The following is a 72,089-nucleotide window of genomic DNA, read 5'->3' as shown; positions in this document are numbered from 1 at the left end:
GATAATACGCTAAATAGAAATTTAAATAAATTCAACAATGAAATGGGGTGTACTAGCTTAGAAAATTAAACTGCTTAGTAATCTTTATGAATATGTCTCCCTCTGCTGGTTTGTCATGGATTGTACAGCGCAGTGCAGTTTTCAAATGTACCTCTGGATGACAGTATTGTATGGCAACCAACTAAACCTGATTCAGCTTTATAGGCTTGATATATAATTATCAAAATAATGCTGTATACATGTATCTGATACTCTTCAAATAATCTACTTTTTCCACTTAATGTCTGAGCTCAGTGAAAATGGACCCTCAGTAGTCTCATTATTTATGTAGGAGCTGTAACTAGTGGAAGGACATTCAAGTCTTGCACTTTCCAAATGCAATTTTAAAACATTCAGATACCATCATTTGTCTGGACTTCCTTTTATGTTAAATCAAAAGCAACTGGGTAATTCATCTATTAGACTGAGTTTCTCAGTCCCTCTCTCTCTTTGATACAAAGAACTGTCTGTTCTCAAATCTGCTCTTAAAATGGTTCATTATAAAGTAATTTTAAATACTGCACTGTAATTGACTGCAGACAAGGCCTCTGGTGCCTTTTGGTCTAGAATTATTTCAAATAATTTTTAAAATGTTTAAAAGTTCCCATTTCTAACAATTAGTATTTTATTTATTTTTTTTTACTATTATTATTATTTTTTTAATCAAGGCTTTATTACAAAGGACATGCATAACAGCACAGGTCATTACATCCTAATAATGCTGTTCATTTGTCAGACATTAACCATAAAAACATCCACATTGTTAATGGACATATGCGCAACTTCCTTACTCAGACACAATTACTTACATGATATAAACAAAAATGAGATTAAAAAAATAATAAATAATAATGTTATAATGTTTTTTTTGTGTGTGTGTGTTTTTTTAAGTATTATTTACATTGTTTTCTAATGGAATAATGGAAATATTTGTAGAATTTATTTAGGGAGTAAATTAAGGCACAATGAAAGGTAACAGGATAGACAATACATTACATTACATGGAATCGGGTTTGTGTGTATTGTAGTTTCACATTTCAATATTTTATTCAGAATACAACATAGATGACATATCAAATGTTTAAACTGAGAAAATGTAGAATTTTAAGGGGAAAATAAGTTGATTTTAAATTTCATGGCATCAACACAACTCAAAAAAGTTGGGACAAGGCCATGTTTAACACTGTGTGGCATCCCCTCTTCTTTTTTTAACAGTCTGCAAACGTCTGGGGACTGAGGAGACAAGTTGCTCAAGTTTAGGAATAGGAATGTTGTCCCATTCTTGTCTAATACAGGCTTCTAGTTGCTCAACTGTCTTAGGTCTTCTTTGTCGCATCTTCCTCTTTATGATGTGCCAAATGTTTTCTATGGGTGAAAGATCTGGACTGCAGGCTGGCCATTTCAGTACCCGGATCCTTCTATGCAGCTATGATGTTGTAATTGTGACAGTATGTGGTCTGGCATTGTCATGTTGGAAAATGCAAGGTCTTCCCTGAAAGAGACGACGTCTGGATGGGAGCATATGTTGTTCTAGAACTTGGATATACCTTTCAGCATTGATGGTGCCTTTCCAGATGTGTAAGCTGCCCATGTCACACGCACTCATGCAATCCCATCAGAGATGCAGGCTTCTGAACTGAGCGCTGATAACAACTTGGGTTGTTCGTGTCCTCTTTAGTCCGGATGACATGGCATCCCAGTTTTCCAAAAAAATCTTTTTTGACCAATAGAGTTTTAGCCGGCAACAGTGAATGGCACGGTGGATTGTGTTCACTGACAATGTTTTCTGGAAGTATTCCTGAGTCCATGTTGTGATTTCCATTACAGTAGCATTCCTGTATGTGATGCAGTGCCGTCTAAGCGCCCGAAGATCACGGGCTTCCAGTATGGTTTTCCGGCCTTGACCCTTACGCACAGAGATTGTTCCAGATTCTCTGAATCTTTGGATGATATTATGCACTGTAGATGATGATAACTTCAAACTCTTTGCAATTTTTCTCTGAGAAACTCCTTTCTGATATTGCTCCATTATTTTTCACCACAGCATTGGGGGAATTGATGATCCTCTGCCCATCTTGACTTCTGAGAGACACTGCTACTCTGAGAGGCTCTTTTTATACCCAATCATGTTGCCAATTGACCTAATAAGTTGCAAATTGGTCCTCCAGCTGTTCCTTATGTAAATTTAACTTTTCTGGCCTCTTATTGCTACCTGTCCCAACTTTTTTGGAATGTGTAGCTCTCATAAAATCCTAAATGAGCCAATATTTGGCATGACATTTCAAAATGTCTCACTTTCAACATTTGATATGTTATCTATATTCTATTGTGAATAAAATATAAGTTTATGAGATTTGTAAATTATTGCATTCATTTTTTATTCACAATTTGTACAGTGTCCCAACTTTTTTGGAATTGGGTTTGTATATATACTGTATATATAATTTCATGATACTGGTTTCATAGTGGTTTAATTATGATTTTGTGGTTTCATAATGAAGTAAGCAATAAAAAATGGGAAATAAAGAACAGGATGCACTTACTGTACTTTTGATTATGGGATGCTTTACATGATAAAATAGGGGGTGGCCCTGTATCATACAGAACATATATGGAAGAAAATGTAAAATGACATAGTCATGGAAGTCTAGAATAGAGATTACTATACCTTCAAGCCACTTCACCGATAATACAGTTGTCAAGCAACATCAAAAGTGAAGTCAGAGTGTGTATTTTGATAGCAATCTTTGACTCTGAAATCACTCAAACTTTTCCCCCCTTGCATCCAAAATCACGAGTTTGGTGTTTATCCAACAACAGTGGCAAGGTGAGCAAGCACTGATGATCCTGAGATTGTGGGTCTGTTTTTTCCGAATTTATGTTTACCCTGAAAATGAACAAACTGTTAAGAGGACCAGTTGAGTTGTCCAGGAGTGTGTGAGATTGTGATATGTGAAATGACAACAGTAATAGTAGGTTTATTGTGCCATTTTTCTGGTTGTGTCAGTGTGTCCTCCTTTCCCTTTCTTGGTAGAGAACCCACAAGTATGTTTGCTTGTGGGTAAACAGTGAAAGTTTTTATGAAAAGAGAAAGAGAGAGAGAGGGCTGAAAAAAAGGGCTGACCATAAAAAGGTAGAAAATTGTCCATTAATATAACAGTTAGTGTGACAATGGCATTTTAAAAGTGGTGATTTAGCAAATAGCACTGGGACACTTCAACATTTATATCACTCTGCTTGGCTGTGTTTGTTCCAGAAAGGCTGCAGTATTTGTGTTGCTTGGCGACATGCATAGGCTCATTCTTAGTCTAAAATTTTACATCATTCACGGTCAGCTAGTCATTATTAATTATAATAACTGGCTGACTGCACCACTTAATAAATGGCTACTCAACAAATAAATATGTGGACTTGAAATCTGGTTTGAGTTCATAATTTTATCTGTTTATTGTCTTAAAGCTTCCTCTAAGAAAAAAACTCTATATACATATACCTATGTACCTATAATCAAGGCCAAAAGGTACAACAGGACCTTGTCCTGGATCCAGGCTTAAGGAGGGCCTGGACTGAATTACTGCATTTCATTTGCTCATTTGTGTTTAATTTATTTTATCATATTCAGTAATGCTGCTGACAGTGGAGTGATTATTATGATTAGTGATTTTTATGATTAATAATTTCTATTATTTGTTGCAAAATGTAAACTATCGGACAGCGATATATTAAAAGTTAAGATAAAGGCCTATATAGTAAATACAAGTTTATCTGCATATATACACACTCATGTAAAATATATATAATATATACTCTATAGCAAATCTTAGCTGCATGATTGTTTATATCATTTAAAAAAAATGTTTTTTTAAGAACTGTTCACTGAAAAATGTCATTGCTGCAGTTTATATACAACTTTATCAGCATCCATACGTACAGTGCACTCAGAGAGAGCAAATCTCAACTGCTTGATTTATCAAAAAACTATATTATCGCCCAGCTCTAATCTGATAAATGTGACTATTGTATGACGATATTAGGATAGTGTAAACATTAACATCATGTTTTTCTGTAAAGATGCTTTGAAACCATGTGTATTGTGAAATGCTATACAAATAAATCTGACCTGACTTGACTGGTGTACCGAATATCAGGTGACCGATTAAAGGTGCCATGTCATAATTACTGTAAATATTAGATGACAACTAAGCCTTCTACTTAGTGCTGTTCATGTTCTCAGACTCTGAGTTATGACACAGAAGTTATGGCAACACTATTAATGCCAAAATGAATCTAAGTAATTCGTAATTTTGTTAGTCAAACCCACAATACAACAAGTAACAGTCACTATGTAAATGCATCATCAATAATCTTTAGTTCATAATTAATAAAGTTTATTTATCTTATTTAGCAGGACTTTTTTGATTTTGTGCTGATGATTTAATTCTGTTGTGTTCATGTCACTTACAGTGTAAGCCTAATATGTTGTCTTTTTTAAAATTGTATTTAATATAATAATAAAATAATACAAATACATAACCATATGATTTACATTAATGCTTTGAAAATGAATAATATAATTATAACCATAATATAATATAATATAATATAATATAATATAATATAATATAATATAATATAATATAATATAATATAATATAATATAATATAATATGATTCAACTTCAACTTCAACTTCACTTTATTTATATAGCACATTTATACACAACTTTGTTGCCCAAAGTGTTTCACAGTGTAAAATAAAAACATAGTAAACATACAAATTTACAGGTACTGAAATTAAACAAGAACTACTTAAAAAGCCAAACTAAACAGATAAGTCTTCAGCTGGGACCTAAAGACCTCCACTGATGGAGCTTGTCGGATATAAAGAGGGAGATTGTTCCACAGTTTTGGGCCTGCTACTGAGAAAGCATGATCACCTTTTGACTTCTTTTTGGACTGAGGAGTAACTAACAACAGTTGATTTGACGATCTTAAAGACCTTGCTGAAGTATAGGGCTCTATAAGATTGGAAATATAATTTGGAGATGAATTATGTAACGCTTTAAAAACAACCAATAAAATCTTGAACTCAATCCTAAACTTGACTGGTAGCCAATGAAGAGAACGCAGCACCGGGGTGATGTGCTCTCTTTTTTTGGTGCCCGTCAAAAGTCTAGCTGCAGCATTCTGTACAAGCTGCAGACGTGACAGTTGTCGGTGGCTGATCCCTACATAGAGGGAATTACAGTAATCTAGTCGCGAAGAAATAAAAGCATGAACAACAGTCTCCAAATCATTAAAACTAAGAAAAGGTTTAAGCTTAGCGATAATTTTAAGATGATAAAAACTACTTCTTACAACTGAGTTAATCTGTTTATCAAAGCTAAGCGATGAATCAATAATGACTCCAAGATTTCTCACATTGTCCTTCACAGTCATCTCCAAAGGAGCAAGAATACTGACTACGCGCTCTTTAAAATTTGATGGCCCAAATATTATGATTTCAGATTTTCTTTCATTAAGCTGAAGAAAATTATTAGAAAGCCAAGTTTTAATTTCATTCAAACAGAGTAACAAAGATTGCAAGGACTGTTCATCTCCAACTTTAAGGGGAAAATAAATCTGTGTGTCATCTGCGTACATATGGTACGAGATGTCATAACGACGACAGATGGATCCCAAGGGGCGCATATACAAAGAAAACAATATAGGACTTAAGATAGAGCCCTGAGGGAGACCGTATTTTAAAGGAACCACAGAAGAGGAAACATTTGCAAAATTAACAGAGAATGTTCTATCCTTAAGGTATGAATGGAACCATTTCAGAGCAGTACCCCTAAACCCAACCTCGCACTCCAACCTTTTTAAAAGAATTCAATGATCGACAGTGTCAAATGCGGGACTGAGATCTAACATGATTAAAACCACAGCCCTCCCAGAGTCAGATGCTAAAAACAAATCATTCAAAACTTTTACCAGAGCAGTCTCTGTACTGTGACCAGCTCTGAAACCAGATTGAAATTCATCAAAAAGAGCATTCATAGATAAAAAAGGAGCAATTTTCTATAATTTTAGATAGGAACGGTAGTTTAGAAATGGGACGGAAGTTAGTCAACTCTGTAGCTGCTAAGCTTGGTTTTTTAAGTACAGGAGAAACCACTGCGTGTTTAAGACAAGATGGGACAGAACCATTAGATGGAGAGCTGTTCACAATTGACAGTATACTAGGGCCCATCGTTTTGAACCCAGCTTTTAAAAACTGTGGAGGAACGGCATCCAGTGAAGTGAACGATGGTTTTATATTCTTGACTAAATTTGTAAGACATGGAAGAGAGACATGATCAAAAGAGTCAAATATGCAAGAACTTAACATGGGGACTTCCAGAACAATACTAGAGGGAACAATCTTTTCTAATATGTTCTATCTTACTTACAAAAAAGTTCAAGAAATCCTCACAATTATATAAAGTGGAATCTAAAAAAGGTGCTATCGATGGGTTTAGTACAGTGTTTATTGTGCTAAGCAAAACTTTTGGGCAATGGGCCGTTCTATTAATTAGGTCTGAAAAATATTTTGTTCTTGCAGCTTTGACTGCATGCTGGTAAGTTCTAAGCGTATCTTTTAACAGTTCATAAGAGATCTGCAATCGGTCTCTCCTCCATCTGCGTTCAGCCTTCCTACAAGCCCTTCTAAACCCACAAATTTCATTGTTCAACCATGGCTGAGACTGAGGTTTATACCTTTTATATCATAGTGGAGCAACATCATTCAATATGTCCAAGCAAACAGAATTAAAAACAGTAGTCAACTCCTCTGTGTTTAAAGAGGATCCAGAAATTTCGATGATAGAAGACATTGAATTAGTCGCATAGGCCTCAGCAAAACAATTTACTGTAGTCACATTTACTGGTCGGACACAACGGACTGCAGATTTGTTTTTTGAGATAACAGATGGAAGATCAAAGTGAAATATAACAGAACTATGATCAGATATACAATTGTCAACTACACACACATTACTAACAGATAACCCCCAGGACAGAACTAAATCAAGGGTATGACCATGCCTGTGAGTAGCATCACATACTGATTGTGTTAAGTTAAAAGAGTCAACAAGGTCAGAAAACTGCTTTACTAAAGGTTTAGACGGGCAGCATATATGAATGTTGAAGTCCCCGAGAATTAAAAGATTATCAGCAGTTGGCGCAATAAAAGAAAGAAAATCTGAGAAATCCTGGATGAAATCCTTGTCATACTTTGGAGGGCGATAAATAAGAGCACAATAGACTGTGAATGATAAATCCACTTTGAAAAGCTGAAGTTCAAAGCTTGTATATTTCTCCAGTGGAATTAACGTGCATTTGAAGCTGTCCTTAAAAATTGTCACGATTCCCTGTGCCTCTGCGTTCCTGGACTTTTATTTTGATATTCTTTTGTCTTGATATGCTTGTTTTCAAATTGGTAAAGACTAGAAGGGATACAGTTAAGGACACTGGGCATGAGCACACCAATATTGTGGTATTTAAATACTGTATTTGCATTATTGTAAGGGTATGTTTAGGGTTGGGGTATAAACGTTAATAAAACACAATCTGATAAGAAAAATAAATGTACTGTTATTTTATCGTGAAATTTTGCCGCACTTCTGGCCATTGCTGTATCCCTTCAACCATGTTCATTTCCTGTGGTTTAGTTCCTGTTTCCTTGTTTTCATTGTAATCTTGCTAGTTTCCATAGTTATTCATGGTTTCATTGATCATTGTCTTACCTGGTACTGATCATCCTGTGTATTAATACCCTCATTTATCTTCAGTTCTTTGTCTTAACGTTTTGTGCTGGTGTTTATCTCTTATGTTTCCTGTGCTTATTAAATGTTATTTCATTGATCAACTGCATCAAGCCTCATTGTTTGGGATTATCAAAGTCAAGCCAGTGAGTGACTATAATATAATATAATATAATATAATATAATATAATATAATATAATATAATATAATATAATATAATATAATATAATATAATATAATATAATAATTTGACTTTGACTATCTTTGTGCAATGCATAACTTTATATTTAGTTTTTTAAATAATCTTTATTCTTTACTCCCTACCAGATTATGATTCCCTTGCTTCTCCCTACCACATTTGATTTAATTTCTTTAAGCATTTAAATTTCCCTTATTTGGATGACAAAACGTAATTGGAATTTAAACTGCACAGTTATTAGGGTTATCTCAAATAACTGTATTTAAATTGATTAGCCATGATCATACAATTAATCAATAATCATGACAGGCCTAATTACGAGTTCTGCATGGACCTGAATGCTTTTACAAGTGGAAACTTTTAATTATGGTAGGTCCGACAAGGCGTGAACACACCAAAACTAGCAATGCAGATAAATTCATCTCCCTTTCTTTTACATTCTCTGGACCTCAAACTGGACTTTGTACAAAGCTGCCTCTAAATGTGATAACAGTGAAATGTTATCCTCTGTGGTGGCTGTGAATGATTAAGCAGCTTGTGTAAACCACTCTCTCTCTGTCTATTTCTCTCTCTTGAATATTCTCTCCTACCCATTTTCTTCTTACATTATCCATTTTTGTTTTATAGTTCTTTATTAGACTTTTATTTACATACTAAACTAATCATACTGGATCTCTCTCTGTTTTTCTCTCCCCTGTACTACACTGTACTCTGCCAGCCAGCCCTCCTCTCTCTATCTCTCAGTATCAGTTGGTGATTAAGTATTGATATCAGTCTCAAGTGTCTCATATGATACCAGCCAAGCGACAACACACACACACACACACACACACACACACACACACACACACACACACACACACACACACACACACACACACACACACACACACACACACACACACACACACACACACACACACACACACACACACACACACACAATACTACCCTAAAATTAGAAGTACATTTTGAATTTTAAACAAGTGACAGACAGTAAATAAGTCCCGGTAAAGGTTCTACTACATGCATGAGAGTAGAGGTATATGATGTACATTACACTTATTTCTATTTGTAAATGTGGTCAATTAATTATTCTGTGTATGAAGTCAGTTGCCTTCAAGTTCACACAGGTGCCCTAGCAGAGTCACTACAGGTGTAGTTCATTACGTTAACTATAAGTCATGTTCCACAACATGGATGTGTATCATTCACTTCCTTATGTCTGATGTTAAACAAATGAAATAAAAATTAAAGTGGATAGCAAACACCATCATTTTTTAAAAGAAATGAATACTCTTATTCAGCAATACATTAAATTGATCAAAAGTGACAGAACACAAAAACGGCATTTCAAAAAAATTATGTACTTTTAAACTTTCTATTTATCAAAGAATCCTTATAAAATATGTATCATGGTTTCCACAAATAATTATGTATAGCACAACTGTTTTCAACATTGATAATAATAAGAAATGCTTCTTGAACACCAGATCAGCATATTAGTATGATGATGGACCATTTGATGCTGAAAATTCATAACAGGAATAAATTTCATGTTAAATTAAAATACACTGCCCCACATACGCTAGACCGGCAACTGTGGCATAATAAAAGTTCCACTGCTCCGGAGACATGTGTCGCGTTCGTCTCTCATTAGCAATTGCTCCAGCGGTCTCGATCAGCTCCAACATCACTTGGCCCTGCTCTGCTTCATACTACAGTAACGTTAATAATCTCATCCATAAACATGATTTCTGACAGAGTCCAATCCCGATTCTTTTCCACTGGCTGTAGACGTGAAGACAATACATCCCATGATTCCACAGAAACAAGGATAAGCCACCGAATAAGCGACCTCTAGTGGTGAAAATTTACATTGTGGCTTTAACAGATCAAATATTCACATATCCCTGTGATCTTAGATGAAGGTTAGTTTTAAAGTAACCCACAGTTTGAGGTTTAACAGTTTGCGAATGACTCATAATTGTATCCTAATTTAGTTATTTGGTGTTTGGTAACAAAGGGCCTACTTTGCATCAGCAACACTGACTCAATGACAAACAAGTCATTCATAAGAAGACAACTGATGGCGCCTGTATTCATAGCACTAATTAATAATTTGATTGTTAATAATAAATATAGGGGGCTGCTGCTTTGTATAATAGTTTTCAAGAACATTATGTAAATTGGTAAACTATTTAGCCTAGACTACTAAAATGAACACCAAAACTTAACATCTGTTCTGAACTCAACAAGTCTGGGCAAACTATCCGCTCGTTAAGTCGTGACGTAAAGAATGCCGTTTCCGGTTCCAAGCCTCGACTCGTTTCACTTGAGAATGCTATCGACGGCCGTTTATGAGCGCTATTTATTCATATTAAACATCAATCATTTAAAAAAGTTAAACATTTTAAATACTTACAGTCTACACAACAGTCTCCATGCTCACAGCATCACAGATATTAATATTTTAATGATTTATAAAAGATGAATCATTGTCTGGCCATCTGGAATTTTGATATGGAGATAAAGGTTGTCAAGATAAAGATTATATATTTTTTTGTAGTATTACACCACATCGTGTATGTATATTAGCACCATTTGTTGTTTTCTTGTGGTATGAGATGGAGCGTTAGGACCCGGAAGCGCTGCCGCGTGACGTCAGACTTAACAACCGGATTGAGTAAGCACCAATAAGAGGCCACATTTTTATGATGTCATCATGTAGACTTCTTACAAAGTATTTTACAGCATTTTACAACTACAAAAATACAAAACACTAAAGTATTTTGATACAAAATACAAAGCCATCAACCCTATCAAATACAAATTACAAAATACTATTTTGTATTTGAAATACATGTATCATAAATACTGTTAAATACCACTTGGTACCCAGCAGTCGTGGCACTGGAAGTCTGTCTTTCCCTCTCATTCTCTCTCTCTCGTCAGGCTTGTTTCAGTTAATTTCCCTCTTTCTTGTCTTCTTCTCTTTCTTTCTTAGGCAGTGGTAAAGTAAATGTTTGTTTGAAGAAATTTGTGTTTGTACAGATTTAGAAGAAGATAAAAGTGGATCAGCATTTACTAAGCCAACCTGGAATTATCGTTGTATGGACAAGTAGAGATTACAGTACTTTGCTTTCTAGGTGTTGGCGAGACAATCCCAGGAAACCTTGAGCAACTCTGGATGCAACCGTCTATGAATTACTGTTCCTAGTAGGAAACACCTACTATATCTGACTCATCTTGCTAATCTAACTTTGAATCTAACTTTTGAATACTGTAAGTAGGGCACAAAGAGTTTGAACATCAATGATGACACTGAGCCATGGCATGCAAGGCAATTAGGTAAAAGACACTTAACTCAAAGAATCTGGCTGGTTAGCATGAGCCAGTTAGCAGATGCTGTAACTACACCATTCTAGGGGAAAACTTGAATATTCAAAATTAGCCATATAAATTTTGTAATTTCATGATATCATGACCCTAAGATGAATGGAAATGCTGACAGTCTTTTGGTATTAGAGATTTCCTTGAATGCCACACCCTCTACTGAGTACAAAGAAAGAACACTGGAAATTCCAGTCTGGATTTATTTTACAAGCCAGGGAGTTCATCGAGTAAAAGACTTAATTATCAGGGTGTATTATTAAGTTGTAACAAACTTTTTTGCTTCATTTAATTTAAAATAAATACTGAGGTGTTTTCTAGTATTTTGTGGTGCATGTGTCAGAAACAAACTCCTAATAACTTACTTTCAAAAGTATTTTTTTGAAGGCATATTTTTCTGTTCATATAAAATTATATTAAAAAATATTATTTTAATAATATTACTATAATATACATTACTATATTAGTTTTTTTATCATCAAAAACATATTTATATTAGCTACACTTTAAACAACCACTGCTTTATGATAGTGAATGGAGGTATATGACAACAACTACAGCTCAGTGCAGTGTCTACAGGCATACATTCATAATTAGGAGCAGCACTGCTGGGCTCAACTGTCACCACAGCTGAGTCGTTTAGCTTGGAATCATAATTTCTCAGAAGCTCAGATGGGAAGGTAAATGTCTTCATTACTAAAATAGCATAATTGTCAGGTATGGGTCAGTAACAGCATCTGTCTCCAGCACACTGTACTCTTCCCTAAGAAAATCATTGGCTACTGTCTGACCATTTCAATCAAGATTTAGGAAGCAGGCAGACAAGATAACCAGCAACTCCTTGCATAAGAAGGATTCTTCCAAGAATCTATTGCACATTTCAAATACCTGTAGCATTTTTTTTTTTTTCACTTTCAGTCACTTTTTAAACTTTTTGTATGTCTGATGGGTTGGGGTCTGTATAACACCCAGAGAAACACACCACAGAAACATGAGCGGCACCAACTGAAGAGAATCATCAATGATTCAAACACAATCATCATGGCTGTTCTATTTCTCTCTGTCTCTTTCTCTCTCTCACTAACTAACACATGCACATGAACACAAAGGCGACATTGTCCTGTGCCCATCTTCATAAGAACTATGAATATTAAGTAGAAAATTATTCTGTTTATTTGAAGAAAAGTTTTATTTTTGTGCTCTAGAAACGTTGTTTTTATGTAACACTTTGTGTTTATGAGATTCCATTTAGATGTTGTTGTTATGATCTAGTGACATTTAACTGTTAACACTTTACAATAAGGTTTAATTTGTTAACATTAGGCTAGTTAATTTTACAGCATTTATTCTTACAGTAGTTAATCTCAACATTTACTAATAGGCTACATTTTTAAGATCAAAAGTTCTATCTGGTAACATTAGTTAATACACTGTGAACTAAACTAACATTTTTATTAACTAACATTTAAAAAAAACTAATGTGTTCTTATTGTAAAATGTTACCAGTTAACTTTTAACAAGTAGCCTACTTCATCCTTATAACAGAACACTTAATTAATCCTCGCAATTATTATTATTATTATTAACTTTAAACAACTATTACGCACTCAACAGGATTATTATTATTAGTTGACGTTAAAGATAGAGTGATGTAATTATCTTCATAAGTGGTCAATGATCTCTGTAAGTCTTTATCATCATATTTACAGCTCTGCCTAAACGGAAGCGCTTTGATAACGCTCCTCAAATGCAAATATACCTGTGTTGAAAGAGCAAACGACGCACCTGACGCTTCCCAGGGGATCTAGAAGGCCGAAGTCTCATATTGTTCTTGCGTTTACAGTGCCATGACTCGACCACTCCCTGCAGTCACTGTGAATTGAGGTTTCGTATATCCCGCCCTCCCTGGAGCCTTGATACACAACGCCTCATCTCATAGCCATTGGGAAAACCACCTCGCCTGTTGTGGCAAACGGGCAGTTTTAACCGGCCAACACCATTTGTGGATTTATGTAAAAGCGTCAGAGGCTAAGGAGATCGAGGGGACGTGAATTTCACATACATTAGGACACCGAATTTACCGGTTCACCTGTACAGGTAAGCGGCGAAGGGCGGCGTTTCCGTTTAGAAACAGGTGTTATCGCGCTGCATTCAGTGAGTGCGGGTAAATTAGCCTTCACTATTTACAGGAAGCTTACATTTAGGTGTGTCATTTGTGTTTTGTGTTGTTTTGTGGAGTTGGACTACATTTAAATGTGCTCGCGCTGCTCCTGCGAGTTACGTGTTTTGAAGTCTCGGTGTTGAATCGAAATTAGTTTTTTTTTTTTTCTCCATGATACTGCATCATGATATGATCGACTACCCGTCACATGATGTCTTTAAAATCGTTTCCTGAAGATCGAGAAACAAATGAGCATTTGGGACGTGATCTAAAGATTTACCTGCTCACTTTTACCGGCCCACTTCATCAATATTTAACTGGAGAGCGATAGTTTGGCAGGGGGCATCTTGCAGTAAGACTGACATTCAACTCCTGCTTAACATAGATTAAAAAAAATATAAATTAATTAAAAAAACCTACAATAAAGAGATAGGCTAGTTAATTAAGATGAAATAAATATTCTAGTCTTCGATGTGTTTTTATTACTGTTTTGTTGTAAAATGCTACTACTACTACTAGCCTACTACTAATACAATAATGTTTCTGGATCAAGGTTGAAATATTTATGGTTTCTAAATGACGTGTCTTATAACCTGTGAGATGCCTAATGACATTCACAAAAAGACTAGTTTATATAAAGAAACAAAATAAGGTTAGCCTATTGGGGTCAATGACAAAGAAGGATGTCCAAGGTGAGATACACACACAAAATAATTGGTCCTAAAGATGTCAAATCGTGTAACCAATGAAAAAAAAAATACTAAAACACTTTCTCACCCCCGAGAAATTGATTCATTATAAAACATGTGTATTCAAATCATGCATTTCTTTTATATAATTTAATAGTTATAGACCAAAAAAGGAGCATGACCAACTTTGTGAATGCAATCATAATTGTGCTAATATTCTGCCTTGCACAGTTTACAGTTTCTCTCTAAACATATTATGTGATTTACATTGTCCTCACTTCAGTGCTGGGGGAGTGTCCCATGTAATGTAATGCATAATAATAGTATGAAAAACTCCCAGCACTTATACAACATTCATTCTCGTTCATTTTTCCATCTTGTCAAAGCAGTATCATTTAAAGGGCATAGTAAATGTGTGCAGTGGGGGGAGGGAAGATCCTGTTAGGCCAGTTTAGGTCTGTGGCTGTGAGCGTCTGTTGTTTGGACTTTACCTTACAGTCTGCTGTCCTGATACAGGTGTGTGTATTGTGCAATTTTAGTGACAACCACTAGGATTGATCAGAAATGGTGTGATAGCAGGAGTTTTTTTTGTTTAGGGCAGAGATTTTTCTTTCAATCTCTGTGTGAGATATTATTTGAATATACACCAATATTATCTGATTTCCATGACATTTGGATTTACTGTAAGATAAAATCAGCTGTTTTGTCCTCTTGCATGAATAGAGGACATCTTTTCCTTGAAAAGGATGTGGCGGGTTTTGCATTTCTTTGCATATTGAAAGTCCATTCGAACTCGTGTACCACACGCAAAGCATCCATTAGCCAATCACTTATTCTGACTAACGTCATTCTTTCCAGGTATGTAGTGTCTTTAGTGGGGTCTTCAGTGGGGTTTTGATGTCAGCATTAAGCTCTGAACTGAATTGTTAATTTGCACTGTCTTTTTTTTACCACGTGAGGTCCTGGAATGAGATTGTCACTGGTGTGTGGTGTGTCAGTTGTGTCACCCTAGTGGAACATTAGAGATTTCGATCAAGTTCATTTGTTGCCTAATTTACCAGAAAAAAAGGCCTTGTCATGGTTATTCACCACTGTTTATTTTGTGAGTCCTGTACCTTTTGTCCAGGTGTATTATATCAAAAATAAAACTAAATAAAAAGCACATAAAATATGATATTTTTTTTTAAGCCTTGTTTGATAAATAAAATAAGCTTTTTTTTCATGAGCGGGGAAAACCCCCATTTATGGTTAAAGAAACCCATATAACTCCTAAGACGTATTCACACTGATCACCCCATGCATGGATTTGTTCTTTTATTGATTGTCTGGGTATTCATTACCCTTTATCAGGTAGCATAGTTGTCATAATGTGTCACCTGACTGTAACGCACGTGTGTTAATGTGACTTCAGGTCTTGAAGGCATATAAAATGGCATGATGATATCATCAAGCCATGCCTGCTTGTGTAAATAACCTTTCCCCTACTCCTAGAAAGTTCATGTTTAAATGCTTAAATCTGACACATACACTATTTAAATGTAAAATACAGTGTTTCTCTCAGAAATGTTACTGTTTCTGTATAATGAATAGATAAAGACGGAGTTGGAAACGGTTTGTTCTAAATCACAAATACCCTTCAGTAAAATAATGTTTTCATAAATGTATGCAGGTGTTAACCTGCTGTACATGACAAACAAATTCATATTAGTCCAAATTTGGCAGTGACTTCAAAACCTGGGGGTTTTTCACTTGTTATTAAGGACTTTGAAAGGCAGTTTTGAGAGAGATCGACAACCAATATTTAATGTAGTTACTTTTTTATTTTCTTAATTTTTTTGACCATTTGGGTCAAATGTAATAACAATATTAACCAGTACATATTAGCGCATATAATGTTTTTATTGTTTTAGTCTAATGATCATGCAGTTATTATTATGCCATAAAGAAGTATCGTATTTGTCATCAAAGGGAATACTGGTTGATTTTGAATCCAGTTTAATAATCGGTAGTGTAATCAAGAAAATACACTTTTATCAAGTTTTTTTTTTTTAAATTTGGCAGCCTAGACAATGTGATCACATTATCAGTTTTATCGTTCATCTCACCGTTTTCCATGTGTTTAATAGCAAATGATTCTCCTTTCTTATGGGCAGGAAACCTGAACCATCCATTAGTAATACAAGCTATGACGTTGCTAGGGTACAGCTTGACTCTGGCAGGGTTGCCATGGCAACCATCAACAGTCTGGTATAAAAAAGTTGTAATAGTGATAGCCCACCTGAAACTGAGAGAGCCAAATGGTGGAAGGGTCACGGTAGTAACAACAGCTGTCATTTAAAAGCAAGAGAAATGGGAAATATACCCGAACAGCTGGCTTATATGGCCGGGGAAACATACCCTCTGAAGTCTCCTTCGCACTGAAGATTTACTGTGTCTGAAAACCACTAAACACCTGTTTCTTACTTACAGGTAGGAGTTTCATAGATTTATTTCACCATACTTTACTTGTCTTATTATCTAAAGGGATATTTCACCCAAAAATGAAAATTCTGTCATCATTTACTCCCCCTCAAGTTGTTCCAAACCTGTATAAATGTCTTTGTTCTGCTGAACACAAAGGAAGATATTTGGAAGAATGTTTGTAACCAAGCAGATCTCGCCCTCCATTGACTACCATAGTCATTATATCTTCCTTTGTGTTCAGCAGAACAAAGAAATTTATACAGGTTTGGAAAAACTTGAGGGGGAGTAAATGATGACAGAATTAAAATTTTGGGTGAACTATCCTTTTAAGGACAATCATTCTGTTTAATTTGGGAACAGAGTGGTTTGTAAATCTTAAACACAACAGCAATATTCATAGCTTCCACTTTTACTGACAGGGACGTTTCTTTTGTTTTTAGAGAAGATTTTTTCGTGCAGCACACTGTTGATTTAACTATCTGAGGATAGAGACTTTTGGCGAACCTCATTTGAAGGCACACCCAAAATAAAGGTACAATAGTTTGAAAGGATGCAGTTTATAAACCCAGATCACACAGGGTCATGTCCACAGAGACAGCGTGGACACTAACAGAATAAAAAGCGTTAACAGAATAAAAAGCCCTCATTCTCATTATCTTTTGGTTCTCACCTCTTGATTTACCTTTGTGTGTATCTTTGTCTTTCTTCCCTCACACAGTCACATGCACCTGTTTATTGGATCCCCAGGCTCATGACCTGCTGTAGGATCCGTTCTTTAATTAAGGTGTGAGACTAAAGAGAGGCTAAAGATGACAGATGAGAACCGTCTTAGGGATTGTTTAAACCTATTATTAAAGCCTGGGGCAGTTAAGGCATGCAGACATTTCCTGAGAACCAGTGGTAAATTGGTCATTTTTATTGATTTATTGTATGGCTCAAATGACTTTGTTTTTGATGTGTCCAAAAAATATATACACTACCGTTCAAAAGTTTGGGATTGGTAAGATTTTTTATGTTGTTGTTTTTTTTTTTTAAGTTTTGTCTGCTCACCAAGGCTTCATTTATTTAATTAAAAATACAGTAAAAACAGTAATACTGTGAAATATTATTACAATTTAAAATAACTGTTTTCTATTTGAAAATATTTTAATATGTAATTTATTCCTGTCATGGCAAACCTGAATTTTCATCTTCATTACTCCATTCTTCAGTGTCACATGATCCTTCAGAAATCATTCTAATATGCTGATCTGCTGCTCAAGAAACATTTATTGTGTAAAATTGTACAAAATATTTGTGTAGGCTTCTTTGATGAATAGAAAGTTCAAAAGAGCAGAGTTTATTTGAAATATAATCTTTTGTAACATTACACATGTCTTTAATGTCACTTTTGATCAATTTAATGTATCCTTGCTGAATAAAAGTATTAATTTCTTAAAAAAAAAATAAAAAAAAAATAAAATTCTTACTGACCCCAAACTTTTGGACAGGAGTGTATAATTTTACAAAAGCTTTGTATTTCAGATAAATGCTGTTCTTTTGAACTTTCTATTCATCAAGGAAACCTGAAAAAAAAGTACACAACTGTTTTCAACATTGAAAATAATCATAAATGTTTATTGAGCAGCAGATCAGCATATTAGAATGATTTCTGAAGGATCATGTGACACTGAAGACTGGAGTAATGATGCTGAAAATTCAGCTTTGCATCACAGGAATAAATTACTTTGTAAAATATATTAAAATAGAAAACAGTTATTTAAACAGTTATTAAAACAGTTATTTTAAATTGTAAATTGTTTCACAATATTACTGTTTTTACTGTCATTTTAATTAAATGCATCCTTGGCGAGCAGATGAAACTTCTTTTAAAAACATCAAAAATCTTACAGATCCCAAACTTTTGAACAGTAGTGTATAATTTTGGTGGTGTGGTGAAAAGTTATTACAATTTAAAATAACTGTTTTCTATTTGAATATATTTTACAAAGTAATTTATTCTCGTGATGGCAAAGCTGAATTTTCAGTATCATTACTCCAGTCGTCAGTGTCACATGATCCTTCAGAAATCATTCTAATATGATGATTATCCTCAAGAAATATTTGTTATTATTATCAATGTTGAAAACAGTTGTGTACTTTTTTTTTTTCAGGTTTCCTTGATGAATAGAAAGTTCAAAAGAACAGCATTTATCTGAAATACAAAGCTTTTGTAACATTTTACACTACCGTTCAAAAGTTTGGGGTCAGTAAGAATTTTTATTTTTATTTTTTTTGAAAATAAATTTTTTGAAAAGAAATTAAAGAAATGAATACTTTTATTCAGCAAGGATGCATTAAATCAATCAAAAGTGACAGTAAAGACATTTATAATGTTACAAAAGATTATATTTCAAATAAATGCTTTTGAACTTTCTATTCATCAAAGAATCCAGAAAATAAATATTGTACACAAATATTTTGTACAATTGTACACATTACATATTTATTGAGCAGCAGATCAGCATATTAGAATGATTTCTGAAGGATCATGTTACACTGAAGACTGGATTAACGATGCTGAAAATTCAGCTTTGCATCACAGGAATAAATTACATTTTAAAATATTTTCAAATAGAAAACAGTCATTTTAAATTGTAATAATATTTCACAATATTACTTTTTTTACTGTATTGTTAATTAAGTAAATGCACCCTTGGTGAGCAGACGAAACTTCTTTTAAAAACATTAAAAATCTTACCGATCCCAAACTTTTGAGTGGTAGTGTATATATATATATATATATATATATATATATATATATATATATATATACTTCACAGTAATTTTTTGGTGATATTACATTAAGCAAAATTGTGAATCATTTTATTTGGGCATTAATTATTCTCGAGAAACATGTAATTAGAATAGACTTAGAGGTATTAAATTTTTAAAGGGATAGTTCACGTTATCCCATAATTTACTCACCCTCAAATCTTCCCAGGACTATCTTTTTTCTTGTTCATGAGATTGTCGAGTTCCAGCAGAAGGGTGACCTCTGACCCGACGTAGGATGTAGGAGTAGCGCAAGCTTATGTGAGAAGTGATGAATGTGGAAGCGCAGAGGATAGAGCAAAATAAAATGGCGGTCACAAATTAGAATTCTAAAATGAGAAGTTTTAAAGAAAAATGTTGAAGGATTTTGATAGAAGAGGAGCAACGTCATACATCTCTCTTGTGAACGTGTGTGTACAGCCATTGCTGGAAGACTGATTATAGTTTAGAAAGTTTTAAATATGGATATTTTTTATTTAAAATAACCCATCGCTTCGCTTCAGAAGGCATTTATTGACCCACTAGAATTAGATTACTTTTATGATGAATAGATGCGCTTTTTGGAGATTCAAAAACTCGGGGCACTATTCAATGCCATTACAAAGCTGGATATCATTTAATAATTAGAGCCAGGATATTATTTAATATAACTCTGACTGTGTTCGGCTGAAAGAACAAAGTCATATACACCTCGGATGGCCTGAGGGTTAATAAATTATGGGATAGTTTTAATTTTTCGGTGAACTATTCCTTTAAAACAGAGATGTTTCATGTCTCTGATTTAAACTTTAATAACAAAAACAATTCAGTTAAAACTCTCTCTTTTATTCAATCGATTCAAAAACTTTTGAACAGTAGTGTGTATATATATGTAAATATTGTTGTTCATTATTGTATATCGTTCTGCATGTAAATAAAAATTATGAAATATAATTCTTCCTTGTGTTCATTTTGTTGAAAAGAGTGTGGGGTAACTTTCCTTGATTAACAGTTCTAAAGATCAAATTTGGAAAAACAAACAGGACTTCCAGTAAACCCATACATTTTTCAGTATAGTTGGATATCATTTAATAATTAGAGTATAGTTTTTTTCAGTATAGTTGGGAGCACAAGGTGGCTATTTTGTGTGAAATATGTATGTACAGGTAAAGTGACTTATATGTATGCTTACAGATTACACAATGAACCTTGGTAATTATAATAGAGAAAATAATCTACAGTGTTATAGGCCCATACATACAACCTCAGTCATGACGCACATTTGCTATGACACACAGAGTACACAGTGTGGGTCCTGGTCATGCGGGCTGAATCAGTCTCTGGTTCTAAATGCTATCCATTTGATGATTTAGAAAATTTGCACTTTTATGACTATGCGAAGGCTTTGTTATTGAGCTGTAATTCAGGTGAATGGTCAGAGCTCATAAAATTTTCAAACACAGTAAAATTAGCAACAATCATTAACAATTACAGTTAAAAACAATTATTTTTTTAGTACTTAATGAGTCAGATGTTGTTATTTTTAGTAGTTAATTATGTAAACAATCTCCAGGTCATTCTGAGGCTAAAAAAAAAAATAATACTTAATTCAGTTATGGATGGTGGTCCCACACAATGGAAACATGTTATCTCTACTCAAATACTTGTAATAATAATAATAATAATAATGTATGATGAACTTAATTGAATTGAGTAAACTGAAACATAAATATACATGTCCAAATAACTTGTTTCAATCAAGTTCATCCTACCTGAAGTATTTGAGTAGAAATAACATGTTTCGATCACATGGAACCACTGTCATTGATTTTGCGTTCTCATAGCAGTGGCTTTATTAAATTACTTTATTAAAACAATTTAAGTTCATCCTAACACATGGTCTACACTTCACCACAATGGTAACCCCCTAAAAACAGAAACTCTTTTAAATACCAGCATAATAGAACATTAACAAGTCTCTCCAGTTTATCATCTTGAATAAAAATGCATAAAATATCACTTTATTTCATCATATATGCTCCCTATCCAGTACCGTGCAAAGCATGATGTGAAGCAGAAATCCTGTTCCTATTTTCAATGATGCTATTGAAACAACTAAAATCATTCATGTAGTCATTCATGTTAAACTTGATGAAAGAATTGTGTTGAGTGAACTTGTTTTAAGTAAATTGAACAAGCAGCAAAATTCATTTTTGACCTACAGTACCTGTTCTTTCAAAATGAAAACATTGAGTTATCCCAAAAAGTAACCATTTCAAGTCATTTTGAATCATGTTTGAATTAGAAACAAGTGTGTTAAATCAAAATATATTGTTTAAATAAAGTGAACGGAATCAAAAAAATAATTTTGAGAGTATGCTAGCAGCTAACACAAAAGGCTAGCACTATATACTGTACCATTAATTCCATTTATTGTTTTGTGATAACAATTCCACTACAGTACTAACAGAAGACCATAATGCACTTTCAGTTTGGACATAGAATTGCTTAGCATTGCTAAGATGTTAAAACAATGTTCTGATTTATGTAGTTGCTCAGTAAGGTTAATAATAGACAAGAGTCACTAATAATGTTTTCTTTCTCTCTTTCTGCAGTCATGAAGTCCTTTCTCCTGCTTGCCACATTAATGTGGTGTTTAGCGACAAATTTCTCCTGGGCAGCTAAGATAGTGGTAGTTCCTCCAATTATGTTTGAGAGCCACCTGTATATCTTTAAGACCCTGGCTTCTGCTCTCCACGCAGAGGGCCACGAGACAGTTTTCCTGGTCTCCGAAGGTCGGGAGATCCCACCTTCCAACCATTATCGTCTCCAGCGCTACCCTGGAATCTTTAACAGCACCTCAGCTGATGACTTCCTCCAATCAAAAGTTCGCAACATCTTTTCAGGGCGTCTCACAGCACTGGAGCTTTTTGACATCCTGGACCACTATTCTCAAAACTGTGATGCCGTTGTTGGGAGTGCTTCTGTCATGGAGCAGCTAAAACATGAACATTTTGACCTCCTGCTTGTTGATCCCAATGAGATGTGTGGATTTGTCATAGCTCACATCCTGGGTGTCCAGTACGCAGTATTCAGCACAGGATTGTGGTACCCTGCTGAAGTTGGGGCACCAGCACCTCTGTCTTACGTCCCAGAATTTAACTCTCTACTAACGGACCGTATGTCATTGTTGCAACGGGTAACTAACACAGCAGTGTACCTGGTTTCCAGGTTTGGTGTCCAGTTCCTGGTTCTACCCAAGTATGATCGCATCATGAGGAAGTACAACATCCAGCCATCGGTGTCCATGCATGATCTGGTTCAGAACAGTCGACTCTGGATGCTGTGTACTGACCTGGCACTGGAATTTCCACGACCCACTTTGCCACATGTTGTGTATGTAGGGGGCATCCTCACCAAACCCCCCAGCCCCTTGCCTCAGGTAAGAAACCACTGCTATTATATTTAAAACATTCTCTAAACATTGCTATGTTTACTCCTACTACTCACTTTAAGGGATGCACAAGCTACCGGTACCATAATAGGCTGGCCCAGTAGTGCACATCATAACAAAATGTAAAAAGCTAAGTTAACACCGAGTGGAACCAAGTCAAAACACAATGGAAATGCTAGTTTACCACTATAAGGCTAAATTAAGTCATCCATATCTATGGCACAGTTAGAGTTGAATGAGCCAAGCCACAATACTGAACTTCCCATATGGGCCAATTCACACACAGCCGCCTATTGTGCAATCAGCGCATTGTTTGATGTTTCTTGGCCACCATAGAGGATGTGTTAATGCTAACATTCTGGCATTATACTGTAGGGAATGATCCAAATTTTGAACCTTTTTTACTGTACCTGTACTTTTTATGGACGCTTGAATTGCTAGCATGAATGTTAGCTTTAACATTCAACACTATGATGGCTGAGAAAGGAACGTTTTGTTGTGGCTTGATTCCATTGTGTCATGGCTTGATTCTGCTGTGTTGTGGCTTAACTTTGCTGTGTTAACTTATGTTTGCTTTTTTAATTTCATTGTGTTATGCACTGCTAAGCCACCATAGCATTCACTGTCAGAGAAAATGTGCAAAAATTAGTAGAGGGAGTGGGTTGTGGCATTTGTGAGGCTGAAGATCAAATGAAAATGAGGTTCCTGCTACGTTGATTCCCATTTCGTGACGTAATTTTCTTGGCATTCATGAACACCTTATCACTTATCACTGGGGCAGTACCATTAAAGGGTCATCTATGTATCTTATTTACCTGTAAAGGTCCATAGATGTACCTTATATTACCAATCTAAGGCAGTAGCTTAGCCAGAATTTTATTTTTGTGGGGTCCTATCTTAAAATGAGGGGGCCACTAAAATATATTGGATCAGTACATTAAGTCTTAAAGTGACAGCAGCGTAATATTCCTGCTGCTGTCTATGTTAATCAAACAGCAAAAGACAAAGAATCACTCACTACTCTTGACTGAATAACTTTTGTAATTATAATAAGAAGTAGACAATATTTAATTTATACAGTGCAGACTATGAAGTGTTATTTTATTTTAATTTCTGTACCTGAACTACTGTTAGAGTTTCCCGAGAAACCTTAAAGGGTTAGTTCACCCAAAAATGAAATTTCTGTCATTAATTACTCACCCTCACATCTTTCCAAACCCGTTATACCCTTATTCATCTTCGGAACACAAATTAAGATATTTTGATGAAATCCGAGAGGTTTTTTTTATTCCACATAGAAAGTAACATTTGCCACATTCAAGGTCCAGAAAACTAGAAATTGTTGAAAAAACTTATTTTTGTTTTGTTTTTTGCGCACAAAAAGTATTCTCGTTGCTTTATAACATTAAGGTTAACTATTTTAACTATTTTAACGATGTCTTTACTACTTCTCTGGACCTTGAATGTGGTAATTATGTTGCTTTCTATGGGGGATAAAAAAAACTCTCAGATTTCATCAAAAATATCTAAATCTGTTTCCGAAGATGAGCAAAGGTCTTACGGATGTGGATCATTTTTTAGGAAACAATTTCCATAACAATTAAGGGGCCATTATTTGAAATCAATTAATTATTTGATTAAAGTGCTCCGTTTGCAGATGCTATTACTGGCTCTCACAATAAAAGTAAAAAGAAAAAAACGTATGTAATTACTATATATAATATTTTTTTCAAAATGCTGTGTAAATATGTACCTTATTAAGTTGAATTAAAATGCAGCCTTATTAATGAGCAAAACATTCGGATGTTAAATGCACTATTTACGCATGGCTGGGAGCAAGTGTAGATTTCTTTCGTACCAACTAACATTTGGAAAATACGAATATTTTAATGAATCCGAAAATTTACGCCAGAACCACTTTACACACGATTTACACAAAAATTTGTTCTGCTCGTGTTTCATGAATGAGACCCATTATCTTTTACAGTCTTGAGACTCATGTTTGGGAAGACATCCGGTGTCCAAAACTTCTATGAGGGAAAAGACAGAACAGTGACCATCTTCTAATTTCCTATGCAGAAGTAGAAAGAAATGTGGTGTTCCTGCTTCTTCAAATGAAACGCCATAGTGTTCACATGGCATCCTCAGTAAAAAAACCAGGTCAGAACACTAGAAAAACAGGCAGATACTGCACTCATTAATCGCTATTGATTTAGTCCTGGGAAGGTAAAGTAGGCTCAGATGTAGATGCCATTTTTTCTCCTACTCGCTCATCTTTTCATAATTTACTGGAAAAGCATAATATTGAAATTTGTGCATCACCACATGTTAATTAAGGTACAAAGAAGACAAAACAAGGGACAAAAATAAAACCAGTTTGAAAAGAGTCATTCAATCAGTTATAGTAACAATTCAACAAATCTTTAATTTTTTATTTGAAACAATCAGAAATATGGGGGGCGGACATGTAAATGAGGGGGCCAAGGGTACTGCCCCGAACTTTAATATAATAATAATAATATGACTGATAAACTTTACTGAGAGTGTTTCTTTAATAATTTAATAACATTAAAAAAATGTAATCTTTAGCAAATACCATAATGAATATCTATTTTTCATACTGTACATTATAAAGTGATGCCTAAATTCAGCATTTACAATGAGTGATCTTAGTGTTTTATTGTTCATTAATTTCAAAATAGAATTTTAATACCGATGCAATCCCTTATCACTCTTTTTGTTGTCTACTAGTTCACATTCTAAATGGCAAGCTTATAAACAGTACATTTGGATCAATTTAAATACCAACATGTGTTTGTCTGCTCAACAATCGACTGTTAGGATACAGTTACAATTACTGTTCCAAAGTTTCCTTGTTCTTTCAGTAAATGCATTGTGCACACATGCAGTTCTTTTGACTCGTGTTCATGAATGCCAAGAAAATTACGTCATGAAATGGGGATCAACTGACGCAGGAACCTCATTTTCATTTGATCTTCAGCCTCACAAATGCCACAACCCACTCCCTCTACTAACAAGTGACCTAGGTCCACCTTCCACTTTAATATTCATTAGGCCTGATGTGGTGAAAATGTGCAATATGCAAGTGGCTATATAAACATTAAGAAAATATCCAGTGTATTTAAGTCATTATTACCTCTGTGTTCAGTCTGATTTCACCCAAAATGATATGAAGTTTTGATTTTGCCATAAGGGCGTTATGCTCACAAAGGCCATTCTTATCAATGCGGGTGATTGCGCGGAGCTGTCCATTGAATAGGAGTGGGGGGTTCTGAGCCTAAGCTTGCACTTTTGGAATACCAAGCACCCAAATGGCCTCATTGTATGCTGTGGAGCCATAATGCAAATAGTGTGTTTGTCAGTGCAGAGTGTGTGTGTGTAAATGTGCCCATTGTCGGGTGTGTATGAAGGACACTGAGACCAGTGTGTGAGGAGCGGACAGTCAGTGCCAGGCCAATGCAGGCTGTTCAGCTGCAGCTGGACTGCTTCAGACAGCAAGAAAGCAGTTCTTACACAAAACCCCACTCATTCTGATGCTATGCTAACTGCTAACACAAAAGGCTAACACTTTCATTAGTCCTATATTTTATTTCTGCTAAAAATTGCACTACAGACACAACAATGCACTTTTTGCTTACCATAATGCACTTTCAGTTTGAAAATTGCATTGCTAATATTGTAACAGGCCTCAGTCAAGCTTTCATAGATGCTAACATGCTAACACAAAGCCTTACTCATTCAACAAATGACAGATAAAATCTGATATTAAAGCAATGTTTAATATAAAAATCAAACGCTAAATCCCAAAATACGAACCAACACTTTTACAGCACTTAACTTTATAATTTGAGCTATAAATCTGTTTAAATAATCTTTGTGTGTGTGTGTTTGTTTGAGAATAGGTTTTCTAAGTGGATGAACTTCTGGTTATGTTTGCTCCATGTAAACAGTGCTTTACACATAGTAACTCCATGTCCTTTTTATGGCAACCTATGGCACATATTGTGTGAAAGTTACTAGGTTACTGACGTGATATCAACATTAGGTTCACAAAGTTAAAAGATTGAATACATCTGTTCATAAACAGTCTCAGTAAATATTCCCATTATTAAATTATTATCATAACTCTTAAGCATTCATCATAGCCTATGAAGTTTTTTTTTTTTTTTTTTTTTTAATCAGGTGACGTTGGAGATGTGTTGAATGTGATGACAGAACACGTTTTTAAATAACAAAATATCTTTGGGTGACACCACTGTCACAAAACTGTCTTTTTTTGTCATTTTTCCACTTTGGCGTTCAATATTAGCCACACAGTGTCTTCTTTTAGGCTTAACTTTGTGGTAATGTTCTGCTTTAGGTGGTTTATATGACTGTTATCTTGTGTTACCAGTGTTGTTTGGTTAATATTCTGTGATTTATTTATTTTTTTTGTTAACTACATGTATATGTAATCTAAGTTCCAGTGTTGGTTATTAAGGCAGAATAAAGTCATTCTGCACTTTATATGCTCCAGATTGCTCTCTGTGGATGTGCCAAGGTTTAATAAATCTAAAATGTGTTTGACACACCTGGTCTAAAGTCTAGCTTAAAAAAAGACACTGACATTTGTACACCATGTTTATTCTATTTTCCATAGTAGTGACATAACTATTGGTGCTATTTGAAAATGCCATTTCTCTGTGGTTGACAAAATAGGAAAAACAGGTTTTGAGAAATCTTGATCATGAATGTTTCAGGTTGAGGGATTCCTAAACATGCAGTATGTCTATGACAAAGGTAAAGTAGCTTGAGACACGTCCACACCTTAAAACCATATGAACAAAATGTTTTCACTTGTTTAGAATTGACAGTTGTAAGCAATGCCTTTAACCCTCGGACAAACTAGGTTTCAATGTGCTGGTGAACACTGATACTGAATTTCTACCAATCAGGAAATTACTTTTGTTGATTCAATTTATATGCTACCACGTGAACATCTACCATGGAACATATGCAACCCTTTGAATTGTTTGGTCTGGCTTTTGATTTCCATATAATGTTGAATTGCTGTGTCTTGCAAATATAGTCAGCACAAATTTCATAGATGGACTGTTGAACTGTATTGTATTCGATCTGTGTGTACAGGAGTTTGAAGCCTGGGTGAAGGATACAGATGAACATGGTTTCGTGGTGGTGTCGTTTGGTGCAGGAGTGAAGTATCTGTCAGATGAGATTGCTCAGAAACTTGCAGGAGCCTTGAGCCGTCTACCCCAGAGAGTCATCTGGAGGTACTGCCATTCACTCTTTCATTCATGAGATCGGTGAACCATTTTACCAACAGATCAGATCACCTGCGTATCATTCCATTAAAGTTTTTTCTATCACAAAGTATCCATTGGCAACTGATATGGTGGTGGGCCACTGATAAGCCTGTGGCTACAACTATCTATTTTGTTTTCCCTTTGTAAACCCTCATTCAAAATGATCTGATGGTTTGTTGGACTTTCTAATGGTTTTATAAATGCAAAACTTCATGAATTAATTTCAGACTAAAAGATTGTCATATAGCATGTATAGACTCACTTGTTATACTGAGAGAGTTGTCAATAATTAGAAATGATGTCAGTGTGTTTGTTTTTTGAAGAAGTAACTTTATCTCCAAATTGGAGACCCCAATAAATCCTAACAAATCTTCTTCCTTATTTGGAGGTGGAGGGACACTTAATCCTTCGAGATGTAATGGTAGTTCACAGGGCATAATCCAGGGAAATTAAAATTTTAAAAAGACAATCTATAAAAGATTATGTAATCATTACTCTGATCATAATTTTATACTGTGGTATGTTGTGTTTAAGACTTTCAGAAATACACTTTCATTACAATGTGCTCAGAGACAAATGATCTCTAAAATGGTATACAAATTGCCTTTGATACTCTCACCTTAAATTATATAGGAATTGTGTATAATAGGAGTAGTTCACCCAACAATCACACTTCTATCATTATTTACTCATGTTATGAACTTATATGACTTGGAATTTTTAAAGATTTGTACTGGTTCCTTTTTTAAATACAATGAATGGGGACTATCTAAAAGTAGTTCATATTATGTGCTATGTTCCAAGTCATCTGAAACCATATGATTGTTTTGTGTGAGGAATTGACCAAAATTGAACTTTGCTATGAATATAGAACAACATTACTAATACTGTAATTATGATAATTTTGTAACCTTTTTGAAGCTTGAAAGCCTCAGTCCCCATGAGTAATAATGGCATGGAAAAGAGCAACCAGCACAAATTTCCTGCCATGAAAGAAATGTTGTGTATATATATATATATATATATTACACTGACTCAGTTGATTAAGTAAACAATGTTTGATAGCACCAGCTTTTCTCTGCCTGAGTCATGCAATAAATCTGACATATGCTACCAGTTAAAAGCACAATATGTACAGTAGGATTTTTGGATTCAAATATCCAAATCCACTATAGAACAACGTTAGATATTTTGTTGACTTGTGTACTTACATTATCCCAAATGTTTCCAAGAATGTTAAAATCCAGAGAAATATGCAATTTTAACCAGGACACGGGCTGTGTCTGTGCATCGCCTATCAATGACATCATATCTGTGTTACCCTCGATATCTGGTTTTATTTTGTAGAAAACATGGAAACACCAAAGATGCATTACATAATATTTGCATTAAGTATGAGAAACTGTTTGGATTCATTAATCGACTGAAAACTAATCATGTTATATAGCTTCTTGATTAAATCTCATTTTCCTGATTTACTGCAAGTACCATGTTTTACCATGACTAATATATGATCAAGCTTACTGCAGTACGCAACAATTGTCTCATAGCAGCTGCCAAGTGAACGCAGAGTAGCATTATAACAACTTTCAACACACAAATGCATCTAATATGATAAACAGCGCTGCATTACCCCACATACGCTAAACCAAAAAAAGCAGAAACGGCGACTGTGGCATAATAAAAGTTCCGCTGCTCTCGAGGCATGTCGCGTTCGTCTCTCATTAGCAATCGCTCCAGCGGCCTCGTTCAGCTCTCACAGCACTCGGCCCTGCTCTGCTTCATACCTCAGTAACGTTAACATGATGAACATGATTTCTGCCCGAGTCCCATCCTGACTCTTTTCCACTGGCTGTAGACATGAAAATGACACCTCCCATAATTCCACACAATCAAGGATAAGCCACCTCTAGCGGCGAAAATTTACATATTGTGGATTTAACAGATCAAATATTCACATATCCCTGTGATCTCCCAGATGAAGGTTAGTTTTAAAGTAACCAACAGTTTAATTTTTAACAGTTTACGAATGACTCATAATTGTATCCTAATTTAGTTATTTGGTGTTTGGTAACGAAGGGCCTATTTTGCATCAGCAACACTGACTCAATGACAAACAAGTCATTCATAGGAAGACAACTGATGGGACCTGTATTCATAGCAACGAGTTTATAACTAATTAATCAATTGATTGTTAATCATAAATATAGGGGGCTGCTGCTTGGTATAATAGTTTTCAAGAACATTATGTAAATTGGTAAACTATTTAGCCTAGACTACTAAAATGAACACCATGGGCCCTATAATACACCTGGCGCAATGCGATGCAAGGTGCAGCGCAAGTGTGTTTGCTAGTTTGCGTCCGGCGCCGTTCGCGTTTTCCCGTTCAGCGCCACATCCTTAAATTAGTAAATGCATTTGTGCCAGTTGGTGCGCCCATGGGCGTGCTGGTCTAAAAAAGAAGTGTGTTCAGGCACATTGTCGGCGCATTGCTATTTTAAGGAGCTGAAAATAGACTGCGCCATAGACCAACTCAAACCTAGTCTAAAGTCAATGGCGCAATATTTTTTTGTTAGAGCGCGTTGGTAGAAACTGCACCTCTGGGTGCGTCCAAAGTGCGCGTTGACTTTGCTTATTACACACAGGGATGCGCATCACACAAACATGCCAAATATTAAAAACAAAAGGATTACTGTGTAAAAGAATATTATTGTGTAGGCTACATAAATATAAAAATGTAATGATGAATAGTCATTGCGTGTATTAGAATTAGGCTACTTATTTTCAATTCAGCCTATTACTACTTATAATGATGAACGAAATTGGCTAATTAATTGAACAATCGTGCCAATACACACACATATATATTAACTGACTCATCGCGTGGAGCTATTTGAAAGCCTGCATTTGCAAGCCCGCTTTAACTTCGCGCACAAGCAGATCGGTTTCTTCGCTTGAAAAGTGTTCAGCTTTTCCGCCAACAAATTCCGCCATGTAAATAGCAATCTGCCATGGCGCGAGCGCATCTCGCTCTTAAAGGGAATGGGAGATGACACTCTGATTGGTTTATTGAACGTTACGCCCATTACTCATTACAAGAATAGGGACAACCCATTTCAAAAATGCGCCCTGGCGCACGGACCGCTTTTCCGCCGTTAAAATAGTGGATTTGGACATGCCCTGAGTGCACCTGCGCCGTGCGCTTTACACTTTGTGTTTAGATCATTAAAATAGGGGGCCCTAGTTTAGGATTTGAGAGGTGATGCCGTATTAGATATAGTGTAAAATATGTCACAAGTGCAAGTAAACTTTCAATATCTCATTGATGGAATTTTGTTTCTTTATGCCTACAAAAAAAAAAAAAAAAAAAGATAGTTCTTTCCTCTTTATCTTTTCCTAATTGCGACTACATGTTTATAAATAGCAGCACCTTTTGTTGCCATAGGCATTCATATTGTCATGACTCCTGTAGTCATGCCATATAATCTCAGTTGCTTTCTTGTGTTCATGCAAATGTGCCATGGCAAGACTTTACTAACGAGGATGCTGTTGGGAGTAGAAATGCCCAGGGAACACACACATATCAGCTAAATACAATGTACAGATAGACAAACACGCTCCAGTAATCCACAAAAATATACCATGTTGTTACGTCATGAACATATGGTCTGAACTCTTTCTCTCTGACATGTGCATACGTTTTAGTTTTAGTAATGGTAATTAGAGTCACTGACTGCTGTCAGGTTTCTTAGTAACTGTAGAATGTTTGTCATTAGGTATGGCGCATAATGGCCCTATGTGCGTTTGCCTACCAGTGACAGAGAAGACATAACCCGGACCTTTACTAAGTCTTAAGCCAGACTTTAAAGCAAAGGCTTCATGTAATCTTCACTGAAGAACTATTGTTGTTGGTTTAATTAGTCATTTAGCAGATATCCAAAGACTTACAGTATTTATTTCTTAAAGCCAACGTGAAATTACAGTTGACCAGGCTATTTAATTTCTCAAAACACATACCTTTCAAAAGTTCATTTGGGGTCTGTAAGTTTTTTTTAATGGTTTTGAAAGAATTCTTTATGATCACCAAGGCTGCATTTATTTAATCAAAAATACAGTAAAACAGTAATATTGTGAAATATCACAATTTAAAATAACAATTTTTAGTATATTATCATGTAACTTTTTAATGTAAAAGCAAAGCTGAATTTTCTAACTCCAGTCTTTAGAGTCACATGGTCCTTCAGAAATCTTTCTAATGGGGGTTATGCAACAAACTTGCATATTCTGTAAAACAGGCTGCATCGCTTCCAGTTCAGGTCTTTTGCATTTGCTTTGTTAAATATATATTGTTTTTTTTTCAACATACCTTCAAAGGAGCGAGCAAAGATGATCATAAACAGTGTCCATCGCATATGCAGTTTGATGTGTAAAAGTTTTTTTTTTTTTTAATTCTTCTCACTAACATTTAGAGATTTAAATCGAAAAAATGCCAACAATACTATCTAGGTTAGATGATTACCTTAGAAGTCCATAGATCGTTGTCAGTTCGTACTACTGCCATTAACACTTTCTCCGTTAAGAGAATGCAATGAGACTGGTTTTTCTGTTTGTTCATGTGACTTTCGGCATAACATTTCTTATCACAAACATTTCTTATTATTATCGGTGTTGAAAACAGTTGTGCTGCTTTATATTTTTGTGGAAACCATGATACTTTTTTTCAAGATTCTTTGATGAATAGAAAATAGGAAAAAATCCTTTGTTTTAAATATAAATCTTTTGTAACATTATAAATGTCTTTACTGTCACTTTTCATCAATTAAATGCATCCTTGCTGAAAAAAAGGTATTTAATGTCATTTTAAAAAAAACCTTACCGACCCCAAATTTTGAACAGTAGTGTGTTCCTGGTGTTCTTGAGTACAGTTCATCAGTGCATGTTGTTCTAAAGAATAAATGTTTGTCGTCGTAATCTGATATTAATTTCCTTTTCCGCTGATGTCACCTAGGCCATGTGGTCAGCAAAAACTGCTAACCAATAGCATTATACTGTAGATATTTTGCCATTGTTTTAGGCGACTGTTGTAGGAAAATCTATACTTCTATACCAATTGTTACCACAGTAATTGACTTCAACTTCCAGGTCCCATCCTACATAGTTTTTGCTGTTTTATTTGGAAATCTGTCACTTTACATAGTCAAATGGGTTTTGAATACAGTTTCATGTTGCATTCAGTGACATGCTCAAAAGTATAATGGTTATTGCTCTTGTTTATATATGTTTAAATATGGCATGCAGTACTGCACTTTGTAGCCTTTATAAGCTCTGAAGGAAGCTGAGGGGTTGATAGGTGCTGGTTGATCATCTTTTATCTTTTGCTTTTTATTTGCCTTCTGAATGTAAGCTTTATTATTAAACTAATCTATGCATGCAAAATATTTGGTCTCTGTCTCTCTCATACTCTATGTCTTTGATGTACCTCACTCCCCTGATCTCACAGTGTATCTATAATGCTTTGAATAACTATCAAATTCTTCATTCTTGTCAGCTGATGATTGTCTCATTCACTAGCCCTAGATGACCTAAAAGGTTTTTAATGTTTTAAAAAATGAGCTACCTGTATCTTACCGAATTTAATCTCTCTTAGGTTCTCCGGAGTTCCTCCCCCCAATCTTGGCAACAATACTAAACTAGTGGACTGGATGCCACAGAACGACCTGTTGGGTAAGTATACGTCCTATCTCTCACTTAATAAAATTACATTTGAATTAACATTGCATGTTCCCTCTGCACTGTAAAAACAAAGGAATTTTTGTTCCAGACCTCTATACACTATATATTTTAAAAGACATTAATACTTTAAATAAATTCAGCTAGGATACATTAAATTGATCAAAAGTGGCAAAGACTTTTTCATTTCACAAAGTATTGTATTTCAAATAAATGCTGTGCTTCTGTTCATTTAAGAATCCTTAATATTTAATAATATTTAATATTTGTAAAGAAATGTTTCTTGACCACCAAATATGCATATTAGAATGATTTCTGAAGGATCACGTGACACTGAAGACTGGAGTAATGGCTGCTGAAAATTCGGCTTTGCCATCACAGGAATAAATTACATTTTTTTTATTAACAGTTATTTTAAATTGTAATAGTATTTCAAAATATCCCTGTTTTCCTGTAAATCAGGAAGTCAAAATCAAAAGACTTGATCAAATCTTGATCCAAACTTTTATGCAGTTTTGCTTCTCAAGTAAATTATACCTTGTTTTAAGGCTGTTTAGAGATTTTTAATGGAAAGCTTATTTAGAAAATTATTTTTATTAGTGTGTGTGTAAGGGAGAGAGAGAGAGCTCATCCTCCTCACTGCTCTTTTCTGCATCTCTTTGGATAATGTCTCTGTTGTATCAGAGGACACAAAGCCTGCGTGTTTGTTTGTGTGAATGATTTTCTGTCTCATTGTGCACCATGGGCTTGAGGTCACAGAGGATCTTTCTGTCTCCATCATTCTGTCTTTTCTCTCTTTCTCTCACTGTCTTTCTGCTGTCCGCAACACTTCCTGTTCTCTGAATGACCTAGTTGATACATCCTGTGCTTTGGTCTTCCATTAGTCTGGTCTGCTCATTCGACTAGAGATAACAACAAGAAAAAAGTCTGACACACAAAGTCGATAGACAGGATGAACCCAAGGCATTTCTTCTCTGAGGACCCTCAGCAGTTTAACACAAACACTTACTTGTTTGAGGTTCAGCTGGACTGAACTTCAAGATCAGTGACCCATGGTCATGAAAAAACTGTATGCAGCTTTATTCATAAAATGAAACAGTTCTGCTTCATGTCAGTACCAGTGAGAAAGTGATACACACCTCATCCTATCTGTGAGAAACCTCAGGCAAATTTACAAAAAAAGTATGCAAATGTCCCTTTGATTTTCCTATGTGTCATTTAAATGTATTTTTAAAGAGATATGAGAGTACTAGATGAGCTAATGTACAACTAGCGACTCTGAAATGGTCAATAAAAGTCTTTGTTCACTGGGACTCATTCAGAGGAAGAAGTGTTAGCATGCACAGGGAGGAACGAATGTAAAGGCCAGGACTGGATCATGTTCAGACAGAATCAACTGAATGTAAAACTGCTTACTATTAGATCAAGCTTGTTAACTTTAATTTTTAGTAGAATTATGGGACTTTTACTTTATAGTTTTGGGAATTTGGTGAGGCGCACATCACTGTTTCCTGAATACAAAACCCCAATATTGATTTTGGGTGTGTAACTCATCTCACATTGTTTATGCATTATACGTGAATTATACATCTAATCGCTTATCAATGACAGGTGTGCCTTTACTTTTCTAAGCAATCAGACTGACAGATGATAAAATGGGAAAATCAGTTACTTAGAGTTAAAATGGAGACAGAATGTCATAAGTTGAGATCTTTATGGGCCAATAACCACCCAGAACACCCTAGGTTGTGCCACCAAGACAAAGGCCACTTGCATTTTCTTCTGAAAATGTAAAATCTACTTTTAGTAATGGTATTTTTCATAGGAAATAACAGTTTGTATAAAACCATGTTGTTACCATGGTAAAGAGTAACCCTGTTGTTACTATGATCCCACTTAAAATACCACAGTTAAATGATGAGTACAATGCAGAAAATATGGTAAATGTTCAGGGATTTATAGTATTTGTTTGTAAATTGCACATTTTTCAATATAATTGTAGTTTTTTTTCTCTCACATAGTATCTCTTGTTCACCCACAGGACAGACAAGCACACGGGCCTTCTTGAGCCACGGGGGCTTGAACAGCATCTATGAGGCCATGTATCACGGTGTGCCCGTGGTGGGTGTTCCGCTGTTTGGAGATCACTATGACACCATGACACGAGTTCAAGCCAAAGGCATGGGCATAATGCTTGAGTGGAAAAGAATGAGTGAGGATGACCTTTATACTGCCATGGTTAATGTCATTACAGACAAAAGGTAATTCGTTTGTGTATAAAATGCCTGTATAAAATGAATAAAGTGCATTGTTAAGCACTCGCACACACTATCTGCAGCCATTGTAAAATGTCGGTCAAAAAACAGGTAATACAAATCCAAACCCACACACAGTCAGGTTAATCTTTAATGACTGTGGAATTGGGGTTACTCAAGTTTAACGATAAACAAGACCTATTGAAGACCCCGCAATTGTGTCAATATTTGCAGATCCATAGTGTTTTAACAAATCCAATGGAGCCAAAGAGGAACATAGTTTAATAGTTGCTAGAGACTGAATTTTAGAGATTTTAGGTGTATTAAAGGTGCAATATGTAGAATGTTCTGTCCGCTAGAGGTCGCTAGAGGCCTATTCAAAACAGAGGCCTATTCAAAATATATTTTTGCTGCTAGAGGTTAACTATTCAAAACAAAGGCGTAGCTAGATGACGTCAAGTTTGAGTGTGGAAACTTGGGACATGTGGTCTTCACCTCACAGCCGGTAGAATATAACCAGGATAGAGATTATTAATGTTACTGTAGTATGAAGCAGAGCAGGGCCGAGTGTTGTGGGAGCTAAACGAGGCCGCTGGAGCGATTGTTAACGAGACTTGAATGCAACGCCACGAGCAGCAGAACTTTTATTATTATGCCACAGTCACCAGCGCTGCTTCCGCTTTTCCGGTCATGAGTATGAGGTAACACAGCTCTGTTTATCATATTAGATACATTTGAGTGTGTTGAAAATGATGTTCTAACGTTACTCTGTGCATTCGCTCTGTGGCTGCTGTAAGATACTTGTTGCACACTGCAGTAAGATAGATTGATTTTAGAATATCATATTAAATGCTGGATGGCTTGTGTTGATAAATGGCATGAAATTAATTTTAAAATGTAATGTAGAAGAGAAAATGCTGTATTACTCTTACTAAAAATAAAGATGCATTTGATTATGCTAATTAGTTTTCTGTCTATAAATATATCAAAAACAGATGTTCCCTTGCCTATTAAAACATGTAATATATTAAGGCGTCTTTGGTGTTTCCATGGTTTCTACAAAATAAAACCGAGGGTAACGCGGGTATGACGCAATTGACAGGCGACTCCTCACATGTATCCTTGGTTAAAATTGCAATTTTCTCATGATTTACAAATAGTTGGAAACATTTGGGATATAAGTACTCAAGTGAACAAAATATATAACATTGGCCTAGTGGTTTTTGGGTATGTTACTGCAAAGTTCTTACATATTGCACCTTTAAAGAGATAGTTCACCCCGAAATGAAAACTCTGTCATTATTTACTTAACCTTATATTTTTCAAAATCTGTACATGTATGACTTTCTTTCTTGCTTGATACCTTTTTTTAATTAGGATTTATTACTAACTAATAGATTTGAATTAGATTCACAAAAGGTGAAGATCAGATTTGTTTAAGTTGCTTGCTGATTGTGTTCATAGAACTTCAAACCTGAAGAATTATGTTTAGGAAGAGAAACTATGGTACAGTGCCATCTTGTGGCCAAGATCAACATCCTGTTGGTGATGTACTTGTTCTAAAAACCTCTCCATCTCTTTCTGTTAAGGTATCGTGAGCGAGCACAGTTGCTGTCTCAGATTCATAAAGATCAGCCTGGTCATCCAGTGAGTCGGGCAGTTTACTGGATTAGCTATATACTCCGTCACCGTGGCGCCGATCACCTCCGCTCTGCAGTCTACGAGATCCCCACCTATCAGTACTTCTTATTAGACGTCGCCGTGGTGATAGGAGTGTGCCTGCTTCTCCTTGGCTACTGCCTATACCGAATAAGCAAGTGCATCAAATCACGCATGGGGCGCGGTTCATCTCCAGTGGAGAAGGTGAATGGACACTGTCATAATGGGATTCCAAATGGCAAGCACAAAAAAAATGGCCATGTTAGAAGTACAGAGAAGAAACTAAAGTAAAGCACTAGGAGAAGTCAACACTAACGCTTTACTAAAGAGAGGAATTAACTACTCTTCACTCAGAGCAGGGCCTATCCAGGAAATAAATACATGGGTCAATAAAGAAACAAACCAACCATTATAACAATGTACTGTAAGTAGGAAGCCAAAGTAAGGAAGAATGGAAGGAAACCAGAAAACATAAATGGAAAACTCCTGAGGATGTTTTTTTCCCATTGAATGGAGTTAATGTTCAGTTGTTCAATGGTCCTGAATGTTGATTTTATCCTTGTGGAAAAAGCAATGGTTCTGAAGTTTAGAAATTTGTGGTTTTAACAAGAAGCTATTATGGGGCATCAGGTTTCACTACATCCAAATACATCAAAAATCTCTATCTATTTATAGAAATTTCATACTTTTTGCACACAGAGCACTGTTGACTGTTGTGCATTGAATTTAATTTATGTTCTATATTTATGTCTCACGCACTCCGTCCCTACTCCATTTTCATTTCTTTAGCAATGTTAATTGGACATTAGCAAGCTAGCATATTTGCTAATGTTTATGTTGCCAGCCTTGCCTTAATCTTTAATGATGTCTAGCATGCTTTGCTAACTTACAACCTCAGCTAATGCTGCTAGTTGCTACATTGCTAGCTAGCTATGCAAAATGCTAGAGCCTTTGTTGAGGATAGTTGCACTTCAAATCTTGTTTCCATTTACAATAATTTGGGATTTGGAGCCAGTATACTGGTATACTAACATTCTTAGAACATCACTACTTTACCACTTTTCCCCTTTTGTTTTGTTGTTCTCATCTAGTGTCATTTAATGAATTGATAGCACAACTTTAGTTTCTTCAGAAGGGTGCAGATCATGTGTAACACCCCTTCACATAGTCCTCTTGTTGGGTTCAAATGAGCAAAATGATACATTTTATTTCAATTAAGCCATGTACCCATACTATTCTGTTGCTTCATGGATGTTTAGGTTAAGTCATGCACTCAGTTCATCTTTACTGTATAGTTTCTTTCATTAAGCAAATCATGCTTAAACAGGGGAAGGGTTATACAGTAGTTTTTATGTGTGAGTGCCTGTGTGTCTCAAAATGTCCCAAACAAACTACATTTTTATTAGAACGCGTATCAGACTAGTGTTGTTATCAAAGCAAAAGACTGTTTGCTTGTATGTTCCCACAGATCAATAGGCCTAGAGTGACCTGGAGGATTTTGGTACTGTAATTAACATATCCCATGGTGCTCTACTGCTTCTTTTCATCAACGGACGTTCTGTGAAAGGCAATATTTTTTTGGTAACATTTCAATCTAACATTTAGTTGTGCAACTTAAAAAAAAAATGTTTTTAAAGTGGCAATAAACAGAACTTCTGCAAATTATTTGTGCGTTAAAGTGCATTCTCGCCCTTTTTTTTTTTTTTTAAATGCCACTGGACAACTTGTTATAAAATCACATGCTGGTTTTACAACTCAATGTCAGACTGAACTGTTGCCAGTAATAGTCTTGTTTTAGAAATGTATAATTGTTTTAAATGCACCGCAACATTTGAAACGCACTTGATTTATCAAAATACAAAGTGGTACCTACGTTACAGTGAAGCTTTTATGAATGACTATGAAATTGTGGACATATTTAAGCCAGTAGGCATAGTTATTTGCATTATGTGGAGGTTATAAAGGTTGTCAGTTCTTGAAAAGTGTTGTATAATACATTAGAACTGCACTGTCATGTTCTACCACTGTTCAGATAAACCATATTTTTCCCAGATCACCAAACACCAACACCGGCAAATCACCCTAAGAACTTTAAGAATCAAAACCAAAATAACTGAAATGAAAAATTACTGGAGTCATAAAAATTGGAAACTGTTTTTACCATGAGGCTTAAAGCATTTCTTCAGCCAAGCACTGTTTTAGACTGTCCATACTTGAAAATACACGGGCTGCAAATGCATCATAGCTATGACTGGTGAAACAGTGACGCACTCTCGCACACTTTGAACATTATAATTATTTTGTAGTTGTTTGTTTTGTATGATTTTCAGTATTAATATTAGATGGTTAACAACAGAGGAAAGCTGCAGAAGGGCTCTAACACTAAAGGCTGTGTTTGTGTGTATGTGTGAGTGGTTATAGATTGTGATTTCATATGTGAAACATGTATGCATGTACATTTGAATGGGGTTGCTTGAGCCTATTTGTGCCCAGCTTTCACTTTATATACTGATAATTTAAAACCAATGTTCCAGTTCCCTTTAAGTACATCAATGCCTTTCTTTGTCACTTGTAGTCTGTTTCTTGATCAAGTCCTTGTAGAATTAGTTGTTAAAAGCTGCTTGCAGGAGTTGTCTTTTTTCCCCCATTTTTTTTCATAATGACTTCACGTGTGTCTGTGTTATCATGTACATAAAAAGACAAACAAAAATACTAATGCTAAATAAACATTAAAAATTTTGTTTGCTTATTCTTGTCATCTGATGATTCTCTCTCGATTGTGATGTAAACGGATAAGAAAAGATGTTGTCACCCGTAACACCAATGGAAATTCAGCGAGCTAGTCTGAAAGTCACAGGGCACATACGTGGTGTTAAGTTCCACTGTCCTGAAGTCTCGGTTTTTCCCATGACCTCATTGATACTTGTGTCTAAATGATGATCCTCGTAATGCAAAATGTTCTTGCATGTGCTTTTGTTGCTATCAGGTTGATATGCTTTGCTAACTCACTACTGCTATCCTGTGAAAATGGTAAAGCATTATGATTTTTTTTTCAAACTGGTGTTTTGTTCCCCCATTGTTTTTCATAATGATTTTTTTTTTTACAATACATTTTGCAATAAAAAGACAGCAGGGTATTTTTCTGATTTCTTAGTTAACAGATGACTGCGGTGGGAGATGAGGGAGTGTAAAAGTACACGCCAGTTGGTCGGCAGGTATCAGGTGTTGTCCTTATGTTTTCAGCACTGTCACACTAGATGGGTGTGTATCCTGAAAATACTTTGTGTGTGTGTGTATGTGTTGATTAAGAGATAAACTGACACTTTATCCCATCTTTCTCTTAATTATTCACTGAGAGTTTAGCATACATTGTGTGTGTGTCTTATATGACTGTTTAACGCTAATCAAACTCTTTCTGGTTTCACAATTCATTGAAAAATTTCTGCAAAATGATATTACACTGCTTCTTGCACATTTCGGAACATTTTCAAAGTGAATGTCCGATGAGTGATGCTAAAAGCATGTTTTATTTTAAAAATTAATGTGAAACTAACAACATTTATTACGCTGGTTGTTATACTATCACGGCAGTTCATAAATTAAATGCTATCACATTTGAAAGTAATGTATAGGGGTGCACATAACTTTTTTGGTCTCGTTCTCAAGGGAGCAACTGGAGATTTTAACTAACATTAATGACATAGGACAACAGCAAAGGCTGCTGTCACTTTAAGAAGGAAAGCACGGACCGAATATCTGACACACATCCGGTTTCTATCTCAACTGTTTCTTTCTCAACACCAAAGAATATACAAACAACAAGAAGCGACACTCAATAGATTGTTCCATTGCAACACCGGCGCCCAGCAGCTGCCCTGCGTTTCCATTTTGGCATGAAAGCGACTCAGCAGTCCACTAGTTTCTGTGGCAATATCAGCTGCTTTCTTAAAAAAATAAATTAAAAAAAAAGTACATTAAAGCTAAAATCCAACCTGAATGATGACAACACAGAATAAAATACTATCACTAGTGATCATCAAAACCTTTTAACAGTTTATTTTACAGGAGGAAATACAACATTTACTGTAGGTGCCATAACATTTAATGACGACTTAATTTGAAAACTGTTCTACTGCGCTTCTGATTTGGTTGCCGATTTTGGGTGCGTAAGATGTGAAGGATTCTATGGTCCAGTTGGCATTTTCACCCCATAATGGCGGCCGCCCTACTGGAGCGCCATCTAGTGGCTGTTGCCCAAAAAGGAAAGGATAAGAGTTTCGCCTCTTGGGTTCTATACTCTTTGTCAACACTTTTGACATAACCGAAAGAATACTTGCTGAGACAGGTATTTTGACATAATCATGTGTGTATGTGTCCGTTCAAGAGCAAGTAAACGCAAAAGAGGAATTAATTCGGTGTCCGAGCACTGTTTCTCTCTCTGTGTGAGTGTGGTGTGAGGCTGTGCGCAGCTCGCAAGTCCCGATTTTTGCCTCTTCTTCCGCTTTTAAAATCGTTCGAATGTGTTAATTGGTGAGACAAAACACGTCCAAATGATAAACTTTCGCTCTATGATTGTTAAATTTAGCAGTCAATCCGCGAATCACATGCGTGTTGAACCGTTGGACCGCGTATTAACTGCGATCTTTTACACACCTAATAATTAAAGAACACACTTGTCATCATGATTGCTATCTTACCAGAAACGGAGAAAAATCCTACTCCAGTAAGTAAACGTAGCCTATCCCTGTGAACCAGTCCTCAAAAATGGTGGTACTCAAAAGCACTTCCTTCCATGTTTTCTGGCACACCCCCGATAATGTACCACCTGCACTAAATCCTACCCTAAACCTAACCAATAGTGTTAATGTGAGATTAAAATGCATTTTAGCTTGCTTCTACAAGTTTTTTTTAGCTCTTTTATTGTTACATACAGGCTACGTCCACACGAAGCCGGAGCTTACCCTAACCGGTCTTTTTTTCCCCTCGTCTCAAAAAATATCTGCGTCCACACGAAACCACTGAAACGAGTCAAAACGATGTAGTATATATGCCAGACCATTATGTGGCGCTGTAATTCTGCCGCAGAAATGTACTTAAAGCAGCAAAGAAGACTGTGAGCATGCGCATAAACCTTGCGCGCTGAATACAAACTTTAGCAAAGCTTAGAAAGAACACTTTATTTTGGTTCAGTAGCTTCTGCAGCACGAACACAAGCATGTAGTCGGCTATTGCTGTTGTTGGTGGTGTTAGCGCCTCTGACTAGGGTCGACACGTGGGGTGATGACATCATCGTTTCAGAAAATATACGGATTGCCCCGTCCACACGACAACGCCAAGCCGGCGTTTTCAAATTTTTCCACTCTGGGACCCGGCTTCAAAAAATACCGGTTTCACCTTTCGAAAACACCGGATCCGTGTGGACGAAACGCCTATCCGATAAAATTTTTTTGCGGTTTCACTGAAACGCGTCTCTGTGTGGACGGGGCCACAAAGTTCTGGCATGAAACTCTATGGGCAGGCTAATAGGTCCTTTAACTCAACCTGCTCGTAATCACATCATTATCTATAGGACACAGCTAATTTGTTCCTTCTGTATCAGTAGCCAATGAGCTTTATGCTCAAACTTAAATACATGGGTAGCATTTGCCTTAGCAGTGCAGTGCGCTTTCAGAAACCCTCCACCTTCCCCAGCTCCACCTGTATAGATCTGTTATGGGTAATTCATGTACGCTATATTGTACTGCAGCAGCATGTCTTACTTGCTCACAGCAGCGTGTGGTGTATGTTTTAGCAGTCCCATACTTGCTCTGCAGCAGCAGCAATAAAAGCAGCAGCAGCGTAGTAGATCTATTCCGCCAAGACCAAACATATCAACATTGTCATAACCATGGCAAACACTCAGAGTTGTCATGACAGAACAGTGTTTTATGAGACTCGGACACGATGCTGTACCAGGCGAGCCAAGTCAGAAAAGCCATACATATGGCCGGTTATGTTATGAAAACATCAAAATGTACAACATACCATGCCCTATGGAAAAGTGTTTTGAGATCATAACATAATATTTTGCAAGGAGCTGTGCAAAAATTAAGTTTTTATTAATCAATATTCTGCCCCTATAATCATAATGAAACAATGAATCTTATGAAAATGAATACAATTTGTTGATGTTTTATTGCCATTATTGTTCATTTCAGCTGGAAATTGCAGTGAATTGTATGTTTTATGTTTTAGAGGAGAGTGCTTCTGGCAACATGGAGCATGATTAGAAGATTCAGATGTGATGCTCTTAGTTCTTTTGGAAGCTTCCTCTCTCATTGTCTCCTCAGTGTGTTCAGAGAATTGATATGTCCTTCATGGTGGCAGACTTCAATCGATTTCCAGGTCAGAGGCAGAAAACGGAGGAGCAAGGAAACAAGCTTCAATTAGAGTTCTGAGAAACACTCCTTCTTCATTGCAGAAAGGTGCCCCGGTTTTAACCTGACAGGCTAATGAGGCCCCAACCCTAACCTGACCTGATCAGCCTGTCAGGGACAAAGCAGGGCACCTTGCATGCTTTTTGAGTCAGTTACTGAGGAGTAAATTTAATGAGACTAACCACTTTAAGGGATAGTTCACCAAAAAATGAAAATTCGATGTTTATCTGCTTACCCCCAGGCTATCCAAGATGTTGGTGAGTTCAGTAGAACACAAATGATGATTTTGAACTCCAACCATTGCAGTCTGTCAGTCAAAATCTATATGAGAGTAAGAAAAACATGCACAGACAAATCCAAATTAAACCATGCGGCTCGTGACGACACATTGATGTCCTAAGACACGAAACGATCGGTTTGTGCGATAAACCGAACAGTATTTATATCATTTTTTTTACCTCTAATACACCACTATGTCCAACTGTCTTGTGCACGGCATCCGGTGTGTGAGGTGTGTATGCGCTCTGGCGTAGTTTAAACATGGTGCCTGTAGTACAACAGTAGATATACAAATGGAAGTAAACCACTAAAAACATGGTTTTATTACATCAAAACTTCATTTTATTTTGTTACTTTTCGTAAGGGCAGCTTTACAAATAAAAAGGACACATACAAAGATATTGTTCACATACCTCATTGGATGTGGAAAAACCATAGGCACAGCTGATGGTTTAAGTACGTGATCCTCTCCTGGGTATGTAAAATCATCAGGGGAATAATGATCGCCGCAGACCCTCAACAACTTTAGTACGTTAATGGGTGTGTTGATATCCAGCCGAAGAGCAATCAACCATATCTTCAGGAGAGCAGGCTCAGAAGTTGGGAATACGTGGAAAGTGCCCACTCCCGAATGAGTTTGCGCAAGAGAACGTTATCTTTTAATTTTAAGTCGGTTTGAACAATCCGGATAAGCGCAAGTAAGTACCATTTTGATTAGCCGTCGTACCTATAATATTTGTGCACTGTGTAAACAATGAGTGACGTCTTCACGCGAGAGATCACTTCCGGTGATTTCGTAAACTCCGAAAGAGCGCGTACACAGCTCACGCACCAGATGCCGTGCGCGCTCAAGGCAGTTGGACATAGTGTTGTTTAAGTGGTAAAAAATTATATAAATACTGTTTGGTTTCTCACACAAACTGATTGTTTTGTGTCTTAGGACATCAATGTGTCGTGACGAGCCGCAGGGTTTAATTTGGATTTGTCTATGCATGTTTTTCTTACTCTCATAGATTTTTGTACCATTGCCATGCATTATACGACTGACAGACTGCAATGGTTGGAGTTAAAAATCATCATTTGTGTTCTACTGAAGAAACAAAATCACCTACATCTTGGAAGCCCTGAGGGTAAGCAGATAAACATCAAATTTTCATTTTTGGGTGAACTATCCCTTTAAAGAGTAAAGGGGAAATTACATGACAACACTGCCTGGTTGATGGCGCCACAAGAACATGCAGTCTCAAATCCTTCACTACTGACCATGACAAGCCTAACAGGCAGTGGGCAGGTAAAAAGATAAGTCCATAGTTCCCTAAAAACTATAAAATAGTCAAATATCACCTATATATACAGCAAGTAATCACAGCCATGCTGATATAAAGCCATATAACAGACTGTGAGTCTGATATTGCTTTTATAAAAAAAAAAAAAAAACAACAAAGCAGGGACCTTGGGCATCTTTCTTTTAAGTCAGTAGAAATGTCTCTTTAGTGTCGTAAGTTATTGTAACTGTGACCTTAATTGTTTACTGCCTGTAAAGTGTTTTTAGGACTGTTCCACAGATGCAAGTTGTTTATAGTTCACTGAACTAGCATGAAAAACATCGTTTAAACCCTTTCCAATAATCCTTTTAGATATGTAAAGCTTATTTGGATCTTTAAAATACAGTATTTTAGTACAGTTTTTTTTTTTTGATAAAAATCTATACAAGACCCCTGAAGGTGTCCTGTGTTACATATCTGGCACCAAGATGCCAGCAGCAGATCCTTAAAATCCTGTAGGTTGCGAGGTGGAGCTGCTGTGGATCGAATTTCTTGGTCCACCACATCTCACAGATCTAGTCAATTTGGAATCCAGGGCAACACCTTGAACTCAAACCATTCCTATACAGTTTGTGCAGTGCAGGGTACATTATCTTGCTGGAAGAGGCCACTTCCACCAGGGAAAACCATTGTCAAGAAGTGGTGCATCTGGTCAGCAACACATATCAAATTTACATCCACACAAATGGCTAGACCCATTGTTTCCCAACAGAACATTGGCCTCACCTGTCTTGTCATCATCCCATAGTGCATTGTGGTGCCATCACTTCTGCAGGTAAATGGCACACAAGTACACAGCCGTCTATGTGATGTAAAAGAAAATGGGACTCATAGGACCAGGCAACCTTCTTCCACTGCTCCAAGGTCCAGTACCGATGCTCGCGTGCTTATTCACTTTCGACAATGGTCAGGGGTCATCATAAGCACTCTGCTTGGTCTGTGGCTATGAGATGCATTGTGAGACTCATTCCTCCCATAACCATCATTAAAAATTTGTGACTTAGCCACAGTAGACCTTCTGTTGGCTCAGACCAGACGGGATAGCTTTCATTGCACTCGTGCTTCGATGAGTCTAAGGTAAATTCTCACCACTGCTGACAGAAGCAATCCACAAGTCTTCCCATTAAAGAGATATTCTGACCCAGTTGCCTTGCCATAACTATTTGGTCCTTGTCAATGTCGGCTCATCAGTGTGTGTGTGTGTGTGTATAGTACACAGTGCATTGCATAATTTTAAAATATAGGAAAAACACCTGAACAATAAATACTGAAAATTCCTTTGTTTTAACACAGTAAATTGGTCCTATGTTTACAGACCTAGAGTGAATCTACATGCTCTGTAAAACAAGAAGTTCTATAACAGAAAAAAAGCTATTCATTAGCATTTCCATTCATCTTGATTAGAGTTGCTTGGCTGGCAGGACCCTATACCCGAGCTGTAAATGACTGATCATAAATGCCATGTGACTGATCACTCTGGAGTTGGTGCTATGACATCACTGATTGGCTGATGGCACCACAAGAGTTCAGAGCCCAAAAGCCCAAGCAACTATTCTGAGCTGTGATGTCAAAAACAGCGGAAAATATGTGAACTTTGCACTTTCAATGAGCTCTTCAAAAATGATCAAATTACAATTTAGTGTGATATTTACTATTAATATGTTGCTTGCAAAAACAACAACAAAACTAACTGTCAGAATACATGGCCAGTTTTGAATGGCAATAGAGAATTATGTTTTTGCAGCCAGATGGTATAATTACATCAATGGCTAATGGGGACATGCTGACATGCCAAACCTAGACCCTTTGCTGTAAATACCAAAAAAGAGTTTAAGCCCGTCAGAAAATATCCAAAATACAGAATGTGCTCTGTCTTTTATGTTCAGGTTATAGCTGACCTTTTAGAACAATAATAAACATTAACAAAACAGCTGACATTGATTACAGCTCCTTTAAAATAATCTGATTAGAAAATCCTAGTGACTATTTAGATGATTACAGCATATATATATATATATATATATATATATATATATATATATATATATATATATATATATATATATATATATATACAAATACAAAACACAATATATATATTAGGAGTGACTCCTAGTATTTGTACATTTCTGTTATTAGGGGAGTGGGGGTCCGGGTCCTATAGGAACTCTATGTGGTAGTAGTATTTCGTTGCAAACAGCAGGTGGCACTGTTGATTTATTAATGCAACAGACCATCAGAACTACAGTAAAACTCACCGGCATAACACGATGTACTGTACAGTCAGATGAAGCCAGGCGCTTATCTTCTGTTTCAGTTCTGGTGCCTTGTTCTCCATTCATTAACTCTCATAACTGTATCTCATGTCCACGCTCATGAATTATTGAAGGGCAGCCTTTCTGATGTAAACCTCAGCAATACTGAGAATGAGTGCGTGAAAAAAAATACTACTACTATTTTGCTGTGCATTTAGATGACACTGCTTTATTTCAGCTGATAGACCATTTGCTGTAATCATCTAAAAGAGTCACCCTGTGATTACACCAGTGACTCAAGGTTGAGTCAAACAGCCTACAGGAGGGGGGAAGAGTTAATAAAATATGCAACACGCATGCACACGAAATTGCTCTCACTATCAATTATACACCATATATTTTTTATTTATTCACACAATATAGTGGCAAAGACATAACAATGATAAAACTGTCCCTCAGTTACATGCATGTTTGTTAATTAAATCTTGGTGAGGTCTATGACATTTGCTATTGTTTTTATATAATGAGCTAATTATATTTCTATTCCCTAACCCCTAAGGCCAAAGTCATGTACCTAAATTAAAATATAAATGTAAACATGCTTCACGGAAACAAGTGAATACAAGTGCAATGCACACAGAGTTTGGCCCGGGACTCTGGTTGAATATTTGACGTGTCCTTTTGTGTTAATCTAGCGGCAACAAACCTCATTGCTCAAGGGGGCGATAGAGTTAAAGGTGCAATATGTAATATTTTTGCAGTAAAATATCCAAAAACCACTAGGCCAGTGTTATATATTTTTTCACTTGAGTACTTACAATATCCCAAATGTTTCCAACTATTTGTAAATCGTGAGAAAATTCCAATTTTAACCAAGGCTTCGGGACGTGTGAGGAGTCGCCTGTCAATTGCGTCATACCTCGGTTTCCGGTTTTATTTTGTAGAAACCATGGAAACACAAAAGACGCTTTAATATATTACATGTTTTAATAGGCAAGTGAACATCTGTTTGGTTATGTTTATAGACAGAAAACAAATCATTGTTATATAGATCAACACGTTTAGTCTTTTTTTTTTCTATTTAACATGCCTCAGAGAAAAACACTATTTTGTCAAATAGCTAACATAGAATAATCAGATGCAGCTTTATTTTTATTAACAGTAATACATAATTTTATCCATCATACAATACGTTTTAAAATTAATTGTATGCCATTTATCAACACAAGCCATCCAGAATTTAATATGATATTCTAAAAGTGATCTATCTTACTGCAGTGTGCAACAGTGTCTCACAGCAGCTGCCGAGCGAATGCACAAAGTAACGTTAGAACATTTTCAACACACTCAAAAGTATTTAATATAATAAACAGAGATGTGTTACCTCATACTCATGACGGGAAAAGCGGAAGCAGCGCCAGCGACTGTGTTATAATAAAAGTTCTGCTGCTCGTGAGGCGTGTGTTGCGCAATCGCTCCAGCGGTTCAACTCCCACAACACTCGACCTGCTCTGCTTTATACTACAGTAACGTTAACTAGATAAAAAAGTTTGAGGACAAACTTTAAGTTGGCTTGAAAAAGCATAGCCAGAAAGTTTGAAGAAGTTTTAAAAGTTTGAAGTTTGAAAGTTTAAGTTTTATTAGATAGATAGATAGATTGGTAGTTGTCACAGATGGATACTATGGAGTTTTTATAGAGTTATTAGCATGTTCTTAGCCCACTTTAGCACTTAGCTAATCACTATTAGCATGTAGCTATTCACTGCTAGCATGTTGAAGTCCAGATTGCTAGCATGAGTCAAAAGAGCCAACCGCCATGTCTCTACGATGTACTGATGCAGAGATATAGATTTTGCAAAACGGTTGCTAGGGTACTCTGTTTGGTTGCTAGGGAGTGGCTTGGCAGCTACCAGTGATGATACTCCAAAGGCTGCTTGACAATATAAACCAACCCCCATGTCTGGAAGATGTTCTGATGCAGAGATATAGATTTTGCAAATTGGTTGCTAGGGCACTCTGTTTGGTTGCTATGGTGTTGCTATGCAGTTGCTAGGGTACTCGGGGTGGTTGCTAAGGTGTTGCTATGCAGTTGCTAGGGTACTCGGGGTGGTTGCTAAGGTGTTGCTATGCGGTTGCTAGGGTGTTGCTATGCAGTTGCTAGGGTACTCGGGGTGGTTGCTAAGGTGTTGCTATGCGGTTGCTATGGTACTCGGGGTGGTTGCTAAGGTGTTGCTATGCGGTTGCTATGGTACTCGGGTGGTTGCTAGGGTGTTGCTATGCGGTTGCTAGGGTACTCGGGGTGGTTGCTAAGGTGTTGCTAGGGTACTCGGGGTGGTTGCTAAGGTGTTGCTATGCGGTTGCTAGGGTACTCGGGGTGGTTGCTAGGGTGTTGCTATGCGGTTGCTATAGTACTCGGGGTGGTTGCTAAGGTGTTGCTATGCGGTTGCTAGGGTACTCGGGTGGTTGCTAGGGTGTTGCTATGCGGTTGCTAGGGTACTTGGGGTGGTTGTTAGGGTGTTGCTAGGGTACTCGGGGTGGTTGCTAAGGTGTTGCTATGCTGTTGCTAGGGTACTCGGGGTGGTTGCTAGGGTGTTGCTATGCGGTTGCTAGGGTACTCGGGGTGGTTGCTAGGGTGTTGCTATGCGGTTGCTATAGTACTCGGGGTGGTTGCTAAGGTGTTGCTATGCGGTTGCTAGGGTACTCGGGTGGTTGCTAGGGTGTTGCTATGTGGTTGCTAGGGTACTTGGGGTGGTTGTTAGGGTGTTGCTAGGGTACTCGGGGTGGTTGCTAAGGTGTTGCTAGGGTACTCGGGGTGGTTGCTAAGGTGTTGCTATGCTGTTGCTAGGGTACTCGGGGTGGTTGCTAGGGTGTTGCTATGCGGTTGCTAGGGTACTCGGGGCGGTTGCTAGGGTGTTGCTATGCGGTTGCTAGGGTACTCGGGGTGGTTGCCATGGTGTTGCTATGTGGTTGCTATTGTATCCAGGCTGGTTGCTAGGATGATGCCAGGGTGATTTGTGTGGTTGCTATGCAGTTGCCATGGTGTTCTGGGTGGTTGCTAGGTTGGTTTGGGTGGTTGCTATGAGAGTTGATCATAGATAGATAGATAGATAGATAGATAGATAGAGAGATAGATAGAGAGATAGATGAGAAGTGATAGATGAGAAGAGAGATAGATGAGAAGTGATAGATGAGAAGATAGATAGATAGATAGATTGATAGATGAGTGATAGATGAGAAGAAAGATAGATTGATAGATAGATGAGAAGGGATAGATAGATAGATAGATAGATAGATAGATAGATTTAGTTTGATAGATAGATAGAGATAGATAGATTAAAAAGAGAAATAGATAGATAGATAGATAGATAGATTTAGTTTGATAGATAGATAGATAGATAGATAGATAGATAGATAGATTAGAAAGAGAAATAGATAGATGATAGATAGATAGATAGATAGATAGATAGATAGATTAGATAGATAGATAGATAGATTAGAAAGAGAAATAGATAGATAGATAGATAGATAGATAGATTTAGTTTGATAGATTTAGATTTAGATAGATAGATAGATTTAGTTTGATAGAGTTAGATTTACATAGATAGATTTAGTTTGATAGAGTTAGATTTAGATAGATAGATAGATAGATAGATAGATAGATAGATTTAGTTTGATAGAGTTAGATTTAGATAGATAGATAGATAGATAGAATGAGTTTGAATGAGTTTGAATGAGTTTAAATGGCTTGGAAATAGGAATGGCAGTTTAATTGAGTCTGTGTGTTTGAATTTGAATTTTGACAGTTGGACGGAATGTTCAGATCAGCCAAGGCAGTTCAATGAAAGTCAATGGGAGTTTTTTCCAGGTTTAATCAGCATTTTTAGGAAAACCGTAAGTCGGATCAGTCTGAAAAGATATAGCACACTAAGTCAGAACAGTCTGAAGGTCTAGTCCGAGTTTGGTGGTTGTAGCTTGAACAGTCTAGGAGGAGATGCATTTAGAAATTTAGTCTAAGAAGAATAATAATAAGCTTAAGACGTAGATCAGTAAGTTGGCTTTTTCAAGCCAACTTAATAATCTCCTCCATGAACATGATTTCTTCTGCACCGTCTGTTGAGATGGAGACCACATGTCCCAAGATTCCGCGCTCAAACTTGGCGTCATCAAGCCACGACTTTGTTTTGAATAGGCTTCTAGCCACCTCTAGCGGACAAAATTATTATATATTTTACCTTTAAATTGAAATGACACTGACATTAAACTGGATGCGTTATGACCGAGACTTGGCCAAATCTCGCAGTTCGTTTGAATAGCTAACGTACTTGACGTGGAGTCTTGCGTTGGTCTGGCGGTAACAAACCTTAAATGTCTAACATGAAATTGGATATGTTATTGTTCAGGTAAGTTGCTATAAATTTAAGTACAATGTATGCAAACGTCATCAAATACGAGACACTAAACACAGTGGCTGCGTCCGAAACCGCCTACTCAATGAGTAGGTACTTAATTTCAATAAGTACTTACTTAACGAGCGCTAAAAGAGTAGGTACTTAACAGCCAAATCTCGTTGAGTATGAATGAGATCCGAGAATAATCCGCCATGTTGACGTTATCATGTGACCTACGACGTTATCGCAAGCGCAACAACTTAAAAGATGAGTGACAGGTTTAATTCATCTATCTGTAAATATCTTGATATTGATCAAATTGCTTATTCTGTGGTCTTGTTGAAGACACAGCTGCCAGTAATTTTGTAATTGTAGTAGGCTACAATTAATATATATTTGGGTTAATTTAAAGTTCTTATATTTTTAACTAGTGATGTGAGTTTATTTTTTGTTACAAAAACCCAAATTCGCCTGAATATATTGTTAATTTCTTTATTTTATATGCAAAAATGTCAATCCACAAGCAAAAGTGGCATAAATCTCATTTGTTTTCCTATTTTTCTTGTTGAATTAGCTTTAGTTTCATCCCTCATGCTTATAAATTATAAACAAATAAACTTTTATGCTTTATGATGTATTCAAAATATTTAATCTTGTCATGTTTTATGTCTGTGTATATAATCTCAAACTATCATGTATACAAACCCATATTTTTTTGTTTTTTGTCATTATTATTGTTCATTGTTTAAGATACAAACATGGTATTTTCCCTGATCTTGTAATTGTAGATCCTGCAATAAAAATAAAGATATGAGTGACAGGTGCACTAACACAGCACAGCACCAGTAACTCAACCCTACCTAGAGCAGTTTTCCTCAGTGTTAGCAATGTCTGAAGCCAAAGAAGACATCAGCAGCTGCTCGAAGATCTCGCCTTTGGAGAAGACTCAAAAAATTTAAGTATAACTACTTAAAATTAAGATTACTCCAGAATGAATTGCTCTGCTAGCACATCCCAACACTTATACAAAATAACAATGATAAATGCTGACCAAAACTTAATTATATAACTTTTCATTTTACTTCTTTTGTAAAACAAGCAAAATGTAATGTTTTGTCATATGACAGATGTGCATGAACACACACTAGACAAATACAGCTGATATGAATATATCTCAATTTACAGTCAATTCATGCATTAATACAAGTAATAATGACAATAAATAAATACATATACAAGACAACAACACACAAAACAAAGCTTTATTCAAATGTATTGATCTAACAATCAGGTATTTACAGTCCTGCTGTCATCTCACACAGCTGTGCCAATTCTGCAGCTTTATTCTGATGAAGCAGCTGATGAACACCTTCATCATCATGTCCCTCACTGCTGCTCTTCTCAATGGGGACAGTGTTGATCCAGAGGATGAGGAAAACGATGATGGACCCCTAAACCCTCAACCTTGAAGCAGGAGTGGGAGAAGATGTGCGGGACAATCTGCTGCTGCAAACATTCATGTGTTCTCCATCAGCAGATTAAAACATTTTACAATTAATTCATGTCAGCATTCTGTTTCTTGACATATTTCATTTCATATTTTTACAATTACTTGCTAATTTTTGTTGTAGCTTCATTACATTTGTGGTGTGGTGGGCTAAACCACTGAGCTGGTCAGCAGAAGGTTTGCTGGTTTGATCTGTGCAGCGTCTCCTCCAGTGTGCCCTTGATTGAGTCACTTGAAAGGAGGAGTGATGGAGGATCTCGTCCATGACACTGAACCATTCCCAGGATCTGCTGTGGCTCTCCATCCTCAGTGCTCACACCAGTCTGAGGACATTCACATCCTACAATAATGCACAAATATAATACAAAAGCAGACAGTGTTATTTGATTTCTGTTTTAGAAATAACGAAATGATCTTACTTTATATTTTGTTTCAGGCTTTCCTCTTTATTTCTAACAAATGCCGTCGTCAGCTTTCCTTGCAGGTCCTGCTCCACAAAAGCTCTGCAGCAAACATACAGACATCAAGAACCAGAAAAGTGCTGTAACAAGTCTGTTTAAATTCCAATAATTAAAGTAAAATAGACTTTAGATTTAAATAGACTTTGTATTCATTTCTGTAGTATCCTCACCGAAAGCTTTTGATGGCATCATTCCTCTACCTGATAAACACACGTGATCATCTGTCCCTGTAACATCAGACAAGTTTCCTGAGATTTATGTGCTCAAATCTACATTTACATGTTGATGTGTTAACTCACTTCTTATCCAACACAAATGTTCCTTAATGTATGAACAGTACTAATGGACAAATAAAATAAATTAAACTTATGTGTAGTTACTGTAGATTTATTTGTTTACATTATTTTCATTCATGTAATGTAAACAGTGTTGATACATATAATATATAATACATAATCCATCACTCATAAGTCATAATACTTAAATATGTTCCTGTCAGAGGTTAAATAAACATTTAATAAGCATCTTTAAGATGTATGGTTTAGAATATGTAATTCCACTTCGGAGAATTAAGTTATGTGTGTTTACTAGAGATCCCGTTATCTACATAATACATAACAAATCGTGTTTTACAGTAAAGTCACAACTATAGTGTCTAGCATCTTCACACATTCAGCAGTTTACTCTACAGTAGTTCAACAAATGTGTTTTTGGCTTTCAATACTCACATTTAACAGCATCCGCGTCACTTTTCTCAAGTGTTTGATTATGACGTATCCTCTCCCGTGGCCTCCTGGGATAGAAAAGTATCTATCGAGGAATACTTCAGAATCTGGGCGGAAGTAGTAGGCCATCCGGGAACTCCTCGACTACTCATTTATGATTACTGAGGTTTCTGACATACTTATTCGCTCGCCTACTGCTTTTCCCCTTTTATATAGTAGGTAAGTAGGCGGTTTCGGACGCACTTTAAGTAGGCGCACGGCCGAATCTCGCGAGAATTATTACGTCACCTAGGTAATTTTCGCCTAACGTTACTCTTTTTGCTTCTGACATACTTAATCGCTCGCCTACTGCTTTTCCCCTACTAAATAGTAGAGAAGTAGGCGGTTTCGGACGCAGCCAGTGTAGCTTAACTAACTTGCTCAGCAATATTCTCTTCAAAGTGATGCCGTGACATAGTCGACCTGAAAGAAAAAACTAAGTAAAGGCCCATTCACACCAGGAATGAATGGTATTGATGCTGAATGGTAATGATAACAATAATAAAAATGATAAAGATATTGTTTAAAAAAGTCATTCTAAATTTGAAAACAAACAAAACAAACAAACAAAAAACAACAGAGTCCAAATCACAACTATAACAATAACGCCATAGACAAACGATATCATTGGAATATCATTAGGAAAGACATCGTTAAAATAGTCCATGTGACTACAGTGGTTCAACCTTAACCCTCTATTGCACACATGTTGATGGCACATGAAAAAAAAAAAAAAAAATCCACATCATTTTTTGGTTAATTTTGGGAACATTTATTTATTTAGTTATTTATTTATTTTTACCCAAAATATTTTTTCAGTTGCCTCAGGGCAATTTTGTGCAACAATGGTACAGAAGCATAGAGAAAATGATCAAAATCACAATTTGTTTTTTTTTTAAATGTCAAGAAATCATTAAATAAAAAGGGAAAAACACTTGAAAGACATTAATATATTGAATTTGATACATGCATAGGTCTGTATCATGTAGTGTGCTATGCCATATATGTAATAAGATTTCACTCTATATGAAACTTCAAAAAGCAGTTCTTCTCTGCTGTGAAATAATGGTGTATGTTACAATTTTTGCACATCACTTTGGGTGTTCCTGCACATCCAGGAACCCTGCATCTTCCCTTCTTATAAGACATTATGGCCAATGTAAGGTACTGTCTAAAACATCCACTAAAACATCCTCAAAGTACACCTTATCGCACAATGTTGCCCTGAGGCAACAAAAAGAAAAACTGAATTTCTGAACATGCAAAATAAAATAAATTCATAAAACCTGACAAAATTCTTCTCTACACCTTCATACACACACATATTTTTTTATGTACAGTTCATGCCATTTTAAATAAGATTACTTAAGCAATTTATCTTTTATTTTTGAATAAAAGCACATTTTGAAGCCAAAAAAAAAAAAAAAATGCATTCATCCACAATAAAAGTAATCCATATGGCTCCGGTTAATAAAGGCATTCTGAAGTGAAGCGATGCGTTTTTGTAAGAAAAATATCCATATTTAAAACTTGTATTAACTATAACAAAGTTCCTTTAAGACATTTCACTCGGCGGCCATCTTTGAAATGTCTCTCGGGCATCCTGGGCATCATGCAGTGTTTGAATGGGGAAACATCAAATTCTCCAAAACTGTTCTACAACCTTACGATTAAATTGGTGAAATCACCAATCAAATCAAACAACAACTGTCTCATAATTTGTTTTCCAAATGCTCAAATCATGACAAAAACCCCCGGTATTTTTAAGGCTGGATCAAGCAAATGCGCATGCGCAGACGTAAATGCGCGTCTCCTATGCCTCATTTCAGAGGCGCGTCTGACTGTTTCTATAGAAACCGGTGCTTCTAACGGCCGCTGCAGTGACGCGATGACCTTACCAGTTGGTGATTGGCTCTTATTTTTTAGAAGGCGGGACTTATTCCGCCATATTGTGCGTTACACTTTCTCCCATTCAAAACAATACGAGTGACACGTCTTGAGTTATTCTATAGTCTTTGACTATAATAGCTAGCTTGCGGCAGATGGCCATACGCAATTTGCGGCGGAAGAGTATCCTCTGACCCGACATAATGAAGTGCAGACTGCAGAGGATAGAGCAAAACAAAACACCGGTCACGAATTAGAAGTCTAAAACAATCATTTTAAAAAATAAATGTCAGAGGGTTTCGAAATAAGAGAAGAGGAGCTTGAGTTTGTTGCACAGCCCTATTTGTTTGAACCGCAAAGGCGTCTAAGCTTACGCTGCTCCTACATCCTGCGTCATACATCGCGTCTGGGGTTACTCATTTGGTAACGTACGGTCATCCGCTGAAAACTAGTTATTTAAATTTATAAAGTTTTAAATGTGGATATTTTTCTTACAAAAATGCATTGGTTTGCATCAGAAGGTCATTATTAACCCCCTTTTATTATGGATGGATGCATTTTTTTTGGCTTCAAAATGTGGCCCCCCTTCACAACCACTATAAAGCAAGGATATTTTAAATGTATCTTCGATTGTGTTCATCTGAAAAAAGATTAGGATACACTTAGGATGGCTTGAGGTGAGTAAATCATGGGATAATTTTCATTTTTGGGTAAACTATTCCTTCAGTGTTATGAAGCGACGAGAATACTTTTTGTGCACAAAAAAAATCAGCATTATTCAACAATTTCTTCCCTCCCTTGTCAGTCTCCTACGCTGTTGATGTAGTGAATGCAGTGAGGCGCTTTTGTGTTCTGCATCAGAAAGCCGACTCAGTATTGGCTGATGCTGTTCACATGTGCAGCACAATGAGTTGAACGCCAACACATTATTGGTCGGCGCAATGCGTTGTGCTTACACACTTGAACAGCATCAGCCAATACTGAGTCGGCTTTCTGACGCAGAACATGGATGCGCTGCACTGTCTATAAGTGTAGGAGACTGACATGGGTGAAAAGAAATAAAGTTAAAAAAAATATGAATAAAGTCATTATTTTTCTTTATATTTTGCGCACAAGAAGTATTCTCATTGCTTCATAACATTAAGGTTGAGACTTAGCAAAGTTTGTACTATTGTGAAACACGGTTGTTTTGGAATGTGCAGTGGCAAGTTTTTGTGCCATCTAGTGGTTTAGAGGAGAATAAAATAAAATGCAGCTTTAACTCCATTGTGCCTCTTGAACCCAACTACAGTTTACATGTACACACAAACTGACCACCAACCGCAACTTTCAGACGGCATTTTTTAGCTGTTACAGAATTTGAAAGTACAGGATTGTGGGATATCATAGGCAGCAAAGGATACACCTATGCTGCCTTCAAAAATCAATCAGTTGATTTGGACATGCCTTGTTGCCTTCCTACCTCCATATGCAGCCTGCGGAGACAGCATATTTCAGCTTTCGACATACACAGCCTTTGTTTGGGACCTAAATCTAATTCTGCCTTCAAGTGTAACAGAGAAACTTGTACCTCAAGACATTCATTGTTACGACATATCACGTAATCAAGTAATACATGTTGCTTGTAATGCATTATTTGTTAGATCAAAAAGAGATTTAATTACGTAATGCACGTTACTTATAATGCATTACTTTTTAGATCAAAAATAAATCTGATTATGTAATGCATGTTGCTTGTAATGCATTACTTATTTGATCAAAAAGTAATCTGATTACATAATGCATGTTACGTGTAATGCGGTACTTTACTCCTTACATCAAAAGTAATCTGATTACTTTATGCATGTTGCTTGTAATGCATTATTTGTTTGATCAAAAAGTAATCTGATTACGTAATGCATGTTACTTGTAATGTGTTACTTTACTCCTTACATCAAAAGTAATCTGATTACTTTATGCATGTTGCTTGTAATGCATTATTTGTTTGATCAAAAAGTAATCTGATTACGTAATGCAAGTTACTTGTAATGTGTTACTTTACTCCTTAAATTACATCAAAAGTAATCTGATTAAGTTATGAATGTTACTTGTAATGTGTTACTCTACTCCTTACATCAGTTAGTAATCTAATTGCATTATGCATGTTACTTGTAATGTGTTACTTTACTCCTTACATCAAAAGTAATCTGATTACTTTATGCATGTTGCTTGTAATGTATTACTTTTTAGATCAAAAAGTAATTGATTACGTAATGCAAGTTACTTGTAATGTGTTACTTTACTCCTTAAGTTACATCAAAAGTAATCTGATTACATTATGAATGTTACTTGTAATGCGTTACCCCCAACACCGCTCATTTCAGATGAGATTGAAAACATCTGATCGCTAGGTTTTCTTAGAGGATAGCTATGTTAGAAATGTGTCCATCTTGAACATGATCACAATTATCATCTAATAAGGGTAAATCGACATACTCTGATACACTGGAGGGAGCATCTGAGTTGGGTTTACAGAGTTTTAACTTAACAAGTTGTAGAGGTCTCTGAAATCAGAACATGAGGACGTGATTTCATCAAAGATATGCAACGTTCAACTTGTATGAAGTTGAATTGCATTTGCAATATTTCACATTTATATTTTTTGGTATATATTTTATAGGTTCCACATGATTTTATATAATTTTATTGATTTGTTAAATACAATATTGCTGTGTTATTACTGTATTATATTTAATACAGTATCTCTTCAGTTTAATCCATAAATTAATGCTGTCCAACAAGTGGACATCTGGAAATCGCTTTAAAAAATGTTTAAAAAAAAAAATATTTCAAACCTTGTTTTGCATGCCCAAGGAGCAAAAAAAAAACACATAGGAAAAAAAAAATCCTGACTGAGGTTATAATTCATGCATCAAAGAGTTAAAGATCGGCATTTCTGCTGTTTCAACACTCCCAACTTGTTTATAATCTAAAATTCCGAGTTTTCTACACATAAATATGACTTCATTAACATGCTCAGAATTTGTCATTAAAAATCCACTTGAAGGACACATAACACTCACACAAACTTATCTGCATTTAAATTATTTAGCATAGTTTTTGGTTTAACTTTCCTTGTGGGTATATTTGTGGGAAATCGCAATTACCTTTTTAAATGTATTGATTTTACCTAAACAAACCCACATAGATCGTCACAACTGAATCATAGTCATGTCATCAAAGTCAGATGTGTGTGTGTGGGTGTACATGATTTATATTTACAGGTTGTGTAGATTGAAGATTAAATTCTTCATTTCCAGCAGTAGTCGTCTTAGTGAGATTTAGCACCGAAAACAGCTTAGACATGACATGCACGTACACACACACACACGCACTCAGGAATCATCTCTGGGAGGTTTAACGCTGAAATGAGCTGGAACTACACCAGGCGACACACACACTTACACACACAAAAGAGAGTTGGAAGAGAACCAGTGGACATGGTCAGCCAACTGTTGTCCTGGCTCTGATTATACCAGCCTCAATTCTGCAGGCTTTTCTGTCCCTTCCCTGTCATCTCATGCAGGGTATAGTGACCTCATCAAGACAAATCGTTTATTTGGGGTGTGGATATTTCAACACAATGACAAAGATGGAGGGAGAAAGAAAGGACAGGATACTGTTCAATAAAATAGGAGTGAAGGGCAAAACACTGGTGCGAAGACACACACAAAAAAACATAATGCTACTGCAAAAGGATTTACTCCTTTTTCCATCCACTGCTTGTGCACTATTGTTAGAACAGCATTTGTTGAACAGTGATAGCTTATAACTGTTGAGTTAAAATAATGTTCTGGATTCAGTACAGCAGTACTTCAACTGCATCTGTGTTATAGAGAAAATAATTTTCACTAATTTCACAGTTTTTACAAGCAAAAATTGCTTGATTGTGAATGTCTATATTGGGCATGACATTCTGGAGGGTTTAAAACAGAAATGTAATTATAATTAAATTCGTAGAATTTCATTATAATGTTAATGCATTTATATGAATTCCTTTCTACAAAATACTGTAATTTTACCAGAAACAGTGCCCTTTTGGTATCTTTGCATGTATTGTGTGGAAGTTACAGGGCTCACTGACTTTACCTGATCATGACAAGAGCTGAAATATTGTATAACATACACAAGTTTATTAAATGACTTTATCACACTAGTCTCATGTTCACATGTATAATTTTAGGTCTTGTTAGGTCTATATTTTGAAATATTATTACAAATATAAAATACCTGTTTTCTATTTTAATATATTTTAAAATGTGATTTATTCCTGTGATGGCAAAGCTGAATTTTCAGCATCATTACTCCAGTCTTCAGTGTCACATGATCCTTCAGAAATCATTCTAATACGTTGATTTGGTGCACAAGTAACATTTCTTTTTATTATCAATGTTTAAAACAGTTGTGCCGCTTAATATTTTCAAATTGAAACACTTTCAAGGTTATTTGATTGATAAAAAGTTCAAAATAACAGCCTTTTTTTTTTTTTAAATGTCTTTTTCCACTTTTGATCTTTTTTTTCTCCAGTTACACTCATTATGACTTCTCATGAGACAGGTTTAGTCATGATAAGAAGCCAAATTATTCACCTGATTTATATGTACAGTAAATCAGGGGCAGATAAACCTAAGGATAAATTTATACTAAAGCGTGCGAATTACATGTCTGTTTTATTTCCAGGTGTCCTCATAAGGCAAGAATCGTGAGTCATTCTCTCTCTGCTGACCAGAAGCCATTCTGATGGGCTGATGATAAAGTCTGGAGGTGTCTGGAGAGGAGAGGTGACTGCTGGATATGACCTCTCTCTCTTACTCTTTCTCTCTTCCTATCTCTCTCACACTCACACTCTGTCTTGCTCTCCTTTAGTGGCTGGCACGAGGGAGGTTTGATTTTATCTCACCACCTCTATCAACCCTTGCTTTGGGCTCTCTCAGCTGAAAGGTTCACATGTTATCTCTCCTCTAGCCCATCTCTTGACCTCCATCAGTCTAACAGCATCTCTTGTCTCCTTTCTCTCTCTTATCTCGAAAAGAAATGAAGTTTTTAGATTAGTTCAGAACTGATCTTAACCTACTCATTTACATGTATTGTTGATATGAGACTTGTCTCTTGTAGCAAGGTCTTTGACTTGACGGCATAAGGTCTGGTGCCTGCTGCACCTTATTATGGCTAAGAAATGGCCACTTAGACAGGAGGAGACGATGTGATTGCCATGTTAACCAGTCAATTATAACTGCATCCTGCTGGCTTCCAAAAAAAAAAAATCTATGCTTTCACTATTGCTTGTATCCCTCCCTGTTCTAGCCATAGACTGTAAAAAAAAAAAAAAAAAAAAAAATATGGATGACGCATCTTCACTCTCTTCCATTGTAGATAAGTGAAGCCGACAATGTCCAAATATGGCTCTGACATCTTGGAGCCTGAGTCTGCGTAGTAGTGAGGCATAACCTGATATTGCTGAGTTCAACATGTTCCTAGGTAAACATTTTTGTTGATCCTGGAACAACATTCAAATCAACCAATCAGATTTGAGGTAGAAGTTTACAGATTATGTCAAGTTTAGGCTTAAAATCATGAATTGGTGCTTCTACATCAGTGTTATTCATCTATCATTTCCCTCTGATTTTTGGGATAACTTATGGGTAAGGTTAGGTTTAGGGGTAGGAATAGGGTTAAAGGTGCCATCGAACTGAAAATTGAATTTACCTCGGCATAGTTGAATAACAAGAGTTCAGTACATGGAAAAGACATACAGTGAGTCTCAAACTCCATTGTTTCCTCCTTCTTATATAAATCTCATTTGTTTAAAAGACCTCCGAAGAACAGGCGAATCTCAACATAACACCGACTGTTACGTAACAGTCGGGATCATTAATATGTACGCCCCCAATATTTACATATGCCAGCTCATGTTCAAGGCATTAGACAAGGGCAGGACGTCTGTGCAGAGCTGAATCCTCAGACTAGGTAAGCAAGCAATAACAACAGCAAAAAATGGCAGATGGAGCAATAATAACTGACATGATCCATGATATCATGATATTTTTAGTGATATTTGTAAATTGTCTTTCTAAATGTTTCGTTAACATGTTGCTAATGTACTGTTAAATGTGGTTAAAGTTACCATCGTTTTTTACTGTATTCACGGAGACAAGAGTCATAGCTATTTTCATTTTTAAATGCATAATATATATAATTCATAAACACAACTTCATTCTTTATAAATCTCTCCAACAGTGTAGCATTAGTCGTTAGCCACGGAGCACTATCAAACACATTCAGAATCAAATATAAACATCCAAATAAATACCATACTTACGCGATTAGACATGCTGCATGACGAACACTTTGTAAAGATCCATTTTGAGGGTTATATTAGCTGTGTAAATTTTGTTTATGCAATGATAGAGAGATCGGGATAGGGCGGAGAGCGCGAGCAATTAAAGGGGCCGCAGCCTGAATCGGCGCATTTCTAATTATGCCTCAAAATAGGCAGTTAAAAAAATTAATAAAAAAAAACTATGGGGTATTTTGAGCTGCAACTTCACAGACACATTCAGGGGACACCTTAGACTTATATTACTCCTTGTAAAAAAACGTTCGATGGCACCTTTAAGTTTAAATTTTCAGACTGGAATGTTGTTCCAGGATCAACAAAATATGTTGACTCAGGAACGCATCTAACTCAGCAAAATCAGGACGTGCAGTAGTGAGTGTGAAGTTGAGCCGTGGTATCAAAGCCCCGCCCACAATCCCGCAGAATCTGTTAGTACAGTTTATTGCAGAACAACTCATTATGTCTGTGTGAAATAAACAGTTATGGGAATGTAGAAGTTGAAGCTCCAATCTCCTCCTGAAAAAAGTCAATTGGAGCCTCAGTGACAACTTCTCTCAGAAAAACTATCAATCTCAGCTGTCAATCATGATGTCAAACCCTCATTTTTATAGCATCAAATAACTAACTAAACTCAAACTTATTTAAAAAAAAATGAACACTTGAACTTACATCAGTGTGATTAAAAAAATGACAGAAACCATCTTTGGAAAAAAAATATTTGAAGTGAAATATGATTGTTTAGTTTGTCTCACGTCTCATTAGATTACACAGAGAGGGCAGAGTTTGTGACCTGTACTGCATACAGCCACCTGGGGGCGATCAAAATGTTCTGGCTTCACTTTTCAGGACTTGTGCGGTACACTTGCTTGTACTATTCTGTACAATGTTTGAATTGTTATTGCCTCCTTAAGATTGATTGCTTGTTGTATTCCTCATTTGTAAGTTGTTTTGGATAAATGCATCTGAAAAAAGAATAAATGTAAATGCAATCACATTTTTTACTTGCCGTTTTAGGCTCATTTTTCTGAAATTATCATAATAATAGATAAGCATTAGTTTTTTTTTTAATTCAGAAAAATGTTTGAAAAGGTGTTGCTTTTTTGTTTTAAAAATTGTATTTATCCCCTTACATTACTGACTTGTACAGATTTTTAATGTGACAAATTTACCAAACAGTTTTGAAAGTCATGGTGGTGAATGAATGTACGTATGAAAAGCGATCAGTTTAAACGTCAAACTGTCTTTTACTCCCTCTGATGTGTCTTCATCTCCAGCTTTCTCAAATGTCAGCATACTCAACATGAATCATCTTTCTTTTACCCATACACTTTTTCCTTTTCCCTCCCTTTTCTGTCTCTGCCTATTTGTCTTTTGTCTTGTAAGACATTGTGATGCAGCCCTCTGATTTGTGCCTGACATGTTCCCTTTATCTTTCTCTTTTTTAATTCTCAGTAATTCAAATCAGTATTTTCTCCCCTGTTCCTGTCCTCTCTCATCTTATATAGTCTCATCTCATCTCCTCTAATCAGCATTTTTGTTGCTCTAAAAAAGAGAAGGAATTTTCTCACCCTTGACGATAGTCTAACTCTTCTTCTCCATCACTGTCGTTGTGTTCCAACATTGAACCAGCATTTGATAGATGTTTCTCTTCCAACCTTTTCTGTGACGCTGTTTAAACCATGCTTTGAGAGCCATTCCTCATTTGTCACTGAGTGTGAGATGTCCTTTTAAAGTATATTGGACTGAGGACAGATTCATGCTGCCATAATCCTGGTCCTCCACCCGAAGACAAGCCTCATTTCTGAGATGATGCCAGGCAGCCATTTTGGGAACAAACCATAAGTAAAAAGGAAATGCTATCCATATTCCATAGCTCTAGTGTTGAGATCAGAACAGAAGATAAGAGGAAATGGCTTCAAATTAACCTTGAATAACCTTATCATATTCTCACTAAATTGTGTCTTTAACTTGAGAGCACTCTAAGTGGGTTGTGAGTGTATCCCTCAGGCTTTAGTTTCAGTATGCTAATTCTACGGGCCGAGTCCATGGGCCTATGTGTGTCCTGAATCTGACTTTGTAAGGTTCCCATTTTTAACCTTCTAATGTTGCCATTTTGAAAATTCAAACTCAGAACTGCAGAAGTGCATTTAAAGGCCTGCTTAAGAGTCTTGGAATGCGCAGCATTATTCAATGTGTTGATGTCATTTCAACTGAAACAGGAAGACAGGGCAATATATATCAAACATCCCTGCCCCTTTTTTAAAATAGCCAATAGCGTTTCGTTGTTTCACAGCTCGGACAGAGCCATTAAACTCAGTAAAACCTCTGTTTGCTTTTAATATCTAACCATTTATCCTCCTAATCTCCTCTATATCACTTTAAAATACAGCATTCTGTGCAGAATTGAAATGGTCCGATACCTTTTGTGGTCTGAGCCGACTCGCGGATATGATCTGCTCTGTGCTCTCGTGTCCCTGGGACATAGCAGACTGTGCTCACGCTGCGTAGGTTCACTTTAAAATAATGCGAAAACGGACTTCATTCACATCAATGGAAAGCATATTTCCACTGTCTGAATTGTTCCCTTATATAGTGAACTATGTGCACCTTACCATGTAGAAACTAGTAAATGTGTGAACAAATTTCAGACAAAAAAACAATTCCAGCCGCAGCTTCAGTGTCTGTTGATAGTGTAGGAGGGGGCGGGACTTCAGATTATAGAGAGCATTTGATTGGAACAAGGAAGTCATCAGCCCGTTTTTATGACAGTGGAAACAGCGGTATACAGATAAGTAAATTATGTGAAAAATACTGTTTTTTTACATGCGAAACATGAACATGTTATATTGCACACTATAAACACAATCAAAGCTTCAAAAAAACACGAAAAACGGGACCTTTAAAGGTGCAATATGTAATATTTGTGCAGTAAAATATCTAAAAACCACTTAGGCCAGTGTTATATATTTTGTTCACTTGAGTACTTACAATATCCCAAATGTATACAACTAGTAAATCGTGAGAAAATTGCAATTTTAACCAATGATACAGGACGTGTGAGGAGTTACCTGTCAATTGCGTCATACCCGCGTTAACCCCCGGTTTCCGGTTTTATTTTGTAGAAACCATGGAAACACCAAAGACACTTTAATATATTACACGTTTTAAAGGTCCTATGACATGCTACTTTTTGGGTGCTTTTATATAGGCCTAAGTTGTCCCTAGTACTACAAGCCAGTCCCACAGTGAGCTTTCCTCAGGACGTGCCGTTTCTGGGTCTGTAGCTTTAAATGCTAATGAGGAGGAGAGAGGCGGGGCAAGGTGGAGGGTGGGTGTGGCCTTAACCAGCTTGCGGCTACAGTACCATGTGCTAATGTTGACAGTGGATGTTTCGCAATGGCTCGTGGACACGCAGTCGTTCAAGCTTTCAGTTTGACCCAGAATCTGATCCGGATGAAGAAATTGCAACTCAGTGGCTACAGCAGTACATCTCCGAATGGTTAGTTTAAAACATTGTGTCTGGATACGGTACTTTAGTTTGTTTATGCTGTTACAGTTATTATCATGTAGCTAATGCTAGCCTACATTGTTGGCTCTTCATGTTGCTCTGATATTCTATCGTGTATATATATATATATATATATATATATAAAATTATCAGCTGTAGACACTAACAAACGCAACTAAATTAGTCCTCTACCATTATTACAAATACCTTTTCGGATAGATGCCGTTGTGGAAAATGTGCTACCATGCCAACATCACTTAACTGTTTACATATGTTATATTTCATAAATCTTAAAAGTTTTTAAATTTTTTTTTACAATTACATCAAGCTCTGCAATCTGGAAATGTGGATATATTCTGTTTCTCTCACAAACCGATCGTTTCGTGTCTTAGGACATTAATGTGTCGTCACGAGCCGCAGAGTTTCATTTGGATTTGTCTAAGCAAGGTTTATTCACTCTTATAGATGAAGTTCCCATCTACTGCTATTATTTGAATGACAGAGGGCAGCGGTTGCAGTTAAAAATCATCATTTGTGATCGACTGAAGAAAAAATGTCACCTACATCTTGGATGCACTGGGGGTAAGCAGATAAACATCAAATTTTCATTTTTGGGTGAACTATCCCTTTAAGGTTAAAATATTCATACTAAAAGCTAAAAAACATACATTTTGATTTCAGGGGGACTTTAAAGGGATGGTAGTACTAATCTGAATCATGTACTGTTGCCATTTAACACTGCATGGGCAAAGAGGCAAAAACAATGTTTTGAAATATGACAAAATATAGAGTGTAAATCACTCATTTTATTAAGTAACCTCAATTAAAAGGAGGAAGTGCCTCCGTCTTGCTGTGATTGGCTAATTAATCTGTCAATGTGATAATGCCTGCCTATCCTGTTCATATTGTTTTGCCTGAATGGGTCAAACTGATGGAAATAGACTAACTACAAAGTAAACGGCACTCCCACATTATCACTTCTGGTCTCATCTGAATGGAAATGTGAAGATGTAAGAGCAACAGTTTTTTTTTTTTTTTTTTTTAATTTAAAAGAGCACTAAGCTCTTTTAAATTAAAGGTGTACCTTTAGCCTGCCGCCATCATTTACATAACATTTTACATTTATTAATTTAGCAGTCACTTTTATCCAAAGCGACTTACAAATGAGGATCATTGCGAAGCAATTTATCATTAGAGCCAAGAATGTATGCTGTACACAATGCCTAGTTTCAAGTATTAGCTAGATTAGTACACAAGTTAGAGCAGATGCGGAAAAGAAAAATAATTTATTTATTTGTTTATTTTAAATTAGGAGTTATTGTTGTGTTTGTAAAAGAGGTGTCTCCAGCTGTTTTTTTTGCAGCGTTTGCATAGTACTTGATGATTAGTGGAAATTGGAAAAGATAACTTTTAAAGACCCCCTGTGGTGAAAATCAAGTTTTTAATTTGATATGCTTTAAGACAAACCATGTGCAAATTTATAAGTCAGCACTATTGCTGAGTTTTTTTTATGTTTGAAACTGCAGTAAACCAAAGACAGTCTAAAACCTGCGGTTAGAAATCGGTGGTGTTTTTGACGTCACAGACTACCTTGTAACCAGTCACAACAATGTGCCAGCAGGCTTTAGCATATCATTAACTATGACTGCTCTGAAGCAGGAAAGTCTCGAGAGAAGCCAGGTTATCCCGGTATATTTTCTGTTGATATGAAAAATTTTGTAGATTTAGCAATATAGCGATTCTATTACGAAGTTATGACTAACTTTATGTCATTCTCCACTGACGTTCTGAGTTGTTCAGAGTGTTTGTAAGGAGACTGATTGTTAGAACGCAGCTGTCTGACTCTGTCTGAGATGAAGAACGAGAATGGTGTGTGTAACATTAGCAACATATTATTAGCTGTTTGATAACGTAGTCAAGCAAAAGCTAATTATATTAATTCATATTACTCTAATTAATGACAGAACCGTCGCAAGGGCTGTGCCAAGTGTGCGAGCACATAGGGTCTCGCGCCAAAGTAAAGTGACAGCTGACTTGAAGTCAATAAAGTTTATGTTTTTGTCCTTCGAAATACTTTAATACTATAAAACATAGCTAAAACAATATTGCTCTGAGCGTGTGCGTGTGACTGTGATTCTTGTGCATATGTCAGTCAGTGTGTCCTCGCACGGCAAGTTCTGAGAGAGCTATTCAGTCCATTATAAATTCTGATTTTGGCCGCCTCTGGAATGGATCAAACCATATATTTTAGCCTACTTGATAACTTCAAGTAAATGCGCTTGAAATCCACGCTCATTCAAGGATGTGCATTTATTTCATGTACGGAGAAGGCATGGGCGCCAGCAGGATTTCATCTGAATGTTTTTTTAAATCTGAAAACATCCATTTAGCGCATGTTCACAGAGGAAAACGGCTGGTTGTTCTCTCAATACTGTCTGTTTTATTGAGAAATCGCTTCAGGTTATTCAGTGAGAGAGCAGTCCAAACAAATGCAAGTGGATTCAGACCGTTTTGCAAAAAGGCGTTTTACCAATTCATAATTTAAAACACAATTTAAGCGTCAGAACATATGAGAAGTTCAGTTGCACAGCTGTTAAACTGAATATATGAAGCGAAGCAAGCTTTTTCTTAAATATCCACAACACAAACAACAAATTGCTCATCACTATAGCAACAGTAGACTCTCTGAGCTGGCGTGAGTGAGTGGAGGCGGGGCTACTTTGCATATTCATTGAACCGTGTATATTAAATGAGGAAAGGGTGTAGAGTTACATTCAAAATATTTTAAGGCATAAATAAATTTTTTTCACTTGAATTTTTAAAAAAATATGTCATTTTGGTGATCAAAGATGAGTTTTAAGGGATAAAATAATTGACTAGAAGGGGACTTTAATAATAATAGCTGTAATATAAATGCACTTCATTGTGGTCTTAGTTTTATTGTTGATAATGTAAGGTAAAATGTTACATATGCTTTAACTGATATAAACCCTTCATTTGTACTGTACATATTGATCGCCATATGTTCAGTATACAATATGTCTGAAACCACCTTTTAATGAACTTTTAAACATCACATTTCAACTGGTTTGTCAGGGATTGGTAATGGATTAATCTGGATGAAATTGTTAATTTGAATCGCTGTGTTTTGTATTATTATAACTGGTTGCATACTTATTGATGCTGGTTTTGGTCAAAATATCAAAGATGCACTATGAAGTTGCTGTCTATTTCAGTTTCAAACTTGTGGAGACACTTACTATAGCTTTTGGCTGAAAATGATGCATTATTTAAATAAGTATATTTGTTTTTGAGCACCTCATTTGCCTAATAGTTTCTCTCTGATTGATTGACAGTTGTGTTTCCAAACCAGCCACATCATCAGAAGTGTCACAGTCAATTTCGTCCCCTATCAGTTCACCTTGAGTGAAGAGACAATAGAACTCTGGGTAATGGTTCCAGAACTGGAGAGCAATATTATAGAATATTACAAATTCACTTTAGAATCTGTTTGACTGATTCTTTCATTTGCATCATAATAGCAGAGCCACTGGTCATGCATGGTTCCTTGCTCTAATAGGGGACAATTTTGCCAGAATGGGAACGAGGTATTCTGGCAACAATTACTGCCTCACTTCTTGCCGATGAATATAAATGAAACTGTAGCACGGCAGAAATATAGTATTGACGCTACTCCCCGACCTCAGGATGGTAGTTTCATATCTTCTGTATGTTTGACCTTTGCCCGTGATGATTCGCATGGAGAAATTAGGAAAAGGAAAACAGTTGCAGTGGGTGGGGCCTAAAGATTTTAAGGCTACAGATATTTTAGGAAATGTATACAGAATCCTTGATTTTTATTTTATATTTATTTATTTACTTATTTATTCAGAGGTGGCACCAGTTCTAGTCCTGAGTCACGTTGTACGTACAGTACCGATCAGAAGTTTGGAAACAATATTTAATGTTTATGAAAGAAGTCTCTTATGCTTATCAAGCCTGCATTTATTTGATCAAAAATGCAAAAAAAAAACTGAAAGCCTATTAATTTTTCCCATAGACTTTTGGAAAATCGCAGAAAATAAGCTCTGTGTTTAACAAAGGGTTATGACACTTACACGTTTTGTCTATCGAGATAATCTTTACAAGTTAACACAACATTTATAGATTTTGAAGCCTAAATAAAGTCATCAGATATTAAAGGTAAACAGTAGGCTATAAACGGACTACAGCACACCATGGTCGCGGATCAACGTCGTCACCACCAAGCGTCCGCAAACTTTATTTAGAAAACAACTTTATTTAAAAACATGCTCACTGATTATGATCTCCGCTGTGTATGAATACTTATCCACTTTTTCATGAGAAATGCTGTCCAAATGTCCTGTTTGTCATGATGACGTCTAAAAAGGAAGTACTCCCTTTTAGCAATTTGTTAGCAACCGCTGATTTGAAGACACAGTAAAAGTTAAAAAAATCACAAGTGGGTTATAACTGGTGTGTTTTATGTCATAGATCAAAACGTGAAAGTATTTACAGGCTTTGTTAACCACAGACCTTATTTCAGGCAATTTAGCAAAAACCCATTCAAAAAACCCATAGACCTTACGGCGTTGGAACCGGAAGTCCTAAAATGCTAACTCGCTTCTGGTTTTGCCTACAAAAACGCGTCCTCCCTGGGGCACTCTATTACAGGTTACCATTTTTTAGATGATGACAGCACTAAGTTTTAAGTAAATGATATGTGGAAAAGTTTTTTTTTCTTGTTTAGTTTTTAATTTTTTTTTAGGGATGTAGGGATGATTTAAAAAAACATTTAATCTTCAGTATTTGTTGAACTTTATTATCAAAGATACAAATTCTGTTTTGCTTTCAAAATCCACTTGGCTCAAAAATCTGAGGGGGTCTTTATTTGTAGAATAAATGCACATATTTTAAAGTGGAAATAAACAGTGTCACTTTGCCTAAATGGGCCTA

At 36.2% G+C, this 72,089-nt stretch overlaps 1 protein-coding gene across 2 annotated transcripts; it reads left to right on the top strand.

The window, feature by feature from the left end:
• Nucleotides 1-13,192: 13,192 nt before the first annotated feature.
• On the top strand, nt 13,193-41,099 carry ugt8 (UDP glycosyltransferase 8). Of its 2 annotated transcripts, none has more exons than XM_067404443.1 (6): nt 13,193-13,582; nt 22,140-22,966; nt 28,127-28,269; nt 33,950-34,026; nt 36,074-36,293; nt 37,877-41,099. In XM_067404443.1, exons 2-6 carry the CDS (start codon nt 22,142-22,144, stop codon nt 38,235-38,237), a joined length of 1,626 nt encoding a protein of 541 aa, XP_067260544.1. In that variant the 5' UTR covers nt 13,193-13,582; nt 22,140-22,141; the 3' UTR covers nt 38,238-41,099. The 2 variants fall into 2 exon arrangements, with proteins under 2 accessions (XP_067260544.1, XP_067260543.1); XM_067404442.1 differs by having other exon boundaries at nt 13,194-13,515; nt 37,877-41,098.
• The last annotated feature ends 30,990 nt before the right edge of the window (nt 41,100-72,089 follow it).

Source organism: Chanodichthys erythropterus, chromosome 12 (genome assembly GCF_024489055.1).
Source record: "Chanodichthys erythropterus isolate Z2021 chromosome 12, ASM2448905v1, whole genome shotgun sequence".
Classification (NCBI taxonomy): domain Eukaryota; kingdom Metazoa; phylum Chordata; class Actinopteri; order Cypriniformes; family Xenocyprididae; genus Chanodichthys; species Chanodichthys erythropterus.
This window is presented reverse-complemented; position numbering and strand designations above follow the sequence as displayed.

Coding starts and splice junctions, on each gene's coding strand:
- ugt8 (XM_067404443.1), top strand. CDS start 22,142: ATGAAGTCCTTTCTCCTGCTTGCCACATTAATGTGGTGTTTAGCGACA. Junction 28,270..33,949: donor CCCCAGAGAGTCATCTGGAG/GTACTGCCATTC, acceptor AATCTCTCTTAG/GTTCTCCGGAGTTCCTCCCC. Junction 34,027..36,073: donor GCCACAGAACGACCTGTTGG/GTAAGTATACGT, acceptor GTTCACCCACAG/GACAGACAAGCACACGGGCC.